Genomic DNA, 72,089 nt, shown 5'->3' with positions numbered 1-72,089 from the left:
GGAATCAGTTGGAAAACGTATTATACGATACGACCTTGCATCGGAATCGTATATCGTATCGCGAATATTCGTAAGCTAGGAGAAACGAATAAATCTTATCGTACGACGGTGATTCGTTGTATACGAAACGATAAATAATATATCAGAAATATATTTAATCGCGGATACGAACAGCGGCCCACGAGCCGAGTGAACGAAGCACTCATGGCCCATGGGCGCGCCGGGCAAGCAAGCAGGCCACGACACAGCAGCAGCAGCGCTGGCCCATGGCCGAGCAGCTGCGTGAGTGTGCGCGCGGGCCAAGGCTACGACACAGCAGCAGCAGCAGCGCGGCCCACGGCCCAGCTCGCTGTGCATGCTCGTTTGTTCTTGCGCGGGTTTGCTGGCCGGCCTTGCCTTATGGCTTGGTCGGTTAGTAAGGTTATGTTAATAACCTTCTAACCCCTTTTCCAACATAACACAATTCAGTCACACAACCCTAGGAGAAAAACAGAGAACCCTAATTCTCTCTATGCCTCCAAAGTGTGTTCATCCCAAAAAGCAAATCTCTTGATCGATTGTCTAAGCTACGATAATCAAGACCGATCTGATCATATCGGTGAACCAAGTAGAGGAACGACAAGTGGAGTTCTAAGTTCGTGTTCGTTGACAATTTGTGGAAAACACGCTTCTAACGTAAGTCTGCTTAATTTGTGCTTTATACATGCTTCCTGGCTTTGGGGATTGTTTCCGCACATGTTATTATGTTTAATTGTATTCCCCTACATAAACCACCTCTGAGGTCATCTACATTGATGCCACTATAATTCGAGAAGCCAAAAGAAGAGAAAATGGGCTTCAAATAGTCAACATTACACTTAGTTTCACATAGGAAGATAAAGTCTACACTAGCCGATTTGACCAACCAACGAAGGAAAGGGACTGTTGGGGTGTTGGTCGAGCTAATACCCCTGCAGTTTCAGCTGAAGGCATTCATATAACATCTGGGACTGTGTAGGGCCAGTTGCCACACCTGAGTCAGAGGAAGAAGAGTCTGAGGAGCTCTTCCATTGAGGAAACCAAAACTGAATTCACCTCTTACATGGTAGGAGTGCTGGATTTTTTTGCGCTTGCAAGCATTAGAAGCATTGGATTCAGATTCATAGTCTGTGATGAAGGGACAGAGGGTTGTTCCATGGTTCTTCTCCTTGAGGGGGTTAGAGGGATGTCATTTACAACCACCTGGTTGCTTGAGGAAGCTCCCGATTGCCCTGAGTTTCTAAACCTTAACCTTCTTTGTTATTCCCATTTAATTTTCCTATGAGTCTTTTTCAGTTTCTGCCTACTAGTCGAGCTTTACGCATTGGTAGAACCCTCAATTCCAACAACATGAGGCCAGGGGCTGAGAATTCAGAGCCAATATAGAGATACTCACCTTGAAGTGTATATGAGTTTATCCCAGGGAGGGGATGGGAGTGTGGGATACCAGAATATTTGTCATCAAAGGAGAAGGAGGAGCCAGAGGACTTTGATGATGGGGAGTCATGAATAATCAGTTTCCCTTTGTTTTTGTGGTTTGAATTTGGTGCATGATTTTTATGGCTGATTTTTAGCGGGGGTTGGATTGGGGTGGTAGTCGGGTTTGAAATCTGGATGGTAGATTGGATAGGGTTTTGGGCCGAGATAGCTAACTGGTTGTCGACAAGGTTTATGAATGGGTTTATGGGTGGGAGGAGTGGTTGAGCATCGGGGGGAAAATGGGTCGGTTTATGGATTGGTAGGGCTTAGGAGTCGATCATTGTCTCCTAGAACGAGCCAGACTTTGGGCTCAATGAAGAAAGCCACATTGTTTCCGTGGCCTAGTAAGCGGTGAGAAGGTTTGAGAAGTCGTTTTGGTGGGTGATCTTGGCTCATTTTTGGGTTTCCTGAACAAGGTTGGGCAATGTGTTTTTGTGCACTAGTGGAAAAAACCCCTGTTGAGGGGGGCATTTCGGGCTTGTTGAGGCGAACATGGCCCGCTTCGACAGAGGGGGCTTCAACAGGTCAGAGATCTGTTGAGGCGGGCTTGGCCCGCCTCAAAAAGATGTCTGTTGAGGCGGACATTTGAAAGCCCCCCTCAACAGACAAGCCTGTTGAGGCGGGCATTTAAAAGCCCCTCAACAGGCAAGCCTGTTGAGGCGCACATTTATAAAGCCCCCCTCAACAGATAAGCCTTTTGAGGCGAACATTAAATTGCTCCCCTCAACAGACAAGCCTGTTGAGGCAAACATTGTGTTCCCCGCCCCAACTAGCAGTCTTAATGAACATCACGTAAGCTGGGCTACCACCACTAATATAATGCTTTAATTTTCTTTGTTAGGTAATAGAAGAACTATAATAAAATAGACAATTGTAAACAATAAATACTTCATTCACATTAATATTGAAATAATATTGTTTAATGTAATTTTACAATATAAATTCACACAAAATAATTTTTGAATCTACAAAATTAGCTGCTACAAAAGGGAGTGACAACACTTCAGCAACAAAATTTTGTGTCTAATACTGTCAGACTCTTGGGAGGAAATATTGTATGCGGGAATGCCTTGTTGCGACCAAAAGCAGAAGGCAGAATTCCTCCCTGTTCAGGCAACAAAAACAGGACATTGAATCATATGCAAAATTACTCTAACAACATTCTATTTAGACATTTATCATCTAGTTTTATTGAATCATATGCAAAATTGACATCTGCAGAACAAATCACAAGCTAAACATCAAAGTCAGAAATCTCAGAATGGTATAACAGTTTAGGTTCATTCATATGCTAAGTTGCCAACCAGGGTTTACACTTTCCAAAATGATTAAACACTTAAAGCAAGCAAAGTTTAAGTTTATTATAATCAGTAATCATTTCTAGAGTATTAATACGCCGGCTAAAGCAAGCTAAGCATCTTTTAGTGCACCAAGAGTAATCACAATTATTACTCATAACACCCCTAACATGATAAAGTTTTGAGTCTTGCTTCCTGATTCTGAATGATTGGTGATTTTACGTTAACCATTTTGAAGTCAGTCTAGGAACCATTTTGGAGAATCTTACAATCTCTTAAGTATTATTTTTCTAATGACTAATAGACACATACTTGACATAGGTTGAAGTCATTACAAGTAAACCCATCATTACTCGTTCATAATTAGTTAAGTTCGTTCTTTCTACTTTTCTCAAGTTCCCCTGCACTGTCTGCAGTACTGCCTAATCCTATGATTGAAAACTAATTATCATGCGTAAAGTAGTCTAAGGAAGACAATTCAAAGCTTATGTTTCCTATTTTTTATGGGAAAAGCACTACCTAAGGCTTTGACGATTAAAAGAATTTTCAGGTACATACATTATCCGTCACTTAAACAAAAGAAAAAGATTCTTCAATCCTCATTATGCAGGCACTTAGGTCATGAATCATAAACATGAAAAACCATTACATAATACATATAACATAAAGTAAATTTTGAACATTTATATGCCTTGTGTTGTCTTATTCAGACTCAAGCACTGATGTGATATACGGGTACATGTCCAACTACCCGACCCAAAACCAGATATAGGTCTTGTGCAATATCATGATACAAAACTTAAAAACAGAATTAATGTTAAACTACGCAATTAAGTAATTAACAACATAAGACTCCATAGAAATGAAGATGTTTGCAAGGTGTAGAGTAGGTGAATAGTAAATACATACAATAATCTCTGCAATCACACGAGGCTGCCTGAGTGGTCTTAGCAAGAAAGCTAAAGATCCATAGGAGTTCGAGCTGTTAAAGATCCAGATTACAAACATAAAAGGTACTTCTGTAGTTTCCCGTGATTTTCCTACTAGCTACAGAACTTCTAATCCTATTGATATGAAGAGTATTATTTTTGTCAATTTCTAAAGAAGTCATGAGTTATTATTATTATTTGGCTTTTGGATTTATAATGTGATAAATCAAATGGTTCTTCAGATGGTTGTCTCTTATTGGGGGTTAATTGTAAAGAACCTATATGCTAGGCATAAGTTATATACGTCTGACCCTTACACTCGTCCAAGGCAGGATCCCGTTAGAGGCATTGGGGTAATGTTGCTGTGGGAGGGTAGGGAGAGGCTGTGATATGTGAGACAAAATAAATACCGAAGCATAAAAGTAAAGTTGGCCAAAGATACTGTTAGATGGTAGCATGATTCTCTATTATGATGTAATGCTTGGCTAAAATGACAGAAGACGGGAATTTGCATCATATGCTTCTTTATGTTGAATAGATGAATTATGAAATTAATTGGGATTTGAAAGAGTTCATCAATTAATTTTGGTGTAGATTTAATGCTGTAATTTGGTGGTCCAGGAATCATGCCCTTTCAAAGAGGCAATGTCTGTATTAAAATAGTGTTTGTGTTGTCAGATGTCATTCAAAGTCAAGCTGGAATTGGATGCCGTGGCTGACAGTTGATTGGTGGAGGCTGGAGATGAGAACATTACTAATTTAGGCAGTTTTCTATGTGAATATGAGAAAGAATGCAAGTCCTCATGCATCATGGATAATATTCATGTAATATTAGGCAATGTACTATTAGGTTGTCTAATATAGAGGCTAAGAAGTTCAAGGTTCACTGCACTTTGTGCATCTATTAATAAGTAAATTGAGAATCTAATATGCTCCTAACTTGGTGTTATAACAATTATCAGCGTTATGTGTGCCCCAATTCACTTCATCATTTGCTTTCCCTTCCTTTTTGATGTTTATATTAAAAATTGGGGCAGCCTTCATAAACAACCTCCAGATACCTTCTTACTCCCCTCTTCTCCGTCCCTTTTCCTGCTAACTCATCAACGAATTCAGATTACAAACCACCACCACCGCAACTAATTTGAGACAAAAAACCTAAAATAAAAAACCTAAATTCACCACAATTGTAAATCATTAATTAGAACTGATGAGAGTAATTCCAAGAAGAAGAAGAAGACTATTTACCACCGCAAGATCAGAGCCACCAGCAAGCCATCACCTTGCTTGTGTCACCTCATCCGACCACCCACGACCTACCGAAACCCGAGCCGTACCTCCACCACCGCCACCTCCCGTTAGAAAATAAAAATTCGTTAAAATCAACAAAAATAATCAAAAACCTAAATTATAAATCAAAAAAGTTAATAAAAAATAATATGAAAAATAAAAAACTTAAAAGAATTGAAGAACGCAGGAGAGATAGAGAGAGATGAAAGAGTTACCTCATTTGGAGAACGACGCCGTCTTCCTCGAGAATACGAAGTAGATGACGGTCAAATCGATATACCCTAGCTTGAGGAGGGAGACAAATCGACGAGTTTGAAGAGTCGAGGGAGAGAGGTCGCGGAGATACCCTAGCTTTGTAACTCTTCCATGGAAGGCAGAGGAAAAGCTTCCATGGAAGCCAACGACTGTGAGGAGAGCGAGAGGGAGCCCGATTTGTTGACGAAATAGCGGGTTTGAGGAGTTTTGAACCAGGAGAGAGGAGATGAGAGAGGAGAGGGGAGAGAATAGAGAGAAATGAAATAGATGAAATGAGGAGGAGAGAGAATTAAAACCAGTAGATCTTATCTGTTTGGCGGTGAGGAGGTTTTAATTGTTTAAATGTTTTGAAGACCTGTTGAAGCGAACAAACATAAGCCCGCCCCTTTAGACTAGTGTCTATTGAGGCGGGCAATCAAAAGCCCCCTTCAACAGTATCTATAGAAGAGAACACCACAAAAGCCCGCCCCAACCTGTTAGTAAAACATTTGACCCGCGTTGACTGAGTGGTTATTGAGGCTCACTTATGTATGCCCCCTCAACAAGGGGGCTACAACAGGCGTTTTTTCCACTAGTGGTGGTTGATTTGAAAGAGGAAATGAATAGGTTTCTAGATTAGAGGATTATTTCTCATAAGGGTTGGGTGGTGATTTATAGAGGAAATGTTAAGGAGTTTTCATAAAAGCAGTAGGTGAACAAGGGTTGGGCATTAAAGGGAAGTAATTCCAAGCCAGGAATAAGGGAACTAACAATAACTGCCAATTGACGAGGTTTGATTCTATTTTAACTGAAAGTACAACATTCATAAATTTTGGAATTGTTTCAAAATAGGGTGCCGGCATAGTTTCTTCTGGTTTGCTACAGGAAAGAGAGACAATACATAAGGTGGGGAGTTACCTTGGAAAGATTGTGGCAGGATTTTTTGCAGAGATAAGTTTCCCTCAAGCCAGGCCCCATCATAAATGCACTTTGAGTTCCCAAGGGCTACTAGGGGGCTACCTAGCTTAGAAACCGCGTATACTGATATGTTCATATTTTATAGTGTTTTTACCCCCTTTCCTTAGTACTTTTTGATCTCAAATGAGCTCTTCGGGGCATTTTTAGTACTAATGTGCTCTTTTTAGTGTGTTTGTAGTTTCAGGTTCAATTGTAGGAATTAGCATATTTTTTGTGCATTTCCTACTCATTTGAACCAATACAAGATATTATGTACTTTCAAGAGCACAAACATCGAGTTGGAAGAGCTTTCGAGCAAAGCGAATAGTGAAAGAAGTAGAAAACCGACACTCGTCTACTCTTTTGATCATAAATAAAGTTCTACAACTCCAAATGAAGTTATTACAATTGGGTGATATTATAGACTTCAAGATCTTTCCAAAGAGTGGTCACTCACCTAATTTGGACGAATAACGAAGGAGATATTGCATTTTGAAGATAGGGGATTGTGCATTTTGTATGCGCTCCCGGCGGGCGGCACTGTGCCCGGCGGTCGGTTTACGAGCTACACGCCCGACGGGCGGATGTGTGCCCGACCAGGCGAAGACAACCTCAACACGCGTTTTACTTAGTTATTTCCGGTTTTTTGTTTTGTTTTGGGCAAGACTATAAATATAGCCCTTAGTTATTTGTTTCAAACATCTTATTCCTTAGTTTAAAACTTAGTTTACTTTCATTACTTAGTTTTATTCTCTCAATTGTTCAAACACTTAGTTTTTATTTTCATTCAAAAATCGAAGCTTTCATTATTCATTCTCCATTCCTTTAGGTATTAATTCTTTCTTTTCTTTATTGCTTTATTCTAATTATATTTCCATTGGTTAATATTGCATTAGTTATTTCAAATATGTGTGAGTAGTTTCATTCTAGGGTTTTGGGAATCCATGAACGAATATGAAGGGATGATTAATTATTGTTGATTGTTGTTATTAGCTGTTAATTCCTATTGATTGCTTCTATTTACTTTGCGATTAGATTTGTGCAGGTCTGATTGTATTAGTCTAGCAATATCAAATTAAGATCCGAGAGATGCAATTTTATTTTTAGGCTTGTTTCAATAGGTAGAATTGGGATTAATAAGTAGCGAGGGCCCGTTAATTCTAAGTCTATGATTAGTATCGATTCGAGAGAGCATGCTAGTCTAATTAACGTACTGCTTGATTGATTATTGTCGATCATTTATCATCCTGGATTGTTGTTCATTGGTGAACCTATGCCCTAGACCTTTATTATCTGAATTCTTCCGCTTTTATTATCGTCGTAGTTTAATATCCAAACCAACTATAATCTTGTTTTCCAGTAGTCTAGACCTTAGATTTAGTAATAAAAAGAACGCATGTTTCCCTGTGTATTCCATCCCTACTCCCCTTACTATCTTGTTAGTGGACTTAAGTTTATTTTTGATTAGTCTATAAAACTTTAGCCTATCAAATTTTGGCGCGGTTGCTGTGGAAAGGGTTTAATTTTCTGCTATTAATTTTATGATCTAGATTATTTTCTTGAGTCTCATAGAACTTCCAGTTTTTTGAGACCATGTATATATTTTATTTTCTTTAGTTTATTTTTTTATTTTTTATTATTATTTTTCCCTGAAAAAATGGATTATTATTCTTTCCCTTAATTCATAAATGAGCCTTTTTGGGTGTATTTCGATAGGCTAAATGATTTTATTGGTTACTACAATCTTAATCTTTGGGATTATTGTGGTTTTTCTTATGGTGGTTTAAATGAGTATACAAGGTATGTGATAGAAAGTATATTTAATGGTGATTTTCGAGCCCTGTGTTTGGATGATATATAGGATTACTATATGTGGTTTGTAAGGGATTCATATGAGCGTGAAATGGCCATTCATATTTCATGTGATAATCCAAATTATGAGCATAATCTACATGTTTCTACCCTCTCTCCCTTGAATGCTTGTTCTAATGAGGTGCATTCTAATGTTTATGATAATCATGCCTATTCTAATGACTTATCTAACCCTTGTATGGATATCAATGTTTTGCCTCGTGATTCCACTATTGCTTCTCCCGTGTATTATTGTGAACCCTTGCCCAATCCTGTTCAACCCGAATCAGAAAGCAAAGATAGCTTCTTAGAGGAATTAAGAAGATTAAAGGCTGAGATTGAGATTCAGTGTACTAGATCTCAAGAGGCTAATAATGAGATTATTAAAGCCAGTAAGGCTACTCTTGAGAGATTTAGAAAAGTTCAAGAAATTATTGAAAATAATGATTCGAGTTGTGTTGGGGATGAGGGTCAACTGAGTGAACCCATAGGTAACCAAGAGTGGGAGGAACTTATAACGGAGGTTGAAGATGAGTTGGAGGATGATGACGTGACTGTTCGATCAATGGATGAAGGATTTTTTGAAGCTGAAAAGCCATATGTTATAGAGAAAGTCCATGAGGAAGTTGAAGTTGATAAAACCCTTGTTGTTGTGTCAACCCCTACCCTTCATATTCCAAGTCCAAGAAGGGTTATTCTTAGCCCATTTTACACCGTCTCACTCCCCTTACCCTTTCCCTATAAAACCTTTGCTTGAGGATCTTCCTCCTCCCCTCGAAAATCAAAAGCCCAATGACCAAATAGAGTATGTTTCTCTTTGTGAATCTTTTGCAGGTACTTGCAGTACTTACAAAGAAGAGGTGGATGCTTTGCAGAGAGCTCTATATGGTGAAGAGCATGTCCACCATGAATTCCAAAACACAGAGAGAGCTATTTCAATGATCATTGAGGTTGAAGAATCAATAGTTCGCAAAAACAACTTCCATAAGGAGAGTATGCCTACTTTCTCTTTTCCTTCTTTTTCCTATTCTTCTTTTATTATTGTTTTTTCTTTTTGTTCTTCTTCCTTTAGGCATCCCAGTCCTTACTGGCATAGAATTCGTTCGGACTTCATGCAAATGTTGTTGTTGATTATCTTGCATGTCTTGTTGTTGGAAAGATGTGCGAGTGCGCATGACAAGCATATGCGTTCGTTGGTTGGTTATTTACTAACCAATCGCTTTGCGGGAGGCACATAAGAGTTGGAGCCGGAAGGGTTCAAAGAAGATTGAGACCCTCGATCTCCGCTCCTTCAAGCACTGAGGACATTGCTGAGTTTGGCTTGGGGGAGGTATGTATTAATTCCTTCTAGAGTAGTTTATCGCTTTTGAAAAAAAAAGAACAAAAATACGTTACGATGAATACAAAATCTTGCTTCCATGTGCCCTTTGATTAAAAATTGTTTTGATTATTGGTTTTTGATGACGAGCATTGTTGATATGTTGGCCATGATTTAATATTCGACTATTGTGGTGCCTTTGCATGACTCAACTTTGACCTACTATTTGTGGACTTGGTGCTTGGCTAGTTGATTTGGTTAGAAATGTGTGTTAGCTTCCTGGTATGTCATTGATTTTGAGTATTGCTTTGCAACTGTTAGTAATGTTTTATGACTCACATGCATGCACATTGAGGAGGACGAAGACATTTCTTCTTTTAGGTAGCCTTCAGACGATCGTAGATATATTTGTTCCCTTCTCTCTACCCATGTTGTTGCCTATACCCTTTTATTCGGTGACTAACCACATTACAGTCCCATTGAGCCCCATTGGTTACTAGTCCCAAGCTTGGATTGGGGGAGCTATTAGTGAGTGAGGTAGGGAGTTGTAGTGTGCTTCATTCGAGTACAATTTGGGTACTGGAAAAAGAAAGGGGTTCTTCTTATTTTTATGTGGTGATTAGAAAAAAACATATGATGAGAAAAAGATAAAAAGAATTGAGAATGCGAAGGATCCCAAAAGGGAGAAAAAGAAAGAAAAATGAAGAAAAAGAAAAAAAAGGAAATTGAGCAAAAAGAAAAAAAAAAAACATTACTTTCAGAAAAATTCAAAGCATTGTGTCATTCAAGTATTGCAATTCCTTATTATTGTGAGTGATTAGTCTTATAGATGAAAAAGGTGAAAAAGTTTGGTGTGGTTCATTTGTTGCATCCTCATGGTGTCGAGTTGGAGTATTGTGGTCGTCATTTATGTTTGATCATGGGTCTTATTAGGATTTATGCTCCCCAACTTTAATGCTTTAAGCTCATATTTTATCCAAATTTAACGCTCTCTTACCTAAGCCTAACATTACAAGCTTTGAAGACCTTCCGACCTTTGTGCATATAGTCATATTAATGTGAAAATAGCTGTTTATCAATGCAAGTTATGACGTGACATATTCCGGGTCGACTGTTAGGTTGAGTGCATGTCCTTTTAAACACACGAGTGTTGTGAGTTTGGGAGGGCATTGTTCACATACATTGTCGGGAGGAGAGCGAACGGGTACATCTTTTACCCGCAATATAAATGAGTGAAGAGTGTGAGAGAACTAGTCTTGAATTCCATGTGCACTTGTGGTTCGCACTGCGTGACGATTGTTAGGGAGGATTTGTGGTCGGATGGATTTGATTGGTTGACATTGATGCATACTTGTTGGATTTACCTTGAATCATATCCATTGTTTTGAGGTGTGTTTGGGGTGAAGTTGATTTATGTATTCATCGATTATTTCTTTGATAAGGGACAAGCAAAGATCTAGCTTGGGGGAGTTTGATATGTTCATATTTTATAGTGTTTTTACCCCCGTTCCTTAGTACTTTTTGATCTCAAATGAGCTATTCAGAGCAATTTTTAGTACTAATGTGCTCTTTTTAGTGTGTTTGTAGTTTCAGGTTCATAATTGTAGGAATTAGCATTGTGCATTTCCTACTCATTTGAATCAATACAAGAGATTATGTACTTTCAAAAGCACAAACATCGAGTTGGAAGAGCTTTCGAGCAAAGCGAATAGTGAAAGAAGTGAAAACCGACACTCGTCTACGCTTTTGATCATAAATATAGTTCTACAACTCCAAATAAAGTTATTCTAATTGGGTTGGATTCTAGACTTCAAGAGCTTTCCAAAGAGTGGTTACTCGCCTAATTTGGACGAATAACAAAGGAGATATGGCATTTTGAAAATAGGGGATTATGTAGTTTGTACGCGCTCCCGGCGGGCGAAAGGCTGCCCGGCGGGCGGGTTACGAGCTACACGCCCGGCGGACGGATGTGTACTCGACCGGGCGACAACAACCACAACGCGTGTTTTACTTAGTTATTTCCGATTTTCGTTTTGTTTTGGGCAAGACTATAAATATAGCCCTTAGTTATTTGTTTCAAACATCTTATTCCTCAGTTTTAAACTTAGTTTACTTTCATTACTTAGTTTTATTCTCTCAATTGTTCAAACACTTAGTTTTTATTTTCAATCAAAAATCGAAGCTTTCATTATTCACTCTCCATTCCTTTAGGTATTAATTCTTTCTTTGCTTTATTGCGTTATTCTAATTATATTTCCATTGGTTAATATTGTATTAGTTATTTCAAATATGTGTAAGTAGTTTCATTCTAGGGTTTTGGGAATCCATGAAAGAATATGAAGGGATGATTAATTATTGTTGATTGTTGTTATTAGCTGTTAATTTCTATTGATTGCTTCTATTTACTTTGCGATTAGATTTGCGCGGGTCTGATTGTATTAGTCTAGCAATATCAAATTTAGATTTGAGAGATGCAATTTGATGTTTAGGCTTGTTTCAATAGGTAGAATTGGGATTAATACGTAGAGAGGGCCCGTTAATTCTAAGTCTATGATTAGTATCGATTCGAGAGAGCATGCTAGTCTAATTAACGTACTGCTTTATTGATTATTGTCGATCGTTTATCATCTTGGATTGTTGTTCATTGTTGAACTTATGCCCTATATCTTTTAATATCTGAATTCTTCCGCTTTTATAATCGTCGTAGTTTAATATCCAAACCAACTATAATCTTGTTTCCCAGTAGTCCAGACCTTAGATTTAGTAATAAAAAGAATGCATGTTTCCCTGTGTATTCGATCCCTACTTCCCTTACTATCTTGTTAGTGGAATTAAGTTTATTTTTGATTAGGCTATACGACTTTAGCCTATCATATACAGATCTCTAATTTTCCAGCATCAATAGCAATGTTTTCCGGCGATGACTCCGGTAGCTCCTTTCTAATTCCCCAGTCAACGCAAAAAAATTTCTTTTCTTCTGAACCCCTGGAGTCATTTCAGAAGTGGATGTTGCTTTGAATTCAAACACCAGAGTTAAGTGATTATTGGGAGAATCCCAATCAGGCAGGATCAAGGGATGATTTTCTCTTGCCAATGAAATATAGCCTTGATGGTTGAATTTTCTTCTTTTCCAAATCGGATAATCTCCCCTGACAACTTTCGGAGGAGTAGTATCATCAGACTGATTTTGATCACTCGACCTTGCTTCACCGGGACTCCTACTGCGTTTTCTGCTATAGTCATCATTATCAGACTCCTATGAGGAGCTCACACCTTGATGGGACAATTCACGCGAATAATGGACAAGATTTAACCTGGATGTTCTGTTTCGGTCTACGTGCTTCAACCCAATCAACTTATTAGTAAATAGGGGAATAAAAGAATCATTTATGACAAGGTTATGAACTGACATACAAACCTTTCTCATTTTCTTGCCAATTGATTGTTGGATTTCAGCTAGAGACGAGGAACAGTTTGAGTGCTTATGCCCCATTTTTCCACAAGCTGAACAGAAGATGAACACACCCTCATACCTAAAGTCTACCCACTTACAGCAGCACCGATCATATTCATAGAAGAAGCCTGGAAGAAGAGGACAGTCTAAACTGACCTGAACTTTAACCCAAACAAACGGTTTGGCACTACTATGCCTTGATCCTGCATCGAAGAATTTCAATTTTCCAATGCCCATGAGAGCTCTTTCTTCTACATTTGATTGATTTGTGGTGAGAGGGAGTCCTTCGATTCTGATCCAGATGAAATCTTGAGAAAGATCAAAATCCTTTATAGCAGTCGCAGGGAACCAAGGCTTCATTATAAAAAGTGCTCCTTGATAACAAGCAGCTCCAGCATCGACCAAATTATCTCTGTCACAAATATGATTGCAGTGGAGGAAGACAAATTATCAACTTGTTCAACAATAATCGCTCCATTTGTTGTCCACCCATTGCGAATCCATTTCTGAACAGTGTTACCGGAGAATTGTCAGTTATCAATAAATTTTCCGACCACCGCCATCAGATATATTCTATCTCCGGGGTCAGAATCACCCAACCGCCTTTCAATTTTCGGACCCATTCTTTTAATACCACCAAGCAGGGAGTTTTAAAAGTTTAATTGAGAAGAGGGAAGAGATACCATGAGAGTAGAAGGAGGGGGAGGAAGGAGAAAAAGAAGAAGAGAATAGGGGGGTAGGAGATAAGAAGAAGAAGAAGATAAAGGGAAAGGGCGAAAATAAATCGCCGATGAAGATTACCATGGAGTTGCCAGCGGAGAGTACAAGAAGGTCGGAGATGGGTTTCCTGTTAATTCTGGTTAAGCTCTTTTTCTAGAGAGAGGTCTCTATTTCTAGAGAGTGGTGTCATTGTAGCAAGTTGTTGTTTTGTATGTCAACTGGTGGTTGGGCATCCATAACAACAACAATAAAAGGTATAGGTAGTGCTATTAGAAACTAATCCGACACGAGAATCCAATCTGAACCGACATGTATTATAAGGATCATAAATCAACTGGAATCCAAAATATTGTTATAATAGAAAACTCGTAACCCGATCGTATTCGACTCGTTAAAATTGATGATTAATTTCGACCCGTTAGTGCATGACTCGAACCTGGCCCAAATATAACAGATAACGTAACTCATATGACCGGACAATGACCCGAACTCGATTCAACACCCGATTCAATGTCAACCCGAAATCGACTGTAACCCCAATTAAACTTGTTATTGACTCGCCAATCATATCCCGTTACCTGATTTTACCCGACTTGTTGACAACTCGACTTGTCATTCACCTAACTACATGGTAACCTAAATCAAGTTAATATTATTCTTTATAACTTCCTAACCTAGAACAAGTGAAAAGTGTTAAACCAAATTTAACCTAAGTTTAATATTATATATATATATATATATATATAAAAATTTCATCTTCACTCAATCACAAAGTACTGAATACCAAACTTCATCGAAGGAGGAACAAATGTTTTTCTCCTTCTTCCTCCTCTCGTCTGGTGCACGTTTAGGGAAAAACTATCGTGCTCCACCCCATAGATGGGTAAGAAGAAGAAATCAACAAGCAATTCTTCATCTCTTTCGAGTGGCCATAATGCGGAACCCATAGTAACCCCAAAAAACACAAATTTAGACCAAACTTCTCAACCTCAGCACCATTCCATGGAACCTTCGCAGAGGCTTATCTTGTCACCATTGGTGCATCCTAGTGCTGGCTTGATTCCACCTGAGCTCCATAACACTGTTTTAGACTACAATCGATTGATTGGCTTGCCTGTTCCTAGTTCGCGCCAAATAGAGCCGTTGCGTTCAAATTTGGGCGAAATTGCATCTAGCCAAACTGGTGGCTCTTTGGGGATCAGGAATGGTTCTGGAGAGATTCAAGGACGAATTAATGGCCTTGCGGCGCAATTGGAGGGGGTATTATCTAATCCTGTGCAGATCTGTGAACTAGTGCAAGAAGCGCAGCCTGTGCAACGAAGATTGGAGATGCCAGCCACTGGAGTAGCTCAAAATACTTGGTCTAGCCTATTTTAACGATCTCCTTTGACGGGTAAGGGTATTACCCTTTAGTTTGTTGCCCCTACTGTCAAAGATGGGAAGAAACTAGTCCAATTGCAGAAAAATGAGGTTGATGCTTTGACTGAAAGGTGGATTACGTCTTTGGTTTTGTATGTGGTGGGAGATGTCCCTACTATTGCTTCTTTAAAACGTTATATTGCTGCAAATTTGAGTCAGGTGGCAAAACCTAATGTTTTCCTTCATGATGAGGGGTATTTTGTTGTTCAGTTTAAATCTGTTGATGATAGGAATGAGATAATGTGTAAGGGACCATATACTTTCTTTAATATGAAGGAAATATGTCCTTCACCCAAGGTGCATTAAGTCTAATACCAAGGTTCAGATTAATTGCGAACAATTAATTCAGTAAGATCAAGTGATCGGAACAGCTAGTTGGAGCAATGCTTCCGATCAGTGAGTTCGAATGGATATTGAACTCACAACTTACTCTTGACTGAACCTACAAGGTCACACCAATGACACATAACAGATCACCGGATTAAATGAATCGGAAATTCATTTAATAGCTTTACGGGATTTAAGTTGGAAACGTATTATACGATACGACCTTGCATCGGAATCGTATATCGTATCGCGAATATTCTTAAGCTAGGCGAAACGAATAAATCGTATCGTACGGCGGTGATTCGTCGTATACGAAACGATAAATAATATATCGGAAATATATTAAACGCGAATACGAAGGGCGGCGCACGAGCCGAGTGCGCGAAGCACTCGAGGCCCATGGGCGCGCTAGGCGAGCGAGCAAAAGGCCAAGGCAACACGGCAACGCTAGGCCCATGGCCGAGCATGGCTGTGCGTGTGCGCGCGGGCCTGTGCAGCGACACAGCCACATCAGCGAGGCCCATGGCCCAGCGCGCTGTGACTTGTCTCACGCGTGGCTTGCTGGCCGGCCTTGCCTACGGGCTTGGTCGGTTTAGTAAGGTTATGTAAATAACCTTATGACCTAATTTCCAACTTACTGCAATCACAATTCAGATTACACACAACCCTAGGAGAAAACAGAGAACCCTAATTCTCTCTGTGCCTCCATAGTGTGTTCATCCCAAAAAGCAAATCTCTTGATCGATTGTCTAAGCTACGATAATCAAGACGGATCTGATCGTGTCGGTGAACCAAGTAGAGGAACGACAAATGGAGTTCTTTGTTCGTGTTCGTTGACAGATTATTGTGGAAAACACGCTTCGAATGTAAGTTTGCTTAATCTGTGCTTTATACATGTATTATGGCTTTGGGGATTGTTCCGCACATGTTATTATGTTTAACTGTATTCCCCTACAGTGGTATCATGAGCCTTATGTATTCAAAGCATGAATTAGCATGATTATTATTGTTTTTGCATTGTCGAAATTTTTGGAATTTTTGTTGATTTTTCGGAATTTTTTCGAATTATGGGATTAATTGCGAAATTGGCAGTTCCGAAATAAAAAATATTCGCTTTTTCGATTTTTAAAACCCTAATCCGATGGAAAACGATTTTCTAAGATCAACTCGTGAGAATAGAATTGCGAAAACAGGCCTCGAAGCATCAGTTTTTGGGCGTTTTTGTTAATTTTTCATTAAAAATTAAATGTGTCGGACAGTAATTCAATTAAAAGGTCGACCTAAACTACTCTGAATTGCTTGAAATTTTGACACAATGTTTATGGGTACATTCTTGATCTATGGTAAAAATTTCAGATTTTTCCGATAAGTATAAACCCTAATTTTGCCTTTCCCCAATTCGTAAAATTTACAACCCTAATTGATTTTTAGTTAATTATGGATTAATAATTCTGTTAATTGGGAAAGGGGATATAATTTAATGGGTCAATGGCTAATTTTAAAAATTATTGGATTAAAATTTTGAATGGTTTCGTTAATTTTAATCACACTTAAACCAATTTATTAATAATCTGAAATTTAATTGTTTACGAACGATGTAAAATTTCGGATTTTATTAATTAAAGGTTCAAATTTTAAAGTTGATTCGATCGTTCTTAAAAGTTTGAATATTGTTAGCCCTTGATTTATTAATTTTACGAAATTGGATTGTCGTTAAAGTTTATTAAATCGTTAAAAATCGTTGTTTTTCGAAAAATTAAATCGTAACTTTTTTGAAAAATAAAATTAATGCAAGTTCGTGAATTAAAATTTAATTTTAATTAGGTTGGTCCGTTTTACGAACCAAAAACACGAACATGGGCATGATGGAAGTATGGCTCGTCGAGCCATACGAGGCCGTTATGCGAGCCGTGCCATGCGACACGGGCAGCAGCACGAGCTGCGTGCCTCGTGCGCGCTAGGCAAGGCAGGGGCAGGCGATGCCTGCGGGGCTGCGACGAAGCGAAGCGCGATGCTTGCGACGTCGAGCGCCCACGATGCACAACACACACGCAACGCAGGGCAGCTAGGCTGCGGGTACGCGATGCGCATGCGCAAGGCATGGCGCGCAACGCGTGTGGGCGGGGCATGGCGCGCGAGCGATGGGCGAGCGATGGGATGATATGCGATGCGATGGCTGGGCGCGCGCGGGCAATGCTCGTGTGCTCTTGCGCCTATCGCACGACGGGCTGGGCGCAAGCCTAGGCCGTTTGATTAAAAAAAAATTAATCGTTTAATTAGTTGTGCTTCGTGTATTTGCATTAATTTGGGCTAACGAGATTTTTAATTTAATATTTTATTTGCTTGGGCCGGGCCGTGAGTTTTAATTTAATATTTCATAATTAATTATCCGGAATAATTATTGGTTTGAGTGGGAGCCACTAAATGAAATTAAAATGAAATAATTATTTTTAATTATTTTCGTAGGTCGCATTATTTTAATTAAATTCGATTTTAATTAGAAAAAAGTCTAAGGATTAATAATTTGGAAATTGATTAATCTTTTAGGACGCGTTTATGTGAACGTGAATTTTAATTAATTCACGTAAATACTCTCATATAAACATGGGCCATTCATTTTAGCATACGAATGATTGAATGCGTAGAATATATATTTTATGCAATGCAGGTACTCCAAGTGACTAGTATGGCCAAATTTAGGATAGTTAAATACGGTCTGCGCACCGTTCTATCTTTGAATGTAAAGTTTTAAATATGGTCTGCGTACCATGGAAATTTTGATGTAATTTATTATTTTCAAGTATTTCTAAGTTTAGAACTTTAAGTTAGCATTTGAACGAAGATTCAAGACGATGCCAAGCTAACAAGGAGGTGATGAAGATTGGATGCTTCAAGACAAGAAGTTTTGGGCCATACTAGATCACCAATTATTTATGCAATTTAATATATATATTATGCGTGAATGTATGAATGTATGTATGCTTTGCATGAACAGGTTGTTTCCTATGAATCGATTAGTTTTAAGTTCACTAAATAATCGAACCAACATAGAAACAACTAGGTCCAAGTAATATTGAGTTTCAAAATTGCCTTCCAAATCAACACTTACAAAAATCTAGGGATCTAAGATAGTTGGTTTACACTAAAGCGAGGTGCTATTTTAGTTGACTTAGATGGTAAGGCGTCCTAAAGGAGCACGTTGATTGTGTTTATAACTCAAACAACAATGGCATTAAGTTGTGGCAATGGGATAAATTATGGCATTAATTTATTAACCAAGAGTAATTTGGAGATTACTAGCAATAGGTTTTGCTTACCTAAAATCTTAAAATACTTAAGACATGCTAAAGCTGCTTAAGGATTTAGGACTTTTGGGGTCTTGGAATCGTTTCATTCATTTCGGACCATGTTTTTGCTTTTTGCATGAATGAAATGTTTTAATAGCTTTAATGATTGCATGCTTTTGCTTTTATTTCAAAGTTATTGAATTGTATGAATGGTTATTTATTGCAAATTCTTTTCGATTGTAGTAATCAAAATGGTCGCAAACATAACAACAATCATATCATCTGAAATTCTGGATGTCGAGTTAGACTTGACTAATTTTCTTGAATGGAAAGGGAAACTTGTTGAAGTTTTGAAAATTAATGGCATACATTATGTCATTGAACAACCTTTCCCTAGCTATGATGCGCGAGGCATGACTCCTGAAAGGTACAGAAGTTGGGCACTTGACAAGTACCTTGTCACGGAATTCATCCTTAAGTCTATCCCTGAGAGTTGGAGAGGGAGGTTCATTACTTTTGAACCTCAAGCTCTCCTAAGTAGCCTCGAGGATAAGTGTGCGGGTTTTCGACCCTTGTGCCAAACTGGTGGCAATGGGGTTGACGAATTGGCTAATTCGATGAGCAATCTCAAGCTCATAAACCCACGCAAGTCGTGCCTAGAAGTCGAACTTCTGGAGGCACAAAGGCGCATCTACTCTGTCAAGATGGACAAAAACACATCAATTCGGTCTCATGTGGATGTGATGTCTGGATTATTTTTCACAATTGAGAGACTTGGTGGTTCCATCAAAGAGTCGGTAGCTATTGCACTAGTACTGAATTCTCTTCATAAGGATTTTGAGGGTTTTAAGATGCACTATCTCTTTCATCAGAAAGAGAGCACATTCTCTGAACTTGTGGAATTACTCATGAAATGCAAGAAAATCCTTAAGTTCAATCAAGACCCTTTGAATGTGAGGTGCACTAAATTCAAGAAAATAGGCAAGGGGAAGAAAAGCAAGGCTGCATCTTCGTCCACTCCCGGAGGGCATCTGGCGCCTTCTAAGAGCAAGATGAAGAGGAATGCTTCTCCTTCCACATCGTAATGCTTCAATTGTAATGAAATTGGTCATTACAAGCGAGATTGCCCCAAACTAAAGGAAGAGAAGAAGGACGGAAACGTTGCTTCTACTTCAAGTATGTATGTTATACATTGTAATCTAGCAAATTCTACTTCTTGGGTATTAGATACTGGTTGTGGCTCACACTTATGTTCCAATCCACAGGGACTAAGGAGAAGTAGAAAGCTGGATAAAGGCGAGATGGATCTACGCGTGGGAAATGGAGCACGGATTACTGCATTAGCCGTAGGATCTTATTTTATTTCTTTGCCTAGTGGGTTTGTTTTGGAACTAGAAAACTGTTACTATGTTCCTAGTATCACCAGAAACATCATTTCCGTTTCAAGTTTGGATTCTAAAGGTTTTAGTTTTCAATTTAAAGACAATAGTTGTTCTTTTGCTTTGAATGGAATGTTTTATGGTTCAGCACAATAAGAAAACGGTCTTTACGTGCTAGATACGAGCAAACACATTTATAACATAAATACCAAAAAGGCTAAAACTGGTGATTCGAATCTCACATTTCTGTGGCATTGTCGATTAGGCCATATAAACATAAAGCGCATGGAATTACTTCAACAGAAAGGAATTCTAGAATCATTCGACTTAGAGAAGATTGATTAATGCGAATCTTGTTTACTTGGAAAAATGACAAAGCAACCTTTCTCAAAGGTGGGAGAAAGAGCAAGCGAACTACTAGGGCTAATACATACGGACGTATGTGGGCCTATGAGTACGAAAGCTAGAGGTGAGTTCAGCTATTTCATAACGTTTACGGACGACTTCAGTAGATATGGCTATATTTACTTAATGAAGCACAAGTCTGAATCGTTTGAGAAATTCCGAGAATTTCAAAATGAAGTAGAGAATCAATATGGCAAGAAAATCAAAGCTCTAAGATCGGATCGAGGAGGTGAATATCTTAGCCACGAGTTTGATGACCATCTAAAAGAATGCGGTATTCTTTCTGAATTGACTGCTCCGGGGACACCTCAATGGAATGGAGGTGTCGGAACGGAGAAACAGGACCTTACTCGATATGGTCAGGTCAATGATGGGTCAGGCCGAACTTCCTTTACAGTTCTGGGGACATGCGTTGCAAACTGCAGCACTCACACTGAATCGTGCTCCGTCAAAAGCTGTTGAAAAGACTCCATACGAATTATGGACTGGGAAACTTCCAAAGTTGTCTTTTTTGAAGATTTGGGGTTGCGAAGCATATGTCAAGTGATTAATTTCGGACAAGCTACAACCTAAATCTGACAAATGTTTCTTCGTTGGGTATCCAAAGGAAACTATGGGGTATTACTTCTATAACAAGTCAGACAACAAGGTATTCGTTGCTCGTGACGGTGTCTTTTTGGAAAGAAATCATATTTCCAAATTGACAAGTGGGAGAATAATAGACCTCGAAGAGATTCGAGACGAACAACGAACTCAGAACTCTTTAGAAGCAGTTCAAGTTGATGAACCTCCAAGGTCTTTAGAAGAGCCAGTGGGAGTAGTTCCTCAAAACGTTGTTGCCCCTCGTAGGTCAAATAGAACTATTATTCAGCCGGACAGATGGACAGGCGTCCTCTTGATTGAAAACTTAGACGTTCTCATATTGGATAGTGATGAACCTTTGACTTACAAGCAAGCTATGACGAGCCCAAGCTCCATTAAATGTTTAGAGGCCATGAAATCTGAAATAGACTCCATGTCTGAAAATCAAGTCTGGGATTTGGTTGATTTGTCGGATGGGTTCACGCCTATCGGATGCAAATGGGTCTTCAAATTGAAGAAATACAAAGATGGAATTGTATACATATACAAGGCTAGATTGGTAGCAAAAGGTTACAGGCAAGTTCACGGCGTTGACTACGATGAAACCTTTTATCCAGTCGCGATGCTTAAGTCTATTCGGATAATCCTTGCGATTGACGCTTTTCATGACTATGAAATATGGCAAATGGATGTCAAAATTGCCTTCTTGAATGGTGTTCTTGAAGAGACTGTGTTCATGACACAGCCGGAGGGTTTTGTCGATCAAAAGAACCAAGGAAAGGTATGCAAGCTTAAGAAGTCCATCTACGGAATAAAGCAGGCATCAAGGAGTTGGAATAAACGATTTGATGAAGCAGTCAATAATTTTGGCTTCATCAAGAATCAGGACGAATCTTGTGTATACAAGAAGGTCAGTGGGAGTAAAATTGCATTCCTAGTCTTGTATGTTGACGACATACTGCTTATTGGAAACGACATTCCTATGTTTGAGTCTGTAAAGACTTGGCTCGGGAAGTGTTTCTCAATGAAGGACTTAGGAGAGGCACAGTACATATTGGGCATCAAGATCTATAGGGATAGATCTATGAGGATGATTGGACTAAGCCAAAGCACTTACATTGACAAAGTTCTAGCTAGATTCAATATGATGGAAGCCAAGAGAGGCCATCTACCCATGTCACATGGCGTATATCTAAGCAAGAATCAGTGTCCCAAAACATCTGATGAGCGTAGAAAGATGAGTGGAATTCCATACGCCTCGGCTATTGGATCCATCATGTATGCTATGATTTGTACAAGGCCGGATGTTTCGTTCGCACTCAGTGCAACGAGCAGGTACCAGTCAGAACCAGGTGAGGCGCATTGGACTGCTGCCAAGAACATCCTAAAGTACCTGAAAAGGACTAAGGATCAGTTTCTGGTTTATGGTGGTACAGATGAGTTGATTGTTAAGGGCTATACGGACGCAAGCTTTCAAACCGACAGAGATGATTTCAGATCACAGTCTGGGTTTGTGTTCTGCCTCAACGGCGGAGCAGTAAGCTGGAAAAGTGCTAAGCAAAGCACTATTGCGGATTCTACAACTTAAGCCGAGTACATTGTTGCCTCAGAAGCAGCAAAGGAAGCTGTTTGGATTCGGAAGTTCATCGAAGAACTTGGTGTTGTCCCCTCCATTAAAGGACCAGTGGCTTTGTATTGTGACAATAGCGGAGCCATTGCCCTGGCAAAGGAGCCTAGGAGCCACCAGAAGTCCAAGCACGTACTGCGGCGATTTCATATACTTCGAGAGATCGTTGAAAGAAAGGAAATCGAGATTTGCAAGGTTGGAACTAACGACAACGTCGCGGATCCATTGACTAAACCGTTGCCACAAGTGAAACACAACGCACATGTAGCAACCATGGGAATCAAGCATGTTGGAGAATGGCTTTGATTTTCTAAGTATTGTTTTAGAACATCTGTTAGATCTATGTTTAAAAAAATTGGTTTAACCATTTCATATTTATGAAATTTATTATTTTATTCATTTAATTGTGGTTTAGAATTAAATGATAAGTCCATGTGATTCAAATCATTCAAATGGGATGTCAAGATGGATTCTTTGGCAAAGAAACACCCATAAGTGAACTTGAATATTGAAGTCACAAAGGATCCCTAATCCAGGTCATTGAAAGGTGGACGACCAATGACTAATGAAGATTAGATTGCAAGTAGATTACTTAGTTCTGTTTCTTGAACTAGAGTGACTGGATGTCAGAATCTTTTGCATAGATACTTATTGGATCTTGTATCGGATTGACCATGAGAACGCTTTAAGAGATTAAAGTCATGTCATAGGTAGTTCTCATTAATGGTGATTAGAAACCGTTCCTCAGAACATGAGCGATTATGCCTGCTCGTTTGAGAATTAGTTCGCTTTGATACTAGCTAAACGTCGCACCGTAAAAGGAGGCTATAAAAGCAGTTATTGGGCGTACTATGAATCAAAGTGAGTGTTCATAGATTGCAAGAATGGATTGTCCTCCTATCTGTTGTGGGCAAAATTACCATGCCTTCGTGCACCAATGAAGATGTGACACCTGGCACGTATTGCGCCCCCTAAGCAGAAATCATGCAAAGTCTACTCCGGGGCATGAGTATTAATCTAGGTATCTACAATGTATGTATTTAAGTATGTATAAATGTACGTATAAAACCTATACCTGGAAAAGGGCTTAATTAGTATGTATCCCAAGTGAATTACTAAGCACAATAGGCCCAAATAGCCCACTATTGCTACAGGGGATCAGTGAATTGTAAGGAGAAAGGACACGTGTCCTTCTCCCATTCCCCAGCCAATCATGTAAGGGGAATATTAGGTCATTCCCACAAAAACCTAGTACTATAAATATTCCCACTTCCCTAGAAAAAGGGGTCACAATCAATACATTCTAGAGCAATTGCTGCTCTGCCTTCTCTCTACTTTCTCTCTCTATAAAAATACAATCTTGTTTAATCTTTAAAAGTTACCAAGAAACCTCCAAGGTATCTCACCGGAAAAACCCCACAACATTTGGCGCCGTCTGTGGGGAGGTACGGTAACATGGAAGATCAACGACAGGACAACGATGTTGGGCGGCCTACGCGCGTAGAGCGGCCACCCCTCGAAAGAGAAATGCCGACTGAACATCATACGTCGGCCACAAGAATCACTGAAGATGCCGCACGTACATTTGCGGCCGGGCACACCCCTCGTCACACTGCCGAGGTAGAGGTGCTCAGCGAGGAGGACGACCAGGCCAATCGCACCCCTCCTGGAGGACACCTGGATCCTCGGGTGGATACGGTAATAGAGGAGAACCCTGATATGCCTGTCTCTGTGGGTGCTCTTCGGGCTATTTTGGCTGAGTTCCAAGCTGATGTGGGGAAGACAGTTAATGCTGAGGTACAGAAGAGTATGCTGATTTACACCACTGCTGTGGCTGCAAATCATGAGAGGCCGGCAAGCAATAGGCCAACACTTTCTTTGCGCCCCCCAAATGTCTGGACCAGGCTGACAGGCGAGGACCTAAGGAGACAGCCGCCAACAAGTCAGCCCAATCAGGCAATGTCTTACCTACCACGCCGAATGCCACGGCGGCTGATCGGAGAAACGTCCCGAGGACGTGAGCAGCCACGCGCAGAGCAGTTGCCCGACTCTGAGTCTGAACTTTCTGACACTGGGTCAACCCCCGTCATGCCGGATAGACCTCTCCCTCATCCAACTTATACGCATCTGAGCCAGGCACGTCCAGGGGCCACCCGTCCAACCCGTCAAACTCGCGGACGCGAGTCCTCCCTGCGGCTACCCTACTCCAGGCGTCAAGACCCTGTATATCACATTCAGGAGGGGGTGTCCAACATGGCCCTAGGGCACACCACCCCTTTTGTAGACTCCATCATGAGAGCCCCGAGGGAACCCAAAGTCAAGCCGCCCAACATTGATGCTTACGATGGTACCACAGATCCGGACATGCACCTCTTGGTTTACCGGCATCACATGTATGTCCAAGGAACAACTGACTCAACCTGGTGTAAGTATTTTCCGGGCACACTCAAAGGAGTAGCCTCTAAGTGGTTCGAGAGACTTCCAGCCGGAACTATTCGCTCTTTTTCGGAGCTCGAGCTATTGTTCTCTACTCGGTTCATGGCTCACAAGGAAGAGAAGAAGACGAGCATGCATCTGAGTAGGATTCAGCAAGGGAAGGACGAGTCCCTGAGGAGTTATGTGAAGAGATTCAATCTAGAGGCAGGGCAAATTCCGGATTTGCCAGATGGTGTTGCATTCGATAACTTCATTCGAGGGCTTAAAAAGGGCTCTTTCAAGTTTGATCTGGTAAAGAAAAGCGTCCGAACAATGGCAGAAGTGCTGGATGAGGCCGAGACCTTCATTCATGCAACAGAGATTTGCAGCGTCCCGAAAGACCCCAGAGGAAGTGATACCGCCGAGCTAGCGGCAGAAAAGGAGAAATTCGAAAAGAAGAACCGGCCTAACGGGACGTGGGCTATTGCAAAAGAATCAGACAGGGCCCCCGGAGCGGCAGGTCAGAAACGGCCCAGAACTTATGATCGGGAGCGATTCGAGTATAACACAGACATGTACACAATCCTGATGGACGTCGGGTCCAAATATGACATTGATCGTCCATTTCCCATGAAGTCACCACCAGAAAGTAGGGACCCCAAACTGTACTGTCACTTTCACAGTGACATTGGGCATGACACCAATGAATGTAAGAGCTTGAAAAGGGCATTGGACGGCCTAGCCACCAAGGGGTTCTTAAAAAGTTATATCAGCAGAAACACGGGAGGTTCTGGCAAACCCTTCTAGAAGAAAAACAAATCCCCTCCCTCGGAGGAAGATGGGAATCGTACCGACCCAGAGTGCGTGGCAGTCATCTCAGGAGGATTGGCCGCCGGCGGGCCGACCATGAGGGGCCAGAAGGATTATGCCAAGCGATTGGGGCAAGTGATGCTGTCCGGCAAGGCCACAGTTGACCCGTTTCCAAAAGTTGAAATCGGCGAGGCCGACCGTGGGAAAATCTCCACCCCGCATGACGATCCTTTGGTAATTGAGTTAAAAGTTGCTAACCTAAGGGTTAGGCGTATTTTGGTTGATACAGGAAGTTCGTCGGACATAATTAGTCTAGAGTGCTTGAATCGGCTGCAACATGATCCCTCAAAAATTGAGAAAATCCACTATCCCATTATAGGCTTCGGAGGTAGTGTCATCCACCCAGTCGGCATAATTACCCTTCCTCTGAGGATGGGAAATAAAAAGGAATCTCGGCAAATGGATGTCCGTTTTCTCATAGTGAAAGATCTGACGGCATATAACATCATCTTGGGGCGTCCCACGTTGAACAGGGCAAAGGCTGTCATTGTGACTCATCTGATGCTTCTTAAATTCATTTGTGACGATGGGAGCGTCAGCACTATACATGGTGACCAGCAACAAGCTAGAGATTGCTACCTAACCACCTTGAGTCCAGAAGCATGGGGGACGGGTGAAGAGAAAGGGACGTCGAGCAACAAACGAAAATGTGGCGACACGCAACCCAAGGTCGTCAAAGAAACATTAACTATCTCAGCAGGGCACATGGAAGAGAGACGCCCAGAGCCTGTTGGGGCCCATTTCAATGTGGTTTTAAACACAGACAAACCTGACAGAGTAGTGCCCATCGGGATTTCTCCTGACGACCCGCTGGCGGCAGAGTTGGTCCACCTTTTGAGAGAATTTGAAGATATCTTTGCTTTCACGGTGGACGAAATGCCGGGTATTGACCCTGCTGTGGCCGTCCATAAGCTGAATGTGGACCCAAACTTTAAACCGGTTCGTCAGAAGAAAAGGAACCATGGGGAAGATAGAAATCAGGCGGCAGCCGCGGAAATACAGAAGTTGATGGAGGCTGGGTTCGTCAGGCCTAGTCAGTACCCCGACTGGGTTGCTAACGTGGTCCTCGTCAAAAAACCTAATGGTACCTGGAGAATGTGTGTTGATTACACCAACCTCAATAAGGCATGTCCAAAGGACAGTTTCCCATTGCCCAAGATTGACCGGCTCGTCGACTCTACAGCGGGGCATGCCATGATGAGCTTTATGGATGCCTACTCAGGGTTTCACCAGATTCCGTTGTGGCCTGACGACCAGGAAAAAACGTCATTTGTTACTGAACAAGGCCTTTACTGCTACAAGGTGATGCCGTTTGGGTTAAAAAATGCACCGGCCACCTTTCAGCGTCTTATTAACACTGTGTTCATTAAGCAGCTCGGCAGGAATATTGAAGCTTACATTGACGATATGATCGTAAAAAGTAAGCTGAGGGCGGCGCACATAACTGATCTCAGGGAGACATTTGAGACTATTCGAGCTTACAACATGAGGTTGAATCCTACGAAGTTAATGGGACCTACGAAGCTAGGGATCCGACTATGGTCAAATACATGCAGGCCGTCCATCAGGAAGTAGAGCCACTGAAAAGTTTTGAAGTAAGGCAAGTCCCTCGCTCGGAAAATAACCAAGCTGATGCCCTGTCAAAGTTGGCAAGTTCCGCGTCTTGTGATACCCCTCGGCACGTGTTTTGGGAGGTAAAAGAGCACAAAAGTGTTGAGCAAATGGAGGTGGAAACTCTTGACAGAACGTCCACATGGATGGATGACATAGTAAACTTCAAAATGAATGGAGTCTTGCCCGAAGACTCAAGGGAAGCGGCAAAACTTCAAAAGAAATGTTCTTGGTTTGAAATGTGGAACGGCATCCTCTACAAAAAGGCCTACTCCCGTCCTTTGTTAAGACGCGTAACACCTGAGAAGGGGCAGGAAATTCTAGAAGACCTTCATCAGGGGTTGTGCAGCTCGCATATTGGTGGAAGGGCTTTGGCTGAAAAGGCACTTCGAACCGGCTATTACTGGCCGACCCTTAAGGAGGACGCAATCTCACTGGTCAAGAAGTGTGACAAATGTCAGCGCTTTTCTCACCTAATACATCAACCGGCACGAGTTCTGACGCCCATTACAAGCCCAATTCCATTTGCTAAATGGGGGATGGATCTCCTAGGCCCATTCACGACCGCACCAGGAGGAAGGCGTTATGTCATCGTTGCTTTAGATTACTTCACCAAATGGGTGGAGGCAGAAGCGCTCAAAAACATAAAAACTGCTGATGTGAGAGCATTCATTTGGAAGAACATCATGACTCGCTTTGGGATTCCACAGGCTATCGTCTTCGATAATGGGCCCCAGTTTGAGACGCCTAAGCTGAAAGAGTGGCTGGCAGATCACGGTATACACACCTGTTTTGCATCAGTCGGACGACCCCAAGCCAATGGTCAGGTTGAGGCGTTCAACAAAATTATCTCTGAAGGAATGAAAAAGAAGCTTGACGAAGCCAAAGGTCTATGGGCTGATGAGCTGCCAAATGTCTTATGGTCCATCCGCACCACGGCTAAGAATTCAACCGGTGAAACACCCTTCTTGCTAGCCTATGGCGCCGAGGCTGTCCTACCCATAGAAATGTGTGAGCCAACGTTGAGAGTCATGCTGTATGACGAAAATGCTAACTGGGAGACAATGAAAGCAGCCTTGGACTTTCTGCCCGAGGTTAGAGGAAATGCAGCGCTCAGACAACAGCTGTACAAGATAAGGATGGCAAGAGAATACAACAAGAGAGTCTCTAATAGAGTGCTCAAAGTGGGAGATTTTGTCCTCAGAAAAATGGAGTCCACAGGACGAGCAAATGAACAAGGTAAGCTGACGCCCACTTGGGAGGGACCTTACGAGATCTATGATGAAGTTAGAGATGGAACCTACCGCATTCAAGACATGCAAGGCCGCCCTATTTCGCGCACTTGGAATGCCGACAATCTCAAGAAATATTTCTTCTAGATATGTGCTAAGCCTTGTCTTACTTACCACGATCCATTGCCCAAGGGGCGGCCTCTAATGGTCATAGTAGGGTAGTAATTACTTTTGTAACCGGCTAAATTCGCCTTGCAAAGTTATAAATAATACTACTCTACTTGTCTCGTAATATTTATTGCTCGCACAATGAATATAAAAATATACACTCCAATGCATAACCAAAGCCTAATTGTATGACGGCCTGAGAAGTGGCCCAGATTAGCAAAAACTCAGCAAGACTAATTGTTTGAAGCCTAAGAAGTGGCCCAGATTAGCACCAAGTTGTAGGCTGATCACCTATCCAACTCCCCTCCCAATATAAGCAAGCCGCTGGCCGACCAGTACAGCATAATAAGTGCCAGCGGCACAAATAAACTTAAATCGTAAGTTATTTGTTCAAAAGCCCAGCGGCATGAACAACTTTGAAACATAGGTTGTTCGCTCAAAAGCCCAGCGGCATGAACAACTTTGAAACATAGGTTGTTTGCTCAAAAGTGCGGCGGCACGAAAATATGGCCGTCCAGCCCATTTGACGAGCATGTCTAGCGGCAATCATACCTATTGATTGACTTACGTCAATCAATATCGTTATAGACACGCTCGCCAAAGAAAGCGACTATCACAGTAGTGCCTAGCGGATGCTCAGTTGCCTGCGGCACCAATATCAAATAGACTAAGGTTGTTTGCTAAAAAGCGCGGCGGCACGCATGTTTGGCCGGCCAGTCCATTTGACGAGCATGTCTAGCGGCAATCATACCTATTGATTGACTTGCGCCAATCAATATCGTTATAGACATGCTCGCCAAAGAAGGCGACGACCACAGTGGGGCCTAGCACATGCTCAGTTGCCAGCGGCACCAACCACTTGGAAACAAAGGTTGTCCGCTCAAAAGTTCAGCGGCACGATTAACTTGGAAACAAAGGTTGTCCGCTCAAAAGTTCAGCGGCACGATTAACTTCGAAACAAAGGTTGTTTGCTCAAAAGTGCGGCGGCACGAAAATATGGCCGTCCAGCCCATTTGACGAGCATGTCTAGCGGCAATCATACCTATTGATTGACTTACGTCAATCAATATCGTTATAGACACGCTCGCCAAAGAAAGCGACTATCACAGTAGTGCCTAGCGGATGCTCAGTTGCCTGCGGCATCAACGTGCTTAGTGTACACTCGGTTGCACCTTGGCAATCATACCTATTGATTAAGCCTATTGATTAAGGAATAATCAAATTATGAAGAGCAAGTAAATGCGAGATAAGAGAAGCATCAAAAAACCTATTTACTTATAAAACAACGCCCGTAGAAAGGCGTGTAAAAGTAGCTCAGAATTCTTGACCAGAAAAAAGAAAGAAAATTGTTGTGTGCTCAGCAGGCACAATGATACAGACGCCATCAGCGCCAAAACTTTACAACATAATTGTTTTTGCCCTTAGGCACGGGAACGCTTGAATAAAATTTTAAAAAAGCAGGGAAGGAAGCAAATCAGGGAGCGGCCGCATCGTCCTCGTCATCAGATGATACAAACTCAGGGGGCGGCTGACCAAGACGTTCAGCAGCCAACACAGCGGCACTGTGCTCCATTCGCCGCTGGAACCACCCAAGATCATACTCTGACATGTGGCTCTCCCAGGCGTGCTTAACAGCGTCCTTGGTCGCTTGTTCCCCCTGATCATAGGATTCCAGAAGACGCTCACGCAAGGTGCGAACTTGCGATCTGGCCGTCTCCAGCTCCCCACGAAGATGCTCGGCTTCCTCAGCCGCCTCTTTGACCTGAGGGTACTCCCGCAACTGGTCCTGAAGCGCCCGTATTTCCGCCGCCGCTGTCTTGGCCTCCTCGACCATTGCCACCATGTCCTTGTCCTGCGCCAAGATCTTCTTAAGCAGCTCGGCCTTGTCAGATCTCAATGCAGCCACCTCCTTCGCTTGAAGGTCTATGGTCGTCTGCATCTGCAGGCGGACCTCTTCAATGGACTTGAACGCATAGTCGCCATGGTGGGTGGACTCAGCCACCTGAGCTTTGAGCTCCTCAGCAGTGCGGGTCTTCCAACTCTTGCAGAATTCCATGCGGCAGAACAACTGCAAAAGAAGCTACATATTAATAAATGACTCTAAAAGAGAAGACAAGTACAGGCAAGTTGGAAATAGACTTACGTCGAGAAGAGTGGCCTGGATCGCACCAAACTGGGCGTCAGTCTTGCGGCCAGGAAGAGAAGCAACATACTCTGCGGGGACGGACTTAAAAACCTTGCGGCATATAGCCACCCTATCCTTTGACGAATAGTGGGGAGTAGCAGGTACGTTCTCGTCCTCGGCAGCAGCTGCATCCTTCCCTTTGTCTTTGGCTATAGGAAAAACAACGGCCTTAGGATGACGCGGAGAGTAAGAAGAACTGCCAGAGGAGGCTCGATACGTCTGAACGACGTTCAAATAATACTTACCGCCCGAAGACCTAGCTCGGCGGGCCACCTCCGCCGGTATCTGAGAGCGGACGTCGGCCGGGATTCCCGAAAGAGGGTCCTCCAGCTCGTCCGGATGCCCACCGGACCTCGATTTGGACACCAAGTCCACCACCAGAGACGGCTTGTCCACGCCCATCTCTTCGTCATCAGGGCATCCCCCCTCAGCAACCTTCGACTCGTCTTTCTTCACGAGACGGCGAGGTAGGGGTTTTGGCTTCTTGAAGGTACTCGGAGTCTCCGAGCCAGCCGGCACAGCTCTCTTCTTCAGCTGGAACAGAGTCGTCCCCTTCTTCTTCCCTGACGCCCTAGCCGCGTCCTTAGCTTGCTAAAAAAGAAAGGACAGTCAAATATTAGGCCTCGTCATCTATCGCAAGTCACTCACCATATAGTGGCTCGTCATTAAAAAGGACGCCCATCTTAAAAATGACGGCGTACCTGATCAATCACAAGTCACTCACCATGTAGTGGCTCGTCATTAAAAAGGACGCCCGTCTCAAAAATGACGAGGCGTACCTCATCAATCACAAGTCACTCACCATGTAGTGGCTCGTCATTAAAAAGGACGCCCATCTCAAAAATGACGAGGCGTACCTCATCAATCACAAGTCACTCACAGAACAGTGGCTCGTCATTAAAAAGGACGCCCGTCTCAAAAATGACGAGGCGTACCGCATCAATCACAAGTCACTCACAGAACAGTGGCTCGTCATTAAAAAGGACGCCCGTCTCAAAAATGACGAGGCGTACCTTTTCAATCACAAGTCACTCACAGAACAGTGGCTCGTCATTGAAAAAGGACGCCCGTCTTAAAAATGACGGGGCGTACCTTATCAATCACAAGTCATTAAATAGTGGCTCGTCATTAAAAAAGGACGCCCGTCTTAAAAATGACGAGGCGTACCTTATCAAGTGCAACACTCATATAAAAATGGCTCGTCATAAAAAAGGACGCCCGTCTCGAAAATGACGAGGCGTACCCTATCAACCACGAGTCACTTGTAAAAAAGGGGTGGGGGTGGCCCGTCTTAAAAGGTGACGAGGCGCACCTTGGCAATCACAGGAAAAACACTCACAAAGGGGCCCGTCATTAAAAAGTGACGAGGCCAACATTAGCAAACATGGGTCACATGTCAGGATATCGGCTCGTCACTAAATAGACGTCCACTATAGACAATGGACGGAGGAAGCTTAACTTGCAAAAAACAACCTAAGAGAATACTCACCTTCTCCTCCAACTCGGCCTTGGCTTTCTGCATCTTGGCCTCATAGATGTCCGCCATCCAATCGGTCATATCGCCTTTCCCGGTATCCGCCGCCGACAACTTGCTCATTCCTTCCTCTGAGAACAAAAGAAATCCAAGGTTAGAAAAATGAATAAGACCAAGGCAGAGCGGCACATAAATTGGCATACAACCTCGAGTCATGGAATATCCTAAGCCTACGGCCGCTAGAAAAGCCTCGTTCCGAAACTGGCTAATGTGCGGCAACCACTCGGCCGGCACATGGAAACTCTTATCCACTGTTAAGTGGTAAGTGTTGGCCCTAAACAGGACCATTATCTGATCCCACTCTTCGGCAGTAAGGGGTGGAAGGGGCTCGTCACGATCCATGAAGTTGGCGTTGCAGTTCCAACGGCTCATTCGCTCATACATCTCCTGGTCGTCCGTGTAAAACACGACCCACCTCTTCCTCCACATATGCCACTTGCTGAGCTTGCCGGCCACTGTCTGGTAGGTACCACGGCTGCTCAGATTAAACCACCCTTTGGCGGCACTGGGGGAACGAGAGAGGGAGACCAGATGCATAAAGGCGTTGAAGGACGGCTCCACGTCGTTCAGCGCACATTTGGCAATGTAGCCAAAGATATCCGCCCATGAGTTGGGGGTCAGCTGGGCCACCCCAATATTAAAACCATCTAACACCTCCACAACGAAGGGGTGTGGAGGGAATCTCATGCCGAGTTTGATTGACGCGGCATACACAGGGAATTCTCCCTCGGCAAGCAGGCTGACGGTCGAGTCCAGACCGGCCGGCACGCGCATTTGGTACCCTTCCCCCACGCAGAGGTCATCCCTCATCTTGGCTCCGTGCCTGTCTAGCCACCGCATCCAGCCCACGTCTGGGTGAATTTCTGACGGAAGCAATTGGGCCTCCTCCCGTCCTCTGGGCCTAATAAGCTGGGGAGCAGCTTCTTGCTCCTCGGCGGCCGATGACAATGGAGCGACGCTTGGCTCCCCCACTGCCTGGCTCGCTGTACCCTCCGACGAGCTTGCCGCCTGCTCCCCCGCCTCGACGTACTCGTCGATCTCTTGAAAGAGTTCGGCAAATTCTTCGTCGACTGCCGAGGCGGTGGAAGAATATCTCTCCCTAGGAGGTGTCGATGCTCCTTCCCGCAAGCGCAGGCGCGTAGGATCTGCCGTTTGCTTGGTTCTAGCCATGCCTTCTGCATAGTGAACGAAGCACGGCTTAGGGGTGACCAACAATGAAGAAAAAGACGCGATTGGACGTCCGCCCCGACAAAAGATGAACGGCGGAAAAATCTTAAATAAAACCTTTAAACCCTTACCTAGTACTAAGAGGTCGGCCGCTAACAAAGAGAAAAATGACGAGAGGATAACAAAAACAAGAAAGGCGAAAACTAACCTTGAAAGATCTGCGAAGTACTTGGTGAAGAACAGGATGAGTATCGCGAAGAACGGGATGAATTTCGCGAAGAACAGGATGAGTTTGACGAGGAAAAGGATGAGTCTCGTGGTGGCCGGAAATCGCCTGATGGTGGTAGGAACACGCCGGAAATCGCCTATGAGAGCTCTGTGAAAACGAAATGTAAAAAAAATGAAATTTACCCCCCCCCCCCTCTATATATAGGGAGGGGCAAAATAGAGAAAGGTGACACGTGTCACCCCCTCAACACCTGACCCAAAGATGAAGATGCAAATCAAAGATCAAGAAGCGATACCCGGAAAGTGTTTCCAGAAATGCCCTTCTTGAGGGGCAAATGTTGTGGGCAAAATTACCATGCCTTCGTGCACCAATGAAGATGTGACACCTGGCACGTATTGCGCCCCCTAAGCAGAAATCATGCAAAGTCTACTCCGGGGCATGAGTATTAATCTAGGTATCTACAATGTATGTATTTAAGTATGTATAAATGTACGTATAAAACCTATACCTGGAAAAGGGCTTAATTAGTATGTATCCCAAGTGAATTACTAAGCACAATAGGCCCAAATAGCCCACTATTGCTACAGGGGATCAAAGAATTGTAAGGAGAAAGGACACGTGTCCTTCTCCCATTCCCCAGCCAATCATGTAAGGGGAATATTAGGTCATTCCCACAAAAACCTAGTACTATAAATATTCCCACTTCCCTAGAAAAAGGGGTCACAATCAATACATTCTAGAGCAATTGCTGCTCTGCCTTCTCTCTACTTTCTCTCTCTATAAAAATACAATCTTGTTTAATCTTTAAAAGTTACCAAGAAACCTCCAAGGTATCTCACCGGAAAAACCCCACAACACTATCTTTGATAGGATATGGTGTTGTTGTGTAACAAGGCCTCTCGGAGAGTTAGATACTGTAAAATGCATGGCCGTGCTCAGAATGGTTAGGCTTAACCTTCTGCAAAAGTTTGACAGTTGAACTCTGTAATCCGAGAAACACTTCTGGACCTAATAAGGATGACTTGGATCTTACCTTATGTTCAGTAAGTAACACTAAGTGACAAAGGAATGTGGATGCACACTTGTCTGAATGACAAGTGGGAGATTGAAGGAAATATGTCCTTCACCTAAGGTGCATTAAGTCTAATACCAAGGTTCAGATTAATTGCGAACAATTAATTCAGTAAGATCAAGTGATCGGAACAGCTAGTTGGAGCAATGCTTCCGATCAGTGAGTTCGAATGGATATTGAACTCACAACTTACTCTTGACTGAACCTACAAGGTCACACCAATGACACATAACAGATCACCGGATTAAATGAATCGGAAATTCATTTAATAGCTTTACGGGATTTAAGTTGGAAACGTATTATACGATACGACCTTGCATCGGAATCGTATATCGTATCGCGAATATTCTTAAGCTAGGCGAAACGAATAAATCGTATCGTACGGCGGTGATTCGTCGTATACGAAACGATAAATAATATATCGGAAATATATTAAACGCGAATACGAAGGGCGGCGCACGAGCCGAGTGCGCGAAGCACTCGAGGCCCATGGGCGCGCTAGGCGAGCGAGCAAAAGGCCAAGGCAACACGGCAACGCTAGGCCCATGGCCGAGCATGGCTGTGCGTGTGCGCGCGGGCCTGTGCAGCGACACAGCCACATCAGCGAGGCCCATGGCCCAGCGCGCTGTGACTTGTCTCACGCGTGGCTTGCTGGCCGGCCTTGCCTACGGGCTTGGTCGGTTTAGTAAGGTTATGTAAATAACCTTATGACCTAATTTCCAACTTACTGCAATCACAATTCAGATTACACACAACCCTAGGAGAAAACAGAGAACCCTAATTCTCTCTGTGCCTCCATAGTGTGTTCATCCCAAAAAGCAAATCTCTTGATCGATTGTCTAAGCTACGATAATCAAGACGGATCTGATCGTGTCGGTGAACCAAGTAGAGGAACGACAAATGGAGTTCTTTGTTCGTGTTCGTTGACAGATTATTGTGGAAAACACGCTTCGAATGTAAGTTTGCTTAATCTGTGCTTTATACATGTATTATGGCTTTGGGGATTGTTCCGCACATGTTATTATGTTTAACTGTATTCCCCTACATAATAGACCTGTGATCATCAAACCTTGGTCTCCTGAATTCAGCTTCTATGAAGAAGTGTTGAAGGTCATTCCATTGTGGGTTAAACTTCCTAACCTCCCCCTTAATTGTTAGAGTTGTGATTCTCTTAGTAGAATTGCAAGTCTTCTGGGTGTTCCTCTGTGTGCAGATGATTGCACAACTAGGCAATTGAGGGTTTCTTTTGCTCGACTGTTAGTTGAGATGGATATTACAACTGATCTGCCTGATCACATATGGGTTGAAGATGTGAATGGTAAAGTGTTTAAACAGCAGGTCCAATATGATTGGAAACCTTCATATTACCACAACTGTCAAATGCCAGGGCACAACTGTGCTACAGTTCTACACAAAGAGAAAGCAAGGAGACCTGCCCCCCCAGTGACTAAGAAGATTTGGTCCCTAAGAAGCTACCAGTAACTGTGAACCATGTTCCCACTACTGTCACTCCATCAGCAACACCAGTGAATCAAGCCATGCCAATGACTCACTCTGGTGTTGATGCAGGGTGGAGGGTGGCTACTAAGAAAACTAAACACAAAGGGGTTCCAGTGTCCACTAACAATTCATTTTGCCCCTTGGTGGAGGATGATACAGATGAGGAATCTTTGGAGGAGGAAAGTGGGGATGGTGAGGTTCTTGGTCTCCCCCCTGATCTAGTATGTTGAATCTTTGTACATGGAATGTTAGAGGGTTGAATGACCCCTCTAAGCTAGTTGAGGTAAAGCATCTTGTACATACTCATCAAGTTATAATTATTGCTATTTTGGAGACTAGGGTTAAGTTTAAGAAATATCCTTCTATTATCAGGAAATTTGGTAATGCTTGGTCTTGGGAGCATAACTATGCTCATTGTGATAGGGGTAGAATATGGGTGGGGTGGCAAGTTGCTTCAGGTGACAGCTAAGATGTTGCAGTGTCATGAGAAGTTTATCCACTTTGAGGTGTGTGACTCTCAAGGGAGCTTCTTGTTTTACTTTACTGCTGTCTATGGCCTTCACACCATTGACACTGGGAGACAGTTGTGGTCTGCTTTGGAGTCTATTAGTGTTTCTGTGGGGAACTTCCCTTGGCTTCTTTCAGGGGATTTTAATGCTTTGTTGGATGTTCATGATAGAATCAATGGCAGTGATGTTACTTTGGCTGAAATTAGGGATTTTGCTGCTTTTGTGGATCATTGTAATCTGTCTGAGCTTAAGAATAGTGGCCACTACTACTCTTGGCACAAAGGGGGTGATGTCCATAAGACTGCTAGTAGGATTGACAGATGTTTGGGTAATGTGGATTGGATGAATTCCAGGGGGTCTGTGTTTACTGAATATTTAAACCCTGGTATATCTGATCATTCTCCGGTGCTTATCAACTGTATTCCTGAGGAGAGGGGAGGAGGTAGGCCTTTTAGGTTCCTTAATTACTTGGCTGAGCACTCTGAGTTTCTTTCTTTAGTAAGGCAGGTCTGGGGTGATAGTGGTAACTCTTCAATGTTCTCAGTTTGGAGGAGGTTGAAGCCGATCAAAGGAAAATTGAAACTATTGCATAAGAAGGACTTTTGTGGAATTCAGGACAAAATATCTCAAGCAAGGCAAGAATTAGAAGTTGTTCAAACTCAGCTGCAACAAAGCCATTATGTTGACTCTTTAATGACTCAGGAGCAGCTTTGTTCTACCAAGTTGAGAAAGTGGCTCAAAGTTGAGGAGATTGCTTTAAGGCAAAAGTCAAGACTTCAGTGGCTAAAAGCCGGTGACTCTAACAATAAGTATTTCTTTGCTGCTGTCAAATAGAGACATAGAGTAAATAGAATTTATGTACTCTATGATGACAACAATAATAAACTAGTAAAAACAGAGGATATCAAAGCTGAAATTCTCCAGCTTTATGGTGGCTTATTGGGTGCTAGTGCTAGTTCTCTTCCTATGATTGATATACCTACCATGAGGGCTGGTAATACTCTAAGTTATGAGGAGAGAGATCTGCTATGTCAACCTGTTACCAGAGCTGAAATTGATGTAGCTCTCAAAGGTATTAATGACAATAAAGCTCTTGGCATTGATGGGCTTAATGCTGTTTTTTTCAAGAAGTCTTGGGAGATAATCAAGGATGATATTACTCTGCTGTTTTAGAGTTTTTTTATCAAAAGGTTATGCTACCTCAGGTTAACTGCACTACTATTACTCTTGTTCCCAAAGTTCTTAACCCCTCTAAGTTTAAGGACTTTAGGCCCATTGCTTGCTGCACCACCCTCTATAAAATTATTTCTAAAATCCTTACCAGTAGGCTGCAGCAGGTGGTTAGTTCAGTTGTCAGTGATTGCTAAGCAGGGTTTATCCCAGGGAGGCATATATCTGATAACATTCTTCTAGCCACTGAGTTGGTCAAGGGTTACAACAGGAAACATCTTTCCCCAAGATGTATGATCAAAGTAGACCTCAAAAAAGCCTATGAATCTATTGAGTGGGGCTTTCTTATTGATGTGATGAAGGCTCTGGGGTTCCCTTCTTTGTTTACTGATTGGATTTATGCTTGTGTCTCCTCTGTTTCTTATAGCATCCTTCTTAATGGTATCCCTTGTGCACCATTTTATACTAAGAAAGGACTAAGACAAGGTGATCCTTTTTCTCCTTTCATGTTTTCCATTGGAATGGAGTACCTTTCCAGAAGATTAATGCAACTTAAAGTTGATCCGAATTTCAATTTCCATCCTAGGTGTGAAAGAATGAACCTCACCCACATGTTTGCAGATGATCTTCTTATGTTCTCTAGGGCTGACCCAATTTATGCCTCAATGATGTTTTATTAGTTTCAGTCTTTTTCTAATGCTTCTGGTCTTGAAGCCAATCTAGATAAGAGTAATGTCTACATATGTGGAGCTACTGAGGAGGTTAAGGGGCTGATTTTGAACTCTTTGAATATCCCTACTGGTGATTTCCCTTTCAGGTATCTGGGGGTTCCCCTCTCAACAAAAAAACTGTCATACATCCAGTGTAAACCTTTAATTGAAAGGGTTTTGGCAAGGGCTAAGAGCTGGACCAACAAATCAATATCTGTCCTATGCAGGGAGGTTGCAGCTGGTTAGAACTGTGCTTCTTAGCTTGCAATCATTTTGGTGTCAGATCTTTGTGGTCCCGAAGAAAGTCATCAGAGAAATTCAGAGTTATTGTAGGATTTTCCTTTGGACTGGAGATACTAATGCTTCTAAGAAAGCTTTGCTTTCCTGGGAAAACTTGTGTCTTCCTAGGGTAGCAGAGGGGTTGAATTTAAAAAATATGGAATATTGGAATAAAGCTGCAGTATGCAAGCTTCTTTGGGCCATCACTCACAAAAAGGATAAACTTTGGGTGAGGTGGGTCAATAGCTACTATGTGAAGGGTAGACCACTTACAGGGTTTCATTGCACTGCTAACATGTCTTGGCCCTTAAGGAAAATTCTGGGATGTATGGATCTGATAGAGAATGTGGGTGGTTGGACTGCTGTTATGAAGCATGTTGTTTTCTCCATCAATCTGATGTACCAAAAGCTTAGTGGTGATGATCTAAAGGTGCCCTGGAGAAGGGTTGTTTCTCATAATCCAGCTACTCCAAAGAGCCTTTTCATTCTCTGGATTGCTATTTGGAGGAGACTGCCTACTTTGGACAGGTTATTGAGGTGGAAAGTGGTTACTTCTGATGTATGTCCTATCTGTCAATCATGTGTTGAGTCAATTGATCATTTATTTTTTTAATTGTCAATTATCCTTTGAGGTATGGCAGAAGGTTCTAACTCTTCTTAAGTTTGCTAGAAGACCTGGTGGCTTTACTGATGAATTACAGTGGGTCATTAAGAGCTGCAAGAGAGGTGGGCATAGGCACAGATTACTTAAGATGTTCTTTGCAGAAAGTGTTTATGGCCTCTGGCTGAATAGGAATGATCAGATTTATAATATGCATTGTAAAACTTCTGCTGCTTTGTTCAGAGAAGTTCAATTCAGAGTTGCTAGCAGAGCCTCTGAAGATCTTGTTTCTTTTTTATTAGATTTGAGTTTTAAGTAGTTTGTGGGGGTTGTAACTTGTAATGCCTAGGCTGGTTTGGTTCAGTGGCTTTGTGCTTGTAATGTTTGGATGTTGCCTCCTCTTTTGGTAATAAAATCTCTAATTGCCAAAAAAAAAATTATATATATATAAAAAACAATCGCTAAGTATAACTTGTTTTAAATAATTATTTATACTCCCTCCGTATTTAAATAGGAGATACATTTACCATTTTCGACCGTATTTAAATAGGAGATACACTTGCCAATTTTATTAACTTTTCAACTCCACCATCTAATTAAATAATACCCTATGACCCACTACCACATTAAACAATTAATTTCATAAACCCCCACCCCACACGCATCCAAAATTTAATGGTCCCCACTTATTTTACTTAATTAAAATAACTACCCTAACCCCACTTGCTTTATTATTTTATTTCATTCAACTATTATTTCTTAATACCCGTGCCCGACCAAGTGTATCTCCTATTTAAATATGGAGGGACGAATTTGTTGTAACCTTTAATTCTTGTTTTTATCTTACAACTTTTAGTTTAAATGGCTACTCTCTCCTTTCCTAAATGTTCTTCCCGTTTCTCGAATTGGCGTTCCTTTTTGTTCTTACATTGTGAATCTTTTCTTTTTTGTTGCCATACGGACGATAAAGGAAGGGGCAAGTCAGGGGAGGCCCAGAGGCTTTCCAGAAGAAAATGCACCTAAGATTAAATATTTTGAGCCGGCTTCCGTTCCTTTTTCAAAAAGTTGACTTTCTTTCTTGATAGAGTAAGGGGGCGGAGCTTGGCAAATTTTTTTCCCCAAAATACCCTCATTCTACAATTTAATTTCCTATTTTATCATACCTTTATTCCATTCACCTGTACCCAATTATTCTTATTGATTTCCCTACCTATCTTATTTAATTCATTCACATTCCCCAATTCATTCATCCATCTTATTTTATGATTTTTTAATAAAATATATCTCTTTCTTTTCTTTCTTTATTATTTTCTATCTCTTTCATTTATTCTGAAAAGAAATTTTTGAAAGCTGCTACATGTACCCCCATGGTACCAAATAGTAACATACTATGGGCTTTCATTGGTTGTTGTCATATAACTATATAAGTAACCCCACATGAGATTGAAATTTAAATCTAAAATTTCAAATGGTATTTGAATTTTAAATTTTAGATCAATCACAACCAAGGGTATGAAACTATTTCATACCTGTGGGTTGTGGGTACATGTAGCCTTTTTCTGAAATTTCTTACACCAAATTACTCCCACATCCAATTATATCAAGATTCCATTTTTCTTAATCCCCTCTCCGATTCCAACCGGGGAGAACATTAAGGAACGAAGGGAGTTGTATATATGTAAAATGGTACATGATGTGTTCCCCGCTTATGTTTAATTCATAGTATAGTAATACTCTCTTTGTATTTAATTAAAAGATACAATTTCTATAATCGACCATATTTAATTAAAAGATACATTTTCTATTTTTGGCATGTTATGATCCTCGCTCCAATTATATTAACCTTTCTCTCCCTTTTGCAGCCCCCATGCTTACTCACATCCTCTTTTTATTATAATAAATAATTCACTCACTATCAATTTCTTACAATAAATAATAACTCAATACCCATTTTCATCTTATTTTAATAAATTTAACTCATATTAAGAACATATAAAGTCAACTAATGTTCCATGCCAAAGACATAATAATAGGGCAAGAACAACTAAATGGAGCCAAATAAAGTAAGAACATATAAACTCACACCTATATTATAAATGTATGTAAGATTAAAAAAATTAGAAGAACATCTTGTGGATGGTACGTGTTGTTCAAACTATATCTTTTAATTAAATGTGGAGGGTGTATATTTACGCTTTAAAATGTTGAGATGACCAAATCGATTATTTACTCGTGATCCCTATATATTAACCTTTTATATGTATACACTTGACAAAAACACACTATGACTTGGTTTAAATAAAACTCAACTTTAAAATAAATGAATCATAAATTTTTACAATATAATAAAATAATTATAGGTTAAAATAACTTGACTAGACCAGATAGTCATCGAACTCGATCTTAACCCGTTTCTGAGAGTGAACCCGACCTAAATCTTAACCAACCCGATAATTATCTGATCCGTACTTGACCCGTACCAAAAATTAACTGCTTGAAGCCCGACTCAAACTCGACTCGATAAGACCCAAACCCGAATTGTACCCGATCATAATAAGACCCTACCCGAACCCCACCTATACCTGAAATGAAAAAATAACCCGACTGAAAATCAACCTGACCGAACCCGACCTGAATGCGAGTGATAAAGTAACCTGACACGACCCAACTGAATCGTGGTCGAGACCCGAGATGACCGGACCCAACTCGAGTAACCGTTTGACAGCTCTAGGTAGAGAGCATAGTCGACGTACTTGTAGGAACTAGTTGTTGGACGACGTGTGTTTAGCGCAGGGTCCCCTAAGATATCAAAAATAATTATTAAAGTTAACTACTTTCTCCGTTTCACAAATATCGCACCATTTTGAATTTTACATTATTCACGATGTGTCTTTGACCATCTTTTGTAAATATACATAAGAAAAACATGTAATCATGTAGGATTTTGTTATATTTGTGTCGATATATTTTCTAAATATCAATGTCTTTAAAAATTTATTTTACTTTTCATAATTCGTGGGATTAAGAGTCAAAGTTGTGTATTGAGAACCGTAAAGTCAACATGATGCAATATTTAACGAACGAAGAAGCATATATAAATCGGGAAAATTTGCGAATTACTACATGTAGACACCTCATTTGTGTCTCCCCTTATAATTTGCTAACGATACGACCGACCTAACTTCAAGTTGGAACAACTCCGAGCGGAAGGACCAATTGCAAGTTACAATGAGCTTATTCTAATCCAATTCTAACTTCCTAAATTATAAAATTCAATTCACCCTTCCAAAAATTCAATTCCCGAGTCCGTTCCGATCCCTGACATTGGTTCCATGTCCAATTCCAAATACAACTTCAAAATCCAAGTACAATATCACAAAGCGAATTCCACGATCAATCTCTGAGGCATGTTTCCACTCCAAATCATATCAGTCAAATACTTTTCGGGCGCTGACACACCAAAACCGAGCAAAAACGGCAAACCCAAGTAGTTGTTTCCACAAATTACATTTCCCAAAAAATGGCGCTTTCAAGAGGTAAATTTTTTTCTTTAGCCTTGCCAACCAAGAAAGACCAAAGCACCTTGCATTTAAGGCAAAACCACATAGTTATCCAACAAAGCCTTGGTGTGGGTTCGTTTGTCGTAAAAATCGTGCAAGGCTTGTTCCCCTATATATCGCACCTGCCTGCTCCAAGAGCAAGGCTTGTGCCTTGACCCCTCGTCCAATCCTTGGTCAAAATTTTTGTTAACTAGTGACATGTAGGAACATATAACGTAGAAAGATCATTACCTTTCTGAATAAAGAATTAACAAAATGATAGTCTACCTCAATATACTTAGTACGATAATGAAACATTGGATTCTTAGCAACATATAGGGCATATTAACTGTCACAAAATAATTTCATAGGCTTAAATGCATGACAACAAGGGAGGAAAATAAAGACTTCAACTATTTCAGTTCACAAGTGGCCACAACCATAGAACGATACTTTGCTTTTGCAGACCAACGAGACAAAATGGGTTATTTATTTATTTTCCAAAACATAAGATATAGAACGCCCTATAAGCTAAGTACCAAATAACCTATCAATAAACGACGAATCAATGGACCACCCGCCCAATCGCTATCACAAAATACCGTCAAGCTCAGATCTTACATAAGACGTAACAAAATACCTACCCTAGACTACCCCTAAGGTATAAGGACATGGAGGGAGGCATCCCAACGTGAGACCTGTGCACAACTTAGAAATTGGAAAAGAACATGTACATAATAACTCAACTCAGAACTAGTAACTGACAAATACACCAGACGACCAACTAACTGAGGATATTTGTTCGGATGCTCAAAAGGGTAACTAGAAGCATGTGCAAGATGATAATGTTGTTCCATAGGTGTATCAATAGTCTTACAACCTAACATCCCACCTTTTGTTTGATTAACCGGAGAGTATTTTCTTTGACATAAATTAAAATTACCTTAAGGGCTACAAACAACTTCGATGCCCACAAAAATATTATAATACACCATGATCTTTCATATAAAAATAGTTGCTCAAAAAATCTTGAAAATGCACAATCGCACTAGGAAATGAACCTGCAGTAATTAGATCATCAACATAAAAATAACATGCAAAGATCCACACCTCCTTGCATATAACTAAACAATGAGTAGTGATTTTCATATCTCTTTGAGTATATTTTTACTATTTACTAGTTGTTGGATCGTGCGCTAGAGCGTACGATCCCCAAGGTATACAAAATTATTTTTGTAAAAATGTTACTTAAAAGCTAGGAACTTACAATTTATGGTAAATGCTAGAAATGATATGTTAAAGTTAGATGTTAGATTTACATGTAACGGGAAATAGAAACCATATGCGATATATAGGAAATTATACCCAAAGAAAACAATACATTTTGTATAGCAATGGAAGAGTGAAACCGTAAATGTTCTATTGTTAAGAATAAGACAAAATAAAACAAAGAAGGAAATGAGGGGCATGCACGTAAATGCATTATTAGGTGAATAGTAATCAAAGTATGAAACTTTATAAGTGTTAGGATATAACTCAATTAATAGTGTAAAAAGAATATTCATACTCAATTAATATTTTTACTATTTTCACAATGCTAAACATCTCTTATTTGATTAGTATGATTTGAAACAAGTACATTATTGACTATGCTTTTTAAATTAACATACGAAGATCCATTTGGACTCATAGTTGATTCTTGTGCCGATTGTCCCCACTCGATGGCTTTCTTTTTCAACTCCTTGCCCTTTCCTTCCTCCATTAACTCTTTCACCGCCTTCTCAACTTCGTCTCTTTCCACGAATGTACTCAAACTTACACCAGCGCCAAGATAATTACAACAGTACCAACTATTAGTACCTTGCTCGGCGAAAAACGGGCAACAGATCATCGGAATACCATTACTTACACTCTCAATCATCGAATTCCACCCACAATGAGTAACGAACCCTCCAATAGAGGGATGACCCAACACCCTTTCTTGGTCACACCAACTTGCCAATAAACCCCTTTCCTTGATCTCTTCCTCAAATCCAATGGAAAAAGTATTATCTAGACCGGTTCTTACCACCCAAAAGAACTTATGATTACTATTTGCAAGCCCACATGCAAACTCAACAAGTTTTTCTTGGGTCAAAACTACAATTGTCCCAAAATTTACATACAAAACTGAGTTGGGCTCTTGGGAGTCAAGCCAATGGATATACTCAATATCTTCTTCATTACACAAATGACTAGGCCCAATGGGCCAATTGGCCTCATCATTCGGAATAGTTTGGTCCACTAATAAATTAAGTGGCCCAATTGGGTAGATATTTGGTGAAAAGGATGAGAGATCCTTAAGAACATCTTGCTCCAAAGCAGCAAATGTGTTGATAATGATTGCTTGTGAATTCAGAGCTCTATATTCAGATGACATCACAAAATTCATCATCTTATCATTTAGGTCCATAGTCCTAATAGAAGTTGGCATATCCTTTAACCTTATCCCCTTCAAACTTGGTATCCAATCAATAATTTTATCAAGATCACCATTTGTGAGGTAATTTGAATCTGCATATACAATTAGTTAATACAAACATAAAATATATAGTGTTTGCTAGATTATGAGCACAAAAGGAAGCAATCATTAAAAAAAGAAAAACTATTATGACAAATGTAGATCGATCGAGAAAAAAAAACGTTGCAGTCATATGTATTAGATTGAATTATAAAGAAAACTATTATGACAAATGTAAATCGAGAATAAAAACGCTCATTCATACATGTATAATAATCATGCCAGTTAATTTTAAAAACCGAAAACAAGTAATTATAATAATGGTTGTTATTGAGGTAAGAGTTGTTAGAGCACGAACAATGGTGAAGTTGCACATAAATATAATAAAATTTAGGAAAATTGACATGAAAAATCCTAACCTTTACCAATTTTCTTAAAATGAACAGAACTTTGAATTAATTTAGAATGATTCCAACTTTACAGGGTATCTTCTCACAATAATCCGAACTATAAATTTTCAACATATTATAGACCTAAACTGGATTAGTGAGACAAGAAAATAATAGTTTGGCTTACTTTGAGAAAGTCCCCTCAAAAGTTGGGATTATTTTGGAATAATCCAAAATAAGCTGAAGTTGAGAGGAGTTAGGCAGAAAAATCAAGTGTCAAAATTTCGTTGGATGTTGGCTTGTGAGCCGAGACATTCAATACCTACCAATCACTACAACCTCATACCATATGGATGCTATCTAGCACTATCTACAATGGTGAGCTTATTCAAAAAGTGGAGAGAGGGTGTTATATGCGAGAGACTAAAAACTCACTATTATTCATGATCTTAGTTTAGGTGAATTTATTTATGTTGGTAATTACTACTAGGTAGGAAATTAATGGCTATTATTTTGTTTAGAGGTGGGCATATCGGTAGTTACACCAATAAAGAATTTTCATTTTAGGCTCGGTTGTAACATGACATTTTCCGGGAAATATTTGTTAGCAAGTTCATGTAATTACGATATTGCGTTTTACAAACTTTTAATTATAATCGTCTTATGAGAGTATGAGATTATAATTATACTTTACTATCAAATATTTATATTAGATAGTTACACTTAATATTTATACTTAATTAGTTGTCTTTTCTGATACAAAAATATGACAATGATTAAACTTTGTGATGTTTGATTTTTTTTTATTTTTTGGAAAAATTACTTCTATTAATCTAATCTTTTGACGATTTTCCGTTAATAATCCAACCTTTCGATTATTATCTAATAATCTAACCTTTATACCCTGTTAATTTTTGTTGCACCTAACCGGTTACAAACTAAATATAGCCGGTAAAACATACGCGTGTCATACGTTCATTTGCCATTAATAATTTTTTGTCTTTTTCTTTCTGATCTTTTTTCTTTATTCTTTCTTTCTTCCTCCTTCATTCATACCTGCAAATTACACTCCAGTGAAGAGCATCGCCCTCTTCCCCACTCTGTCTATCCAACACTACCACTACAAAACCACCGCATTAATTCCTACGCTCTTCCACTAACTCCCTCCACTACCGGCACCTTCATCTCCCTTCCCCTTTCGTTCACCCCCACTTTTAATTCTCCTCTCACTCTCACTCACCCCCAGCTCCTCGCCATTTTCCTCTCCACCGTTGCCAACATTTTCCTGATGAACCAAAATCAGAAAAGCATCTAGAAAAAAATTAGTCCGAGAGGACATAGAAAGAGGAGATTGAGAGGAGCAACCACCATCACCACCACGGCTTGGCCGTTGCCTAACCTTCTACCCTCCTCAAAACCCTTCGGCCTCCACCACGCTGAATCCACATGACCTTTACCCAGAAATTCCGAGCCTAAACTAAAGCACTCCATTGCCGAGATCACAACACTAATTAACTCACAAACTCCTTTTTCTCTCTCCTCTGGTGCACCGCCACACCACCTCGACTCCAACACCTTAACTTTGCACCACACCACCAACGTGCTTCTAGCCACCTAAACGCCGCCAATTTCCGCCCAACCCAGCTTGCCTCAACCAAGCCCATGCGATTTTCTTCTCCTCTTTTGTTTCGTAGCTTTGTTGTTAAGCTTTAAGACTAAATATTGGTCATTTACAGTACACATAAATCCAAAAGTCAAACAATTACTTTTCATGGAAAAAAAAAATTTAATTTTTTTTAAAAAAAGTGAAAATGTTAACTGCTTTAGCCGGTTTCCGGTGATGATGGTGCAATAAAAGTAAATGGGGTGCAAAGGTTGGATTATTAAATAATAATCTAAATGTTAGATTATTTACGGAAAATCGTCGAAAGGTTGGATTATTTAAAATAATTTTTCCTTATTTTTTTTCCATTTGCAACATAGAATTAATTTAATTTTGCCAAATGTGTTTTCATAATATATTGTACATGCATGTTTATCTTGTTAAACACTACACTATATTCTAAGCAATAATTGAGGTATCGCTCAAACCACAAACTAATTATTTATTAGAAGTTCAATAATTGTAATGATGGAATAGTATAAATCTTGGACTCCTTTTTAGGCTTTTATTGTGTGTGGGGGATGTTTTAGATGTATAGCATGATCGAGGACCATTATTGCCAAAATGTAACCTCTTTATTAATTAAAAAATGCCTTTTGTCAAATCAATCAAAAACCTAAACATAAATATATAGTTATTGACTCAAGCATACCTTTAAGGGGTATAATGCCTTTGTCAAGAAGTTGACGATGTTGCAAGTAACCCATCATTCCACAAGCACTACTTGTCTGCAACACCACTGCCGGAATCCCTAACTCATCAGCCACATCGAGGGTGAAATTCGACATGGCAACATCGGAAACCATGCACGTCACCGGTGGCCGCAAATTGTCGTTCTTACCACCAAGCTTTAGAAGGAGCTTTTTAAGGGGAGGCCCCAAATGATTGTCCAAAATAGAGGTAATAATAGATAAGATATTGTTCAAGTCGTCGATACAATCGGGTATGGACTCGAATCTGAAGGTATTAGGAGTCATGGTTTCTAAATATTCATGAAAAAGGGTTTGGTGATTATGTTGAGTGTTGATGAAGGTAATGTGGAAACCAAAATTAGAATGGAGGAGTTGAGCTAATTTCAGCATGGGCCTTATATGACCTTGTGCTGGAAATGGTATGCATACTGCATGATTTTTCATTTTTAAATTCCTCTCTTTCTCTTGGATATGTTTATATAATTGATAAGAACTAAGAAATCTTGCATTTATTTCTAGCTATATAACGAAGGAAGTACTCCCTCCGTCTCTTTTTATTTTTTACGTTTTTTTTTGGTATTTCAAAATATTCTTTACATTTCCTTATATATTATCACATAAATAACTTAATATATATTCTATCAAAATTTGTGTCCAATTATTATTTTAACCAATTAAATTCATTGGGTCATTTAATCTCTCACACTTTTTCATTGGGACATTACATTTTTCTCATTTTCTAATATCAGAATTTTGATAAAAGTGAAATCATTATAAATAAATGTAATCTATCTTGTTTAAATAAATAAATTGAGAAATCTCGATGTAAATTAATCTATACTAATATATTAAAAGGCGTTGAGAAAAATGTCCATGTGGCACATAGTACTCTTCCCTTTGCGCCACATCATCCACTCACCAAATGATATGTCATATCATGGACAACCAAAAATCAATACGTACAATGAGGTTTGAACTCCAGACCTCAAGTGTAGATGATAACTCTCATTATCATCTTAACCAACAACCATTTGTAGTATATCTCTTCACATTAATTTATAAATGAATGTTAACATGAAGTTTACAACAACTAAACCTTTATGTGACTTTTTATTTTCTATTGACTATTTTTGAAAAAAATAATAATTAAAGAATTAGGACAACTATGAATAAACATGATGTCATAAGTCTCATAAGCATCAACTACAGGAATGTCTTGCATGACTGCATATGTCTAATCAGTGGCGGAGCTACTGCAGTGCATCCTGGGTCACAGGACCCACCATTCTCAAACTTATATTGAAAACAAATAAGTGAATATCATGAAATGTCTATTGGCTCACTGTTCCTGTCGCTCAACTTGAACTCCCCATTTCCAATTTGCCCGGGTTCGATTCCCAGCAAATAGTAATTTTACCTTTTTTCACGGTTTTTTCCTTTCTTTATTTATTAATCCATATTCTTGAGTATTTTCTTAATATTTTTCTTTTTTCTCTATTTACTCCTTACTAACACCTCACAAACTAGAGATACTGTAGGCAGCATTGCAGACCCTTGTTTTATTTTCATTCTTTATTTCATAGGTGTTGTTAAACTGTTAAAGCATCCCCATTTTTTTATACCTTTCTCATTTTTGTTTTTTGTTTATTATATTAATGGTTATTCAAAAATCAAAATTATGCTTATGAAGAGGCTTTTTATCAATGCTGCAAAAAGTAAAAGGTGATTAGTTTTGTTTAAACTCATTTTTTTAAGTAAACATATACCATGTACGGAGTATTATTTAATGTATTTGCTAGTTGTAATTGTGGTGAATATATCACTATTGAATTATATTATAGGTAATTCGTTCATTGTCTTACATTCGAATGTGAAATGCACGTTATTATATCTATATTGATGCTACTTTATGTCATACGGAGTACATAGTATGATATAACAAGTTCCATGTTATTTTGATTTATATGAGTAGTATCTAAAATTGAGGAAAGACTTTGGCTTTCTCTAAAGAGCGTATTAAAAAGTGACCTACCAAGTTTTGAATCTTGGATCCGCCACTGTGTCTAATATGGTGTTTGTTAATTATAAATTGTAAGATGATGCAATTGAAAAATTATTTCTCATGATAAATGACTTTGTGTGTTTGTGTAGTTGACGAACTTGATGAATGCTTTCACTTAATGCTATACATGTATCTTATCAAATATTTTGCTCAAGAAAAATCTAAAATTTTAACTATTCAATGTAACAATCGGGATATCGCCCGAGCCACACACTAATTATTCGTTAAAACACGTGAAAAATACCAAATGTAAAGGGAAAAAAAAAAGACGGAGAGTACTCCGTATATGAGAGTATGTCAAAGATGTTAGTGCATCAGTCAATTATTTTCGCATAATGATTTCGTGGTTGGTGTCAGGCTGTCAGCTTATTTTAACCAAACGATTAGTTAATCACTTTGATAGTGGACAATAAAGGGCGGCAATAACAAGGAATGCAAAACTTTGGAAACTGATTTTATTATTCCCTAACAAATGGCATATGCCAAAATGAACAGGCGTGGTACCGAAATCATTTTTTTGCCAGACGATATGAGCCAGACCGACGATAGGAGGTACACGACAGGACATAAGAATTGTGATGCCACTTCCTACGTTTCATAAGAATTTTAACTTTTTAAGAATACCAAGTCTATACCTAGTATTTATAAAATAAAATAATAAATAATTAGATGACAAGTGTCACCATATCTTTTTATCCATCAATTTGATTTAATTTTTCAAATATTTATTTGTTGTTTGTTACTTCTTCTGTCCCGGAATACTCTACCCGGCTTGACCGACACATAGTTTAAGGGACTTGAATTGACTTATTTAATTTAATAGGTAGTAGTTGATAGTGAGGTATTATTTTAATGTAGTTATTGGGAAATGTGTAAAGGGGTGGGATTGGGGGAGAGTAGGGGTTGAATTTTTAATTATTTTTTGTATGGAGTAGGGGGTAGGTGGGTTAATAGGGGTGGAGTGAGAAATAATATAATATTGTTAGAATATTTTCATTTTTAGAAACAGGTCAAGTATTAAGGGACGACCCGATAAGGAAAACCGGTCAAGTATTCCGGGACGGAGGGAGTATATCTTACTGCTCTAATGTCTCGTACGTAGTACGTACACTTCATCTTACTTATTCAACATCAATTCATATATTCATTAAACTTCTTCTACACGATCTTCCCTTTTAACATTCAATATTAATGAACCATTTGATTTATATATTCTTTCAATTTAAATTTCACCTCTATTTAAATCATATATTCCTATTAAAAAATTACAAGTTCTCAATAAAATTAAAACTTTAAAAGAAGCCTAAATAACCACTATATAATTGTCCTTTTAAACATGATTAAAGATGCTAGTAGTTAATAAAAAAAAAGGTCAAAGTTATTACTCCCTCCGTTTCTTTTTGTTGTATCCGTTTCCATTTTAAGCGTTTCATATTGTTGTATCCATTTAGTATCTATTCTATTTTTGGACATACATTTTATCCTAAAATACCCTTACATTTCTATCTAATTACCAAAATACCTAAAGATTCTACCCATATTCCCACCTAATTTTCCCCACCCATAATATTTAATTATTTTCCCTTCCCCATATACCCACTCTCTCACCTCCTTTATCACCCATCATTATCACTCCTCTCTCTTACCTTATTTCTTTATTATTTTCCCACTCCTTTATTTATTATAATCTCTTACACTCAATCATTTCTCTTACACTCAATCATTACACTTATACCCATACAAACCAATATTCCAATTTTCATAAAAACCACACCAGATTCCAAATGGATACATCAAAAAGAAATGGAGGGAGTACATCAATAATACAAAAGTTTAAATACTCCCTCTATCCCTTAATACTCTCCCCGGTTTGACAGACACAAAGTTTTAGGCAAATTAATTGACTTATTAATTTATGGATTTTTTTACGTTGTACCCCTTTAGTTCATTGATTTCTACGTTGTACCCAAACGTTTTAACTTTTACACATTGTACCCTTGTATTTGCAAAAGTTGCTCATTTTTATCTTTGTCGTCAACCCAATGTTAAAACGTTTTTTGTATTTTTAAGAAAATCAAGATTTTTCTACATTAGCGTTGGTTCAACAACAAACATAAAGTTGCCTATAATATAGAAAACCCTTAGTTTGCTTAAAAAGTCAATAAATGTTTAAACGTTGGATTAGGAACAAGGAAAACGTTGACTATATTTTACAAGTATAGGGGTACGATGTAGAAGATTGTAAATGCATGGGTACAACGTAAAAATCGAAGAAATACAAGGGTACAACGTAGAAAAACCCTTAATTTATTAGGTGGTAGTTGATAGTGGGGTATTTTTTTCATGTAGTTAGTAAGAAATGTGCCAAACGTTTTTGAGGGATGAGTGAGGGGTTGAATTTTTTTTAATATTTTTTTAGAAAGTAGGAATATAAGTGGGTCCTTGATTAAGTGAGAGAAATGATATAATATTAGTAAAAGCATGTCATTTATAGAAATGGGGCAAGTATTTAGGGACGACTTTATAAGAAAAGTGGGACGAGTATTAAGGGACAGAGGGAGTAACAAACGAAAAGAGCAGATGTGCAGTGGAAATGGATTGCGACTCGATGACTCTTCACTGCTTCAACTACTATACAGCACCGCCACATATTAACAAAGCAACATTATATAATATTATATTAGAATTTTGATATTGTATTTGGGCTTAAAGGTTATAATTGTAGTTGATGTATTTAACCTAAAAGCCTGTAGCTTAGAGCTGTAATATAAAACACACATTTAGTGAGAAATACAAGGCAAGAAAACACATAACCGTAATTAATTTGTCATGGTTCAGAGCTAGCATCCTAGCAAACCCTACCTCGCAACTTTTTTCCATTATTCACGTCCGTTTCTGGTCAAGCTTTCACCAGCGTGCCTTGCCTTGATCAGCTATGGACAGTGACGGTAAGATTGATCTGGCGTCTCCGTATTACTTGAGTTCTAGAGATCAACCGGGTTCCATCCTCACTCATGTGTTACTACGGGGTGAGAACTACTTGGCGTGGGCTAGGGCGATGCAACTCACCTTACAATCGCGTCGTAAATTTTTGTTCATTAATGTCACGATCACACAACCTAAGGAGAAGGAGAAGCAACTCGATTGGGTGAGTGTTAATTCCATGCTAGTCTCATGGATATTGAGAAGTATGGAGCCCAAAGCCGCTGCCTCGATTCCTTTTCATGATAATGCTAAGAAGCTATGGGATTTCTTTGCGAAGAAATATTGTATTGCTAATGGACCTCGCCTACAACAACTTCGCAGTGAGATTTTGGCGTGTAAACAGACCAAGGGTATGTCAATGAAGGACTACTACACAACCCTTACCGGCTTGTATGATGAGCTGGCTCAATTCAAGCCTTTGCGTGCCTATGAGTGTGAAAATTTATCTTGCAATATGGATGGGAAAATGGAGGCTGACCGTGATGAGGAGATTTTCCATCAATTTTTAATTGGGGTCGACGATGATTTGTATTCTACGGTTCGAACCAATCTGTTGTCTAGAGTTTCGATGCCCACCTTAGATGAGGCATATCTCGTGTTTGAGCAGGAGGAACGTTCAAGGTGTTAGGTTATGATACATATGACAATACATAAATCATGCGGAAACAACCATTAAGCCAGGAATACATATTATTTACACATAATCATTTAGCATAGTTTAGATGCATACTCTTTGTTGCGTGCCTTCCCTAGCTGCGCCCGAACCGAACAAGAACAAGTCTTTAGGACTCCAAGTGTCGTCCCTCCGTAGATAGTCCACATCACGTCCGGATCCGCCTTAAGATTGACCAACTAGAATCGCCCTTAAGGTACTATTATTTTCGGCACTTTTAGGCAAATGTGTGACTGAATTTTTCTCTCAAAAACTCACTTTGAATACTTGAAAACTCTCTGTAAATATGTGACCCTAGGCACCTATTTATAGAGTTATGAAAAAGGTTTTGGAATCCTATTAGGATACTAATTTATTTAATTATAATCCTACTAGGACTCTAATTAAATAATCATTATCTAATAGTTTTAGGATTTAATCATATTTCGAATCCCGATTGCTTTAGGATTCCCGCACAAGCATTGCACGAGCACCGTACACCCGCGCAAGCCTTGCGGCCCACGCTAGGCGCACAGCGCTCGGCCCACTGCTGTGCTCTCGCGCGCGCGCCCCAGGCCTTGGCTGGGCCTGGCCTTGCGCTGGGCCTGGTCGAGGCTTGGCATGCGATGGTGCGTGTTGGCTCAGCTCGCTGGGCGATGGCCTGGCTTCGTGCTGGGCCTTCGTCTAGCAGGCCTCGTCCGATGCTAATTCGTACGATACGCTTCCGATTAAATTCCCGATTCCGGAATTCATTTCCGATACGAACAATATTTAATATTTCCGATTCCGGAATCAATTTCCGTTTCGAACAAATATTTAATATTTCCGTTTCCGGAATTATTTTCCGATTCCGATAATATTTCCGATTCTGACAATATTTCCGTTTCCGGCAATATTTCCGATTCCGGCAATATTTCCATTTCCGATAATATTTTCCGATACGTACCATGTTTCCGTTTCCGGCAACATCTACGACTTGGATAATATTTATATTTCCGATACGATCCATATTTCCGTTTCCGGCAATATCATCGTTTCCGGAGTATTCATTTCTTGCCTGTGACGATCTCAGCTCCCACTGAAACCAAGATCCGTCGATTCCGAATATCCATAGATGGAGTATTTAATGCCATTAAATACTTGATCCGTTTACGTACTATTTGTGTGACCCTACGGGTTCAGTCAAGAGTAAGCTGTTGATTAATATCATTAATTCCACTTGAACTGAAGCGGCCTCTAGCTAGGCATTCAGCTCACTTGATCTCACTGAATTATTAACTTGTTAATTAATACTGAACCGCATTTATTAGACTTAACATTGAATGCATACTTGGACCAAGGGCATTATTTCCTTCACAAGGGGGATTGCAAACTCTCAAGAAGCGAAGGACAATATGCAGACCCAATACATCTTCGCCCTCCAGGCTGAGCAACCTAGAGCTTGGTTTGAAAAGGTTGATAAATCTCAATAGCAGTGCACTCATTGTAAGCGCGATGGGCACGACAATGCGACATGTTTCAAACTTCATGGCTACCCGGAGTTGTAACACCCTGATAATTCCTTATATTTATAATTACCTTTTTCCAACCTAATATAAAAGAATTACCAAGATATTACCGCCACCGTGATAACGGCTAAGGCTATTTACCAGAATTACGCAGCGGAAATAACTAACTTTCAAAACATATTAAATAGTTAATGGTCATAAAACAACTTGGAACCATCAAGGCCCAAACCAACATTAAATAGTTTAGAAGATCCATTAACTAAGGTTTAAAATCATACTGTAGAAGTAATGATAGTCATGACTATAAAATAAAATAAGAGTTTATAAATACGAGAGATGAAATAGTCACTCATCAATATTCCCATGATAACTTCTCCCGCAAGTTATCTCTACCAACCTGCTTATTGAAATCTACTCCCCAACAATGCAAATGCAACAATGGATCATCATAGGGTCATTAAGGCGAAGGCCATGACCGAAAGACATGAAGCACGAAGTCAGCAAAAGCTGAGTACGGACAAGCTAGAATGAAATCGTAGTCTAACATGCTTCACTCAACAATAAAGATAATCCACATCCAAAAGCCATTCAAGTAAACCAATTAATCATGAAGACATACTCGAGACTTGACAAGACTCTTAACTCATAGATTAATAAGAATTTAGCTTAGAACGGGTATTACACAAAACCACTGAGGGAATAACAAGACCACTGAGGGAAACTGAGGGTGTTGGGAGCCCACCAAGCACCAAATAAAATAGAGTCAGGCTTTCTACCGACAGTCGGACCATATCAACGGAATTCCTGCACATTTTATAAGCGAATAACCAAAATAATGAAACAACGTCTTGTATCATTCAAGGAGTACGAGTTTCTCCGACGCGACTCCCCCCCATTGTTCATACTCAAGGTATATACGTTCCAAGAGTTTTGAAGCTCATTCGGGTTACCCTTTATGTTAATTAGTATGTTATGTTCGAGACTCAACCCAAAGACATAACTCACAAGTAATTCAACAATTACACAAATAAATAATTAGACAACGACACTTCATTTTAATCCTTTAGGACTTGTGATCAAACATAGGACTCCATTGAAATTACTCCATTGTTCCTTCTCAAAAACATTGTTTGAGATAACCCGACATTTCCTGTTAACAAGCGGGATGTTCCCTTATCACGAATAGTCCTTATTTCAATTCACATAAACTTCTTAAATGTATTAATTCTACACTGCGGTAGAATAAACGATGCACTGAGGCAATATTCAATAGGCTCATTGTATGCTAGACATCCCGTACAATAGCATAATCATAATAACTTGCATGCGAAACACTCATACGTGCACATTAATTTGAACAACATGCTTGACATAATTCAACGATTATCAAAGTCCATAACATGATAGTTTAATAGAATCTATAAAGCATTAATCAATCTATATGCTCATTCACGTAGAATACATAGATTCAATAACAATTCTCAACATGCTTGTTCACACATCAAACATGAATTCTCAACACTTAAGTTCACATGATTCACAATCAATACACATCATAAAGTCCTCATGGGATAGGTGGTCACCCTAGTCTTGTACGTACTTGGAATACCAAAGTACGGAGGCCACTGTGCGAATCACGACTCAAGCTAGAAATCAACTCCTATAAACACAAAGGAGAAACTTATTTATTATCCATGTTTACAAAATTTCTAGCAACTATTTAAGAATATAAAACCCTTGGTTTATTTAGAAATTAATCGTTATTCGTTAATTTAATAGTCTCAAATAGTCAACTCAAGTCCTAGCATAAAAACATTGACTTTTTGGCCTTAAAATCATTAAAAACCAACACTTTAAGCTTTATAATAAATCTGAAAATTTAAGTTGATTCCCATTATTTAAATCGTCATTAAATTATGTGAATCAATCGCTTGAACAATTGGAATTAAAATCCTATCAATAGGTCATTAATAAAACCGTGTTTTTGACCTTAAAAATTGACACTATAATTAATCATTAAAATCTGAAAATTATAATTCATTTGAATTAAAAATCAATCTGATCAATTCAAATACAAAACATCCACAACCGTTCCCAGCATTTTAAATAATCCAAAACAATTAAATAATCAAAATTAAATAATTTAAAAACTGAATTTGGAAAAGTTAAAAGTATACGGATTTGATTAATAACAACAACACACACACACACGGATTTATGGTGCGTGTGTGGCCTCGACGCAAAGCAACAGCATCACGAGCAACAACAACACGACACTCGGCAGGCGGGTGTGCGCTTCGGGCGAGGGCGGGGTGTGCTGTGGGCGAGGGCGAGAGCTGGGCGCAAGTGCTCGGCACAAGCAGCGAGCAGCGCACAACGTTGTGCGCGCTGGGCAGCGAGGGCGAGAGCGAGGGCGAGGGTGAGTGTGCGCGTGAGGCGAGGTAAGGCAGGCACGGTGCGTGCACAAGGCAACGCATGAGGCTGGGGCTGTGCGGGCTGGCAGCGAGCAAAGGTAACATGCACTCGTTGCTTAGGGCCGAAGGAAAGGGCGGACGAAGGAGAAGGGGAAAAAGAGAGAGAGTTCTGAAAATTTTGTGGGGATTTAATGAGGGGAAGGGGTGTATTATAGTTTTTCCTTCTCTCATGGGCTAGGTTTTAGTGTTTTGAGTTGGGCTTGCTTATGGGCTTAATTAGAATTAACTCCTTGCAAACCTTGTTGGGTTTGACCATAAAATTTGATCGGGCTTAGATTAAAATTAAATTCGTTTTCAAAATACGACCCAACAATTCCCGAATAAATAAATTCGTTTAATTTATTTAATAAAAATCCGGTTTTCGTAAATAATTAATAATTAAATTATTTAAACACAAAATATATTTAATTGTCATTAAATGCAATTAAATTCGTAAAATCTTTTTAAATACAATAAAAAATATATTTATAAATTACGAAAAATATGAGGTATTACAGTCTACCCTCCTTAAAAGAAGTTTCGTCCCGAAACTTGGGCACGGAAATCCCTATTCAAAAATCTAGACTTGAGACTTCATGAGACTTTAATGGGTTTACTTGTAGAAAGTTTTAGTTGTTGTACTCTTTAAGTAATTCAACATGACACTATAGAGTGAAACTTCACTAAAAAGAACTAAATTAGGCATGCCATAAGGGGAAAATTAGGTAAATAAGGTAAAAAGCGCGAAATTTTACCGCACTTTACCCCCCTTAAAGAAAACGAGTTACGGCCCCGTAACTCAACTAACCTCGGGAAAAAGCTCGGGATATTTCTTTCTCATTTCTTCCTCGGCTTCCCAGGTAGCTTCCCCAGATTCTTGGTTAGACCATAACACTTTAACAATCTTAACATCCTTAGTCCGTGTACTACACACTTTGCTATCAAGGATTTTGACAGGTCTTTCCTCAAATGTCAAACTTTGGTCTAACTCTATGGTCTCCGGTTGCAGTACATGCGACTTGTCCAGGACATACTTTCTCAACTGAGATACATGGAACACATTGTGCACTCTATGCAAGTCCATGGGTAAGGCTAATCTATATGCCACCTTTCCTATCCTTTCTAGGATCTCATATGGGCCTACATATTTTGGGCTTAGCTTTCCTTTCTTCCCAAATCTCATTACACCCTTCATTGGTGAAACCTTAAGTAACACTTTGTCACCTATTTGGAACTCTTCATCCCTACGTTTCAAGTCCGCATAACTCTTTTGACGATCTTCCGCGACTTGGATTTTGGATTGAATAGTCCTAACTTGATTCATTGTGTCCTCTATCATTTGGGGACCTATTACAACGGTTTCACTGATGTCACTCCAACATAAGGGACTTCTGCATTTTCGCCCATACAAGGCTTCGGATGGTGAAATTCTAATACTGTCATGATAGCTATTATTGTATGAAAACTCAATTAGATCTAGGCTATCTTCCCATCCACCTTGAAAATCAATCACACAAGCTCTTAGCATATCCTCTAAGGTTAGGATAGTCCTTTCGGTTTGTCCATCTGTGGCTGGATGGAACGCTGTACTCATTTTCAATGTAGTACAAAAGTTCTTCATTACACTTTTCCAGAAATTCGAAAGGAACCTAGAATCCGTATCTGCTACGATATCATTAGGAACTCCATGTAATCTCACTACATATTTGATGTAAGCTTTGGCAAGTTGTTCCATTTTCCAGGTTTCTTTAATTGGTATGAACACTGCCGACTTAGTCAACCTATCCACTACCACCCAAATGGCGTCATTTCCGCTTTTCGACTTGGGTAAACAAGTGACGAAGTCCATTTAGATACAGTCCCATTTCCAACTCGGAATTTCTAAGGGTTGGACCTTTCCCTAATGTCTCCTATGCTCAATCTTAACCTTCTGACAAGTCAAGCATCTTGCCACAAATTCAGCCACTTCATTCTTCATTCTTGGCCACCAATAGACCTTTTTTCAGATCTTTATACAGCTTATCACCTCCCGGGTGAACAAAATATGGAGTATTGTGACATTCATTCATCAACTTTTCCTTTAGTTCACTGCACTTTTGAGGCACGCACCATCGTCATTTGTGAAGGAAATAATGCCCTTGGTCCAAGTATGCATTTAATGATAAGTCTAATAAATGCGGTTCAGTATTAATTAACAAGTTAATAATTCAGTGAGATCAAGTGAGCTGAATGCCTGGCTAGAGGCCGCTTCAGTTCAAGTGGAATTAATGATATTAATCCACATCTTACTCTTGACTGAACCCGTAGGGTCACACAAATAGTACGTAAACGGATCAAGTATTTAATGGCATTAAAATACTCCATCTATGGATATTCGGAATCGACGGATCTTGGTTTCAGTGGCAGCTGAGATCGTCACAGGCAAGAAATGAATTCTCCGGAAACGATGATATTGCCGGAAACGGAAATATGGATCGTATCGGAAATATAAATATTATCCAAGTCGTAGATGTTGCCGGAAACGGAAACATGGTACGTATCGGAAAATATTATCGGAAATGGAAATATTGTCGGAATCTGAAATATTGTCGGAAACGGAAATATTGTCGGAATCGGAAATATTATTGGATTCGGAAAATAATTCCGGAAACGGAAATATTAAATATTTGTTCGAAACGGAAATTAATTCCGGAATCGGAAATGTTAAATATTGTTCGTATCGGAAATGAATTCCGGAATCGGGAAATTAATCGGAAGCGCATTGTACGAATTAGCATCGAACGAGACTTGCTAAACGAAGGCCCAGCACGAAGCCAGGCCCGCGTCCAGCAAGCCAAGCGCCCAACACAACGCTTCCAAAGCCTCGCCAGGCCCAGCGCAAGGCCAGGCCCAGCAAGACCATGGCGCGCGCGCGGGGGTGGGCTGACGCTCGTGGGCTGCGAGCAGAGCCTGCTCGTGTTGGCCGCAAGGCTTGCGCGGGCTGTGCGGTGCTCGTGCTTGTGCAACGTTTTTGTTCGATACGAATCCTAAAGCTAATGGAATTCGTTCTATGATTAATTCCTAATCCTAATACATAGAATTAGTTTAAAAGAGTTTTAATGAAATTCTAATTAACTAATTAGTATCCTAATAGGATTCTAAATCCCTTTCCATAGCCCTATAAATATGTGCCTAGGTTCACAATTTATAGACGAGGTTTTCAAGTATTCAGAGTGACATTTTGAGAGCAAAATTCTGAAGGAAATAATGCCCTTGGTCCAAGTATGCATTCTATGTTAAGTCTAATAAATGCGGTTCAGTATTAATTAACAAGTTAATAATTCAGTGAGATCAAGTGAGCTGAATGCCTAGCTAGAGGCCGCTTCAGTTCAAGTGGAATTAATGATATTAATCCACAGCTTACTCTTGACTGAACCCGTAGGGTCACACAAATAGTACGTAAACGGATCAAGTATTTAATGGCATTAAATACTCCATCTATGAATATTCGGAACCGACGGATCTTGGTTTCAGTGGGAGCTAAGATCGTCACAGGCAAGAAATGAATACTCCGGAAACGATGATATTGCCGGAAACGGAAATATGGATCGTATCGGAAATATGAATATTATCCAAGTCGTAGATGTTGCCGGAAACGAAAACATGGTACGTATCGGAAAATATTATTGGAAATGGAAATATTACCAGAATCGGAAATATTGCCGGAAACGGAAATATTGTCAGAATCGGAAATATTGCCGGAATCGGAAAATAATTCCGGAAACGGAAATATTAAATATTTGTTCGAAACGGAAATTAATTCCGGAATCGGAAATATTAAATATTGTTCGTATCGGAAATAGATTCCGGAAATGGAAATTTAATCGGAAGCGTATCGTACGAATTAGCATCGGACGAGGCCTGCCGGACGAAGGCCCAGCACGAAGCCAGGCCGTCGCCCAGCAAGCACGCACGCCACAAGCCCAGCGCGCGCCAAGGCCACGGATGCGTGGGCCTTGCTGCGTGGGCTGCAGCTCGCACGCATGGGCAGTCCTTGTGGCTGCCGTGTGTGTGTGAGTTTGTGCTCATGCGTGATTCCTGAATCTGCAAGAGTCAGTGTATGATTAAATGTCTATTCCTAATTGGATAAATTAATTAAATAGAATTCATGTAGGATTCTAATTCCAATTAATTCGCATCCTACTAGGATTACGATTCCTTTTCCATAACTCTATAAATAAAGGCCTAGGGGTCATAATTTATACACAAGTTTCAAAGTATTCAAAAGTGAGTTTTTGAGAGAAAATCAAACACACATCTTGCTCAAAAGTGCCGAAATTTTCTAGTACCTTAAGGGCGATTCTAGTTGGTCAATCTTAAGGCGGATCCGGACGTGCTGTGGACTATCTACGGAGGGACGACACTTGGAGTCCTAAAGACTTGTTCTTGTTCGGTTCGGGCGCAGCTAGGGAGGGCACGCAACAAAGAGTATGCATCTAAATTATGCTATATGATTATGTGTAAATAATATGTTTCCTGGGTTAATGGTTGTTTCCGCATGATCTATGTAAATGTCATATGTATCATAACCTAACAGTGGTATCACGAGCCCCTTATTATTTTCATAATCTAAATTGCATGAACATGGTTAAATATTACAAATTTGCAAGAATTAAAAGGGGTGATTAATTTTCGTAATTGATAATTAATTGCAAATTGCGTTTATTTAATTATACGTACGCAGTTTTTCGGCAGTTTCTTCATTACTCATCCGAATTGAGTGATTTTTGTGTCAATTCCGCATGTAAAAGGCATTCTAAAATTTTGACAAAAAAAGTATTTTTCTGCCGAACCCAGAATTCTCAAATTCGAAGCCTAACTATGACTTTTCGAAGGTTTTAGTTTTTCGAATGCAAAATTTCGTAAATTTAAGATGTTAAATTAAATATTTGCGATTCCTGTTGATAAATCTTGAATTTTTGATTGACCTACTGCATATGTTTAACAAGTTTGAATGCCTAGTCTTGTTAATTATGCAATCTAATTTGTAATTATGATTAATTTGTTGAAAATTAGAATAATTTAGAATTAATTTGATTTTCATAATTAATTGTAATTTAATTAGAAACCTATGATTAAAAACCACCATAAAAAATTGTAAATTTACGATAAATTTTAAATTTTTATGACCTAGACTTGAATCCATAACAATCGGAAATCAATTGAATAATAAATTTTCGATTTTTCGCCCTAAAATTATGAAATTAATATTATTTATTAATTTGTCATTAATTTTAAATATAAATTTTAAATTTTTTATGCGATTTGTTCATATAACTTGCACGCACGAAGCAATGGACGCTTCGTGTTACCCTTAAGGGGTGTTGTATAATGCGGGCATGCGACGACGAGCAAGGGAGCTCGTCGCCCGTGCGGCACGAATACAATGAGCAAGGGCGTAGTGCACGAGCACAAGGCAGCAGCCCTGCCTTGTGTCGTGTGCCACGAGCAATGAACGTATGGGCATGGGCGAGGGGCGAGCCAAGGCAGTCGCGTGTGGGCAGCAAGCAAGCTGCGCCACAACGCGCGCTGCCTCGCACAAGTGCGCGCAGCCTCGCGCGCAGCGAGCGCAAGCTCGCGTGCCACGAGCGCTGCGCACAGCATCACTCGCGCGCCAGCGAGCGATCTCGCGCCCCAGCGAGCGATCTCGCGCCCCAGCGAGCGATGGCTCGCGCGCGCAGCGCGCGATGTCGCTCGCCCAGCGAGCGATGTCGCGCCCCAGCGAGCGATGGCTCGCGCGCACAGCGAGCGAGCCAGCGCGCCCAGCGAGCGATCTCGCGCGCGCACTGCGAGCGATAGCTCGCGTGCGATGGGGCGCTGTGCGGAGGCTTGCGATGAGACAGCAGCAGCTATGCGACGAGCGCATGGGCTGCGCACACATGGCCAGCAATGGCTGTGTGCGTACGGCCCATGGGCGTGCAACGCGTAGGGTGTTTGCGTTACGATTAGATCGTTTTGAATGTTTAATTTGAAAATTTCAGTTCACGTAATTTTAATTAATTTTAAAATTAATAATTTGAATTAATTTCTTGGATTTTAATTTTGAATATTATAATTATAATAAATGGAATTTATTCTAATTATTTTACTAAAATTAAAATCATGAATTAATTTAAATGCGACTGAAATTAAATTAAATTTTTGGATTCAATTATAAATTGATATGAGCTTTAAATTTTAATTAAATTTGTATGTTTCCGGTTAGACTAGAAATACATTTTTATGTTTAAAATTAGTAAAGCATATGAATTTATTGGTTTGAGTGGGAGCGCTTTTTAGTCATAAACTCTTGATTAGGTCTACAAATCCTTAAGGTTAAAACAACTTGATTAGAATTAATAAGGACTGAATAATTGGTAGATTATTGGTGCCCTTGATTAATTGCTGCAAATGTTTACGTGATGCATAATGTATTTTACTAACCAGCTATGTGGGCCATTCATGATAATGAATGGGTGAATGGTATATATTGTATATGTACTGTTTTGCAGGTTATGAAGTGACTAGTATGGCCCAAATAGGATAGAAAATATGGTCTGCGTACCATTAATTTGAATGTAATTGGTCTAAAGTACCAAAGTTATTTTTCAATTCAAATATGGTCTACGAACCATCAAATAGTTGTAATTAGTTATAGCTTATCCTATTTGAAGAAAATGGTGCCTCCCACGGAGATTTTCAAGACGGACTTTGAAGTCAAAGCTTCAAGATGAAGTCGGGCCATACTAGATCACAAATATCTTATGCATGTTTTAAGTTATTTATTGTTTTAAATATGTCTTAAAATGCATGAGATCAAAAGCTTGATTATGTTGCATGATTAAGGATTTTAGTTCACTTAAAATCTAACCAACATAGTAAGAGCCTTAAGTTCCAAACTTAAAAATTGAGTTAAAAGGTGCCATGCCAAAATATACACTTGCTTGGATATCCTTTACATCAATCTAGTAATAGTTTTCGCTCAGCGAGGTGTTACTTATTGGTCCTAAAGGGGCAAGGTACACAAATAATTGTGAGTACATGTTAGTTTTGGTGAAACTCAACGATATAAGTAAGGAGTCCTTTTATGTCGTGGCAAATTCGATAGGTTTACCTAATAAGTTCTTAGACGTACCTATCAACCAAGAATAGTTTCTAGACTATTAGCAAAAGGCTTTTGCTTACCTAAGATGTTCTAGGATTAAGTCGACAAACTGTGCTTAGTTCTTCAATGATTTTAGGATCTTGGAATCATTTTATTCACACCTGCCGGAACAATAAAATCGAATAAAATGCTAATAACTTGTTTGAATTGCATGGTTGCTTTAATTTCAAGTTATTATTCATGATAAATGTTTAGACTTTGCATGCTTCAATGTATGTTTTAATTATTATTTATAATTAAATATCTTGCACTGCAATAAATCCTTTTAGAAAGGTAACAGTAAATTTCCTCGATTGGTAGTGAATCCAAGAACGATTCACGGAAAAAGAGAGAAAGTGAGCAATTTAAAATGTACGTTTCTTATAGCGACTTTTATGGTTGTTTTCGAACATCAAAATCGAATGGCAAACCAATTGGTGCTTGTGAATTCAAAATACACTGTAGTTTTGAGATCATAAAGCATTGAGTCTAATACGCTCAGCTTTACCAATGGTTAACAACCTAATATCTTTGTCCATTTAATTCTCGAATGAGTCTAGTCCCTAGACATTCGAATAGATCGATGCTTAGAGAACTTTAGAAGCTTCTGGTAAGATCATCTAGTTGAAACTTAATATTCAACATAAATTAAATGGTAAGAACCTTGTTGGGGTGACATTGGACATGTCTAACAAAGTATAAAAGTCAACACTAAAGAATTCAATTCTTAAGACTATAAGAAAGGGTACAAGAAATAGGAAAACGAGGAACAAATGAAAGGAATTTACGATTCCGTTTCTACCTATAAGTTTATGTTTAAAGAGAAGTGACCTAGCAATCAAACTTCCTTGGTATCATATACCGCTTGAGGTTCTTACTTCGGTAATAACTCAAACAATGGAAGCTAGGATACACTAATGACCTACAAGTGGGAAATGAAGCATGGCAATGCTACATTAGTTGTAGGGTCATCTAGTTTGTTTTAAGTCCTTTCAAAGGCTGGAACTTAATGGCTATTTTGTTCCATAATCAACATACCTAAATTTCTGTTTTCAAACACAGAAAGACTCACATTCAAGAAAAACAAAAACAATGTTTGTTTGTTTATTTGAATGAAATGGTCAATTACAGGTTGAGTCAATATGCTTGATTAAAACAAACAACTCTTTAAAGAACTTTACTAGGTTCAAATCAACCCCTTGATTTGAGTTCCACTAATCTTTGGCATTGTTGCTTAGACCATATCAACAAATTAACATTCAAAAGCTCTATTTTGATGGACTTTTGAAAGTTCATTGATTTCTAGATCAATTTAAGACGACTAGTCTTACTTGTTGAAAGTAACAAAAGATATGAACTATTGTTAGAACGCCTAGACAATAGAGTTCAAAGCTAAAGAAAGATTTTATGACTTTATTATTTCACATGGATTTGAGTGAATATAGGTTTATTTACTCAAATGTGATATAAGTTGAATCTGTTTGGCTAGTTCAAAGATTCAGAAGTATAAAATCCACTTGGCAAGAAATCATAAAGATCTAGGTTAGATCATGTTGATGATTACTTGAGACCAAATATGATCATCAATGATTGTGTGTTGTAATTTCACAATCTAGGTCCATAAGATATGGCATATCTTAGTTGGAATAATCGAAGTCAATTGGTACTTGATTCGATTAATGATGAATCATAAAAACTTTTCCTATAATTTCTAAAACAAAATGCTCAACTACCACCAAACTAAACCAAATTCGTCAAAGCTATTGAAAAGTAATTTCAGGATATCTTTTCAATTATATATATCTAAAGAGTTGCTAAACTCAGTGGGAGCTTAGTGTTTGTTATTCAACAAACTAAGGCCCAAGTCTAGATATATGTTTCATTATGATTTATTCAAATGAGACACAAGGGTATTGTTTCTACCACGAATTTTTGAGAACATAATGTTTGTTTGCTCGAAATAATGTCCTTTTGGAGATTCGTTTCCAAAATGACAAGTGGGAGAAAATAGACCTCGAAAGTCTTCGAGGCGAACAACAAACATAAACGGACATTCCGGAGGCTTTTCGAAGTGCTTCAGAAAATCCGAACTTATTCTTTAAGGACTTTAGAAGTGGCTTTAAAGAATAGACATCTCTTAGAAGACTTTACAAGTGCTTCAAAGAGAATAGAATATTCAAAGGACTCTCAAAGTGCCTGTTGATATTCTATTGTTTGATGTTCTATACCCAAGTAGGCATAGAATTCAAGTCACTGAAACTATGAGATTCTTCTATTAGATAGTGAAGAAACATAGAGATCAGGTCAATGAAACTATGAGATTCTTCTATTAAATAGTGAAGAAACCTACAACTTGCAGTCAAACTATTATCATATAGATTAATGAGTTTGTGACTTGTAAGAAAGCTATGACGAAATATAGATTCCCTAAAATGGTTAGAGGCCATATATAGACTATATGTTTAATTGGTTAAAGGCCATAAAACATACTCAATGTTTTGATGACAAAATTGAAATTTTGTTGATTTGCAAGAATAGGTTCACACCTATTGGTTGCAAGTTTGTTTTAAGGATAAAAACCATCAAACATGAAATTGTGTTCACACACAAAGCGAGATTAGTTGCTAAAGGTTACAAGCAAATTCATGGCATGGATTATGTTGAAACCTCATGCAAAATCGTAATGCTTAAGTCTATAATTCAAGCAATGATTGCATATTGGTACATATAGCAATTGGATGACAAAACGTATTCCTCAATCAAAATGTTGGAATATAATATGTACATGGTATGTCATAGAATTTGTGGATCCAAATAAATGCTTGAAAAGGAAAGCTAGCTATAAAATCTAAGTACAGATTTAAGCAAGCAATTGGGAATTGAAACTGTATTTTAAGTGAAGCTAATAAGTATTTTAGTTTCATAAAATATACATGATTCTTATAGATATATAAGAAGTTTAGTGGGAGTACATAAAAACTTAATTGGTCCTATGTGTATCACACACATATCTCTCTATTGTAAAATAACATTCAAATGCTAATGACTTAGATTTGAGATTATTCATCAATGATGGACCATGGCGAAACTTAGTACATACTGGGTATTAAGATCTATTTACAAAGATCTTATGATATTGTTTTGGATTAAGTAATGGCATTTACTAAATCAAACACGAAAGTCTCCATTGGAGATATTCGACCCATGTGAATAAATCTAAGTAAAGGATGTTTGAACTATGTATAAGCATTTACTAAGTTAAACATCAAAGAGTCTAAATGAGATTCTTAACCTATATTATATGTCAAAGAATTTAGCTGAATTTAGTATCTACTGAAACTAGATAAGCTAAAGTTACATGAATAGAATTCAATTGGGAATTATTCTGCAAAAGAATTTATCATGTATGATATAATATGAGGATCGCCAAAAACGTATCGTATGACTTTAGCCATGACGAACATATACCAATCTCTATTGATCTAAGTAAAGATCAACTAGATTGAGATCAAGAATACTTATGGTACTTGAAAATGTACATAGGAATAGTTCTTGATTCAAGGAAATAAAGATATGCTAAATATTGATGCTACACGCATAAACACTGGCAAAGGATCAAGCAAGACCCTTTGGAGTTAACCATTGATAAGGACAAGCTATAGAGCATCGTGTTTTGAAAATGGCAACATGGATTGGAGACCATGAGTTGTTGCGTGGGAAATTAAAATATTAATTTATATGTTCTAAGATATAGTTGGAGAGTCTTCCACATATCTATGAACTGCTTGGATAGGTAAATCCAAACAAAGCATCACTAGCAACCTATACAGTTGAAGTAAAAGTAATTATTGCCTAAGAAGTAATAAAACAGGGTTGTTTAAAGTTCTTCACTGAACTTGGGTAGATCACCTATCTGCTGGCTTGATGGTTCTTCATTGAAAAATGCGTAGAACCACTCTTGAAGCAAGAAAAACGTCTGCTAACTTGATGGTTCTTCATTGCAAAATGAGTAAAACCACCGTCGAAGTAAGAAAGACTAGATCACATAATAAACAAACTCGAAAAGATCTTATCATCATATCTCGAAGAACATTCGATGAAAAGGATATTAAGATTGGCAAAGCATGATAACTAAACCTATGCAACAAGTGAGAAGCAACACTCACGTTGTAGCACTGGAAATCAAGCATAGCTTTGAATTCCATGAATTGTTTTAGAAGATGGGTTTGAGGCCCATGGTTATAAAACATTGGGGTTGAACATTTATCATATATGAAATGTATTTTCATATTCCATTTAATCTTGGTTTAGTATTAAATGATGAGTCCCTTCAATTTGACGATATATTCAAGATAGACTGTCAGGACCAGTCCTGTGACTAAGAAATGTCTATCAAGTGAACTTGAATGTCAAAGGTTGAAAATGGTCCCTAGTCGGAGTTTTCTATAAAATTGGACGCATAGAAAACGTTAGACGATTAGAATGCAAGATGACTAGTAGTTCTGTTTCTTGAACTATGTGGACATGGCAATGTCATAATCATTTGCATAGATACTTACTTTGGGAAGACTAGTATCGGACAAGACCTATGAAACTTTACTGTAAGAGATGAAAATCTGTCATAAGTAAATTTCATTAAAATTATTAGACACTAAATCCTCAATACCTGAGTGATTTGAGATTACTTGTTTGAGAACTGGTTGCTTTGACGTTGACCAACCGTCGCACCGTAAAAGGAGGCTATAAAGGCAATGCTCAGGTAATCACCTATCAAACGAAGTCTAATCTCAAGATCGCAAGATTGGGATTGTCCTCCCATAAATCGGGATGAGATGCTTAAAAGTTGTACAAGGCCACTCGGAGAGCTAGAAACTGTGAAATGCATGGCCGTGCTTGGATGAATCATAGGCTATGATTATCTGTCTATTTGATCAGTTGAACTCTGAAACCGAGGAACACCTCTGGACATAATAAGGATGACAACTCTTACCTTATGTTCAAGAGCAAGCATCGAGCGACAAAGGAATTAGGAAATGCACACTTGTCCCTAAGGACAAGTGGGAGACTGAAGGAAATAATGCCCTTGGTCCAAGTATGCATTCTATGTTAAGTCTAATAAATGCGGTTCAGTATTAATTAACAAGTTAATAATTCAGTGAGATCAAGTGAGCTGAATGCCTAGCTAGAGGCCGCTTCAGTTCAAGTGGAATTAATGATATTAATCCACAGCTTACTCTTGACTGAACCCGTAGGGTCACACAAATAGTACGTAAACGGATCAAGTATTTAATGGCATTAAATACTCCATCTATGAATATTCGGAACCGACGGATCTTGGTTTCAGTGGGAGCTAAGATCGTCACAGGCAAGAAATGAATACTCCGGAAACGATGATATTGCCGGAAACGGAAATATGGATCGTATCGGAAATATGAATATTATCCAAGTCGTAGATGTTGCCGGAAACGGAAACATGGTACGTATCGGAAAATATTATTGGAAATGGAAATATTACCAGAATCGGAAATATTGCCGGAAACGGAAATATTGTCAGAATCGGAAATATTGCCGGAATCGGAAAATAATTCCGGAAACGGAAATATTAAATATTTGTTCGAAACGGAAATTAATTCCGGAATCGGAAATATTAAATATTGTTCGTATCGGAAATAGATTCCGGAAATGGAAATTTAATCGGAAGCGTATCGTACGAATTAGCATCGGACGAGGCCTGCCGGACGAAGGCCCAGCACGAAGCCAGGCCGTCGCCCAGCAAGCACGCACGCCACAAGCCCAGCGCGCGCCAAGGCCACGGATGCGTGGGCCTTGCTGCGTGGGCTGCAGCTCGCACGCATGGGCAGTCCTTGTGGCTGCCGTGTGTGTGTGAGTTTGTGCTCATGCGTGATTCCTGAATCTGCAAGAGTCAGTGTATGATTAAATGTCTATTCCTAATTGGATAAATTAATTAAATAGAATTCATGTAGGATTCTAATTCCAATTAATTCGCATCCTACTAGGATTACGATTCCTTTTCCATAACTCTATAAATAAAGGCCTAGGGGTCATAATTTATACACAAGTTTCAAAGTATTCAAAAGTGAGTTTTTGAGAGAAAATCAAACACACATCTTGCTCAAAAGTGCCGAAATTTTCTAGTACCTTAAGGGCGATTCTAGTTGGTCAATCTTAAGGCGGATCCGGACGTGCTGTGGACTATCTACGGAGGGACGACACTTGGAGTCCTAAAGACTTGTTCTTGTTCGGTTCGGGCGCAGCTAGGGAGGGCACGCAACAAAGAGTATGCATCTAAATTATGCTATATGATTATGTGTAAATAATATGTTTCCTGGGTTAATGGTTGTTTCCGCATGATCTATGTAAATGTCATATGTATCATAACCTAACAAATTCAGTCATAATATTGCCTATATTAGCCGAAAATTCTAAGTACCTTAAGGGCGATTCTAGTTGGTCAATCTTAAGGCGGATCCGGACGTGCTGTGGACTTTCTACGGAGGGACGACACTTGGAGTCCTAAAGACTTGTTCTTGTTCGGTTCGGGCGCAGCTAGGGAGGGCACGCTACAAAGTGTATGCATCCTAGACTAATTATATGATTATGTGCAATTAATATGATTCCTGGCATTAAGGTTTTTCCG

General features: G+C 39.5%; 1 protein-coding gene across 1 annotated transcript; it reads right to left on the bottom strand.

Moving 5' to 3' along the window:
* Positions 1–44,873: 44,873 nt before the first annotated feature.
* LOC110800296 (7-deoxyloganetin glucosyltransferase) lies at positions 44,874–49,163 on the bottom strand. Its single transcript, XM_056835206.1, has 2 exons — positions 48,570–49,163; positions 44,874–45,918 (listed from the first exon to the last, which is right to left on the bottom strand). Exons 1-2 carry the CDS (start codon positions 49,051–49,053, stop codon positions 44,963–44,965), a joined length of 1,440 nt encoding a protein of 479 aa, XP_056691184.1. The 5' UTR covers positions 49,054–49,163; the 3' UTR covers positions 44,874–44,962.
* Positions 49,164–72,089: the final 22,926 nt, after the last annotated feature.

The sequence above is a fragment of the Spinacia oleracea genome, chromosome 1, assembly GCF_020520425.1.
Source record: "Spinacia oleracea cultivar Varoflay chromosome 1, BTI_SOV_V1, whole genome shotgun sequence".
Lineage (NCBI taxonomy): Eukaryota > Viridiplantae > Streptophyta > Magnoliopsida > Caryophyllales > Amaranthaceae > Spinacia > Spinacia oleracea.
This window is presented reverse-complemented; position numbering and strand designations above follow the sequence as displayed.

Bases quoted from the DNA above. Each gene is read 5' to 3' on its own strand.
- LOC110800296 (XM_056835206.1), bottom strand. From the start codon at position 49,053: ATGAAAAATCATGCAGTATGCATACCATTTCCAGCACAAGGTCATATA. The intron at 45,919-48,569 runs GTATGCTTGAGT...TTGTATATGCAG, and splicing joins AGGCATTATACCCCTTAAAG to ATTCAAATTACCTCACAAAT.